Here is a 72089-nt window from a genome sequence, read left to right as displayed (position 1 = left end):
AACTCTAATATCATAGAGTATACTCAAAGTCTGGAATTTCTCTGTAACTGTTCCAACTTCTATTGGCTTGATATGGTTTGTTCAGAATGAAAATTTCGAGTTGTCACAACAATCAACTCAAAGACGTGTTTCAAGAGCAAGCTCAGACTGAGAGATTCTAGGTCATGCAAGCAATTCTAGGTTGCAGGCAATAGAATAATAGTTACATGAGTACCCATGTGCTAAAATTAAATGGGTATTGTAGCACCTGGGTTCAGGTACGTACTCCTTGTGATTAACGTTTTAATATAGTGCATTTTTGCTTTGGACTCGGCGAGTTGAAGGACCAACTCGCCGAGTAGGAGCGAGATAAGGCGCGGGGTCTGAACTTTGGACTCGGCGAGTTGGTCCCCGGAATCGGCGAGTAGACCCTGTTTAGGCTAAAACCCTAATCCGGGTGTTTGCACCCTATTTAAATGCTCTAAATTGGCCTCCTTTGTCCCTAACACTTCTAGAGAGCTGTAGAAAGAAACCCTAGCCCCCATATTGTTCTTGAGATTGATTTTGGCTTTGTGAAGAAGGTTTAGATCTTAGAAGGAGAAGGAAGAGGTTGAAGTGTGCAAGGAGGGGAGGTAGATCCGGAATCTACACTGTGAGAAGCTTCCATTCAGGTAGAAAAGTTCTTACCTTGACCACTAGTTCATTAGATCCCCTTTTTGTCCCAAATTAGTGGTTTTCAAGCCCTAAAACCTCAAACTCCATGTATTTATGCTCTATGTTCTGAAAGGACTTCAGATTGGGACCTTATGGACATCTTAGAAGTGTAAAGTCTTTGTGGTTGGAGTTATTGAGGTCCCTATTGAGTGTATGACCTCTTAAAGAGCTTGGATTTGCCTTCTTGAGCTTATAAGGCCATGCATGCACGTAAAGTTTGCAACTTTACGTGATAAGCGTGCCCTAGGAGCATAGATCTATGGTTTAGAAGCGTTGCATATCTTAGATTTCTGTATGGGAAGTGGCTCGAAGGGACTCGGCGAGTCCCAAAGTGGAACTCGGCGAGTTCTATGAAGATCGTCTTAGACTCAGCGAGTTGGATAAACAACTCGGCGAGTCCTATGAAGATTGCCTGGAACTCGACGAGTTGTTCTTCAAGCTCGGCGAGTCATATGAACTTTCACTGAGTAAGAGGGGTTTAAGTGTTGAAGGTCCAACCCTTCGTATCTGCACTCGGAATTAGCAATTAAACGTGTAGCAATAGTCCCAAAACCCCAAATCCTTTTAAGGGATGCTCTGGTGAGGATTTGGAAGTGAGCAGGAGATCTACTCGTGGGGACTCGGAGAGTTATTCTTGGACTCGGCGAGTCGGATCACGAGTCGGTTCTATAGTCCCGAGTAGTGAGTTAAGGGTGACTCAGTGAGTGGGAAGAGGGACTTGGCGAGTAGGACCGGGTTAGTAGGAGAAGGACTCGGCGAGTCTGTGCCACGACTCGGTGAGTCCAGTCAACTGGAAGTTGACTTTGACCAAGGAGTTGACCTTGGACCAGGGGTGGGTCATTCAATTGACCTAAGGTTATTTATGAGTGGCTAATCTATGTTTATGGATTTGTAGCTGGAGGATTACCGGTGCAGCAGCCAGACGTCTAGCATTCAGACTTTTGGTAGCTACTTTTCGAGGTGAGTTTCCTTCTAGTAGTAACGGGTCTAACGCACCATGGCCGGCCCGTATAGACAATATGTTAGTGTCGGTGTGTGGGTAGAGTCTGTATCTCATGGTTGAGTTTGATTATGATATATGCCAGTATGATAGAATTGTTTATACTCGTTGTCTGTGTGTTACTTGTATGTTATGGTTTAGCAGCTGAGTGTGGGCGAGGCCTGTATCTATCTGATAGTGGAGTGTGGGCGAGGCCCGTATCTCTCAGATAGCAGAGTGTGGGCGAGGCCCGTATCTCTCAGTTAAGGGAGTGTGGGCGAGGCCCGTATCTCCCAGATAGCAGAGTGTGGGCGAGGCCCGTATCTCCCAGCTAGCGGAGTGTGGGCGAGGCCCGTATCTTCATGAGTGTGAGCGAGGCCCGTATCGCCTAGCTGTCCATTGTATGTTTGTATGGTATGTAGTATTATGGGGGAATTTACTAAGCTTCGTGCTTACGGTTTACAGTTTTGTTTCAGGTACCTCTTCTGCAAGGGGGAAGGAGCTGGCGCGGTAGTGGCACATCATACACGCACCTTATTTCCGCACCATGAGTCATTCTGGGATTTTGTACTCTGATAGTTGATTGTTTTCATGTTTCGATTTTCAGACACAATGTATGTTATGAAAGGGTTTGACCAGACAGTGTTTTAATTACAATCGTTTTCTAAAGTATTGATTTAAAAAGAAAATTTTTGGACGCGAAATTTGGGTCGTTACAGGTATTGTGACAGACTAAAAATTATTGGCTTCCAATTCACTCAAAAGTTGGTTATTGATGTCATTATTAACTCTTTCACTAGTACATGCAAGCATCTTACTATGAACTACTATATGGATGGTTTAGAGAGTAGTATTATGGAGTTACATGGAATGCTCAAGACTACTGAAGAAAGTGTTGTTCCACCAAAGGAACTCAACCACTCCTATTCTAGATATTAGGGAAGGTGGTGTAAAGAGAAATAGGTCCTTTCATTCCAATGTTAAGGAAAATGGAAAAAGGAAAGTTGGTGCTTCTAATTCCATCCCTAAGAAGGACTTTTCTGACATACCGCCTATGAATGACCCTCAAGAAGCCATATGCTACTACTGCCATGAAAATGACCATTAGAAATGTAGTTGCCTTAAATATCTGTAGGATCTCAAGAAGAACAAAGCCAAGGGTGTTGGATCTTCAGGTATGTTTCGATTTAATATAACACGTAATAAAGTTTTCTTATCTAAAATATATTTTTTACATCATATTTCATCACATGTTATATTTATATACAAATAAAACATGTATTAGTTGTTGCTATATGTTATATTCATATATGAATAAAACATTTATCGTATTTTTGTAAAAGTACATTTGTTATTCATATATGAATAAGCAGTATGTTAATATGTAACATCCCAAAATACGACCCAAAAGTTTTTGTTTAATCATTACTAAAATCATGATATTAATACCATAAAATAAAACCCATACGTCAATATCTCAAAACCATAACAAGTATCACAAGAAAAATGTATCAAGACTGAATCAAATCATATCAATGAAGAGCTAAATCAACTCCCAGGACACTAAAGCTGTGGTGTGTGCGATGCCATCATCCCGAGCTCTTCCCTTTACTTGCAGAAGTACCTGAAACCAAAACTGAAACTGTAAGCACGAAGCTTAGTGAGCTCCCCCAAACTACCACATACCATACAATAACATATAAACACATACTGGGCCTTGCCCACTGCATCGGACCGAAATCCGGAAACTGCATCGGACTGAAGTCCGGAACTAACCAGGGCCTTGCCCTCTGCATCGGACAGAAGTCCAGAAACTGCATCGGACCGAAGTCCAGAACTGACTGGGACCTTGTCCCCTGCATCTGACCAAAGTCTGTAACTAACTACATCGGACCGATGTCCGGAAACTGACTGGGACCTTGTCCTCTGCATCGGACCGAAGTCCAAAACTAACTGTATCGGACCGAAGTCCAGAAACTGACTGAGCATAACATAGCATAGAATAAACATATCAACTAGCATGAACACATAAACTGCATACTGCATCGGGCCGTAGCCCGGAATACATAACACATAAACCCTGTTTGAGCCACGAAGGCATCAAACATTCTAACTACTGCATCGGACCGAAGTTCAGAAACTACTGCTAGTTAAACAGGTCGGCATTGTGGCCTTAGACCCGTTCCTACTGGAAGGAAACTCACCTTGTGATGCTGACGGCTGAACTCCTGAACGAGAAATACTTAACTGCTGCTCCGACTGCTTCCCGGCTATCAAGGAAATAAAATACTAAATAAGAATAGGGATTCTCCTATAGGTAAAATGACCATTTTACCCCTGCTATGGCATGGGTCACAACATGTCCCAAACCCTCAATTCCTTCCAAGTCCATCCATGGCCCCACTATAGGCCCACTAATGGCCCAATTTTCCTAAATTGGGCCTATGTCCTCATATGGGCCCTATCAGCCCACAATAATCCTTGCCCATAATCTAACTTCTGGAGATCCAACAACAAGATAGACTTTCCAAGCTTACTATTGGCCCATTAATGGCCCAACTTGCTATATTGGGCCCAAAGCCCTTTATTGGGACTTACTCAAGTCCAATACTAAATCCTTGGTCCTTAGTAACTGAATTCTGATGGACCATTAAGGCCCAAGGACCCTAAGTCTGAAACTCAGCCCACACCGAGGCCCAAAACACTCAAAGCCCAAAATTGCAGCGTACGTGGGGCGTACACCAAGGTACGCTGAGCGTACTGGCTGCTGGCTTGTACGCAGCGCGTACCTCCTTGTACGCCCAACGTATAGCCCTATAAATCCAAAATCTCATTAAGTGCTTAATAATCTGATTCAGAAGCTACAAATCCAGATCCTAAGCTTGTTCCATGTCTTAAGCCATAAAGTTGCCTACTTGATGGCTTACAAGTCTCATAAAGGCTCAAGCTTCCATAAATAACATTCTACTTCCATGGAGCTAACTAGATTTCATGCATGGTTCCATACAAGCCACAAAGATTGCAACTTTATTGCTAGGAAGATGTTTCTGAGCCTTAAGGATGGCAAACCAAGCTCCAAAACCGACTTACAAAATCAAGACTCAACCTTTGGACTTAAAAAGGTCCAAACTTCCATAACCTAGATCTAGAAGGAAAGAGGAAGAAAGTGTTAGATTAGTGTCTAAGTCCATAACTATTTTCGTATGTACTTGACCCGATGGTGCATGGTCCTTTTGGGTTGCCTTCATCAAAGCAACTTGATATGATGAATTATGGAGCGAAAGGATTAATTATGATTAATTAATATATTATGAGAATAATATATTAAAGGAGAAATCATATTGCTTAATTAATATTAGTCAAAAATTAATTGATAATTAATTTTGTGGCTAAAAGAGATTAATTAAACTTAAGGGACTGGAACTGTAATTATAAGATAATTGCATTTAGGCTATGGATCACCTTGGAATAATAGGTTGGGAGAATTCTATGGGGAAACCCATTAGAAATCGTCCAAGGGATATTCTAAAAGAGTCAATGGGCTGCTTAGCGCTTAAGCAGTTAAATTAGGGTTTCCTAGTTGAAAACCCTAATAGCCTACATGTATATATAGTACCCTTAAGCCCCAAAAACGTGAAAAAGAGTTCCACCAGGGTTTCTGGACGTTTTGGGCAGCCTCCTCTCTCCTTATTCTTCATCCTCTTGCTCTTGGTGTTTATGAGCCATTAGAGGAGTGACAATTGTGACTCTAAACTTTCTAAAGTCATTACAAGGAGGATTTGTAATTGTTATTGCTATATAACAATCAAAGGTAATTCTCTAAACCCTAATTTCAATTTATAATATGTTAGATCTAAGATTGTAAGTCTTGGATACATTGCATGTACAATAGAGAAACCTAGATCCAAGCATTAAGGTTTGCATGAGCACATAGGATGTTCTTTTGGCTAAAACCCATCAGTGGTATTAGAGCCTTGATTGGTTTCTGTTGTATGTGATGCTATGTTGAATTATTAACTGAAAATCAAATTATGGCCTTCTGTTCAAAATGACTCGACGAGTCACTACATGGACTCGGCGAGTCTGCCCTACTCGGTGAGTTCCAATGTGTGACTCAGCGAGTCAGAGCGTCCGACAGAGGGAATTTCGGATTTTATTGATGTTTTTCTTAAGGATAATTACCATATTCATTTTAAACTTATAAAATACGATTTTTAATGTTTCTAAAAGATTATCCTTGCCAAAACATAAGATAATTACCAATTGATTAGATAATAACTTCCTTATATGATTGAAGATTGATTATTTGTATTAATTGGGTAACTTATCTTGCAAGAAATTGAAATTAGGTCAAATATAGATAATGACAAAATTAATTGTTTAATTTCTATTATTTGTTATTTGATCCTTTTGTTGTGAAAAAGTTTCATTTGTGCCCATGTAAGTTTTATGGTTTAAATTTGAACTTAAAGGTTTTGTTTTGAAATTTAAATAGTTGAAACCCTAATGTTTTGAAATGTTTCAAAACTTGCCCTCAAGTTTTGGAATTTAAAAGTTGATTAAAAGTTTAATTTAGAAATGTTAAATTCTAACACCCTAGTATTGTTTTGAAAAGTTCAAATCACACCCTTTTGGTTTTATTAATTAATTAAAGTGTATAATTATTAAATTTGACCACCTAGTATTTTAAAAGTGTAAAATACACCCTATACGATATATAACATTAAAAGTCTAATATATATATATATATATATATATATATATATATATATATATATATATATGAGTAAAAGTCAGTCTTACAGTTAGTAGGCCTATTCACGAAGCTGGTCTATAAGGGGTGTTTAAGGAAATTGCCTATAAAATGGCGATTGAATGGGTACCCACTCTTACCCACCGCACTCTTGACTAGTTGAAGGTCGTTAGCCAAACGGGTAGGATAGGACAGAAACCTTCCATTATAAGCATAATGAAGTACAAAAGTAACTAAATGCTTTTACAAATTCCCAATCTTATTTACTTTAGGCAAAAGTGAATTGATGCAATTCCATGAAATTACACTTTGTGCCCTTGCGAAGACGTTAGTGGAGCGTGTGTGGTTAACCGGCATACTAAATGGTTCTAAGCAAAGGTAGCAATGGGTGACTCAATGTTTGTCATAGTTCAGTAGAGCGTGTGTGGTTAACCGGCACATCGAATAGGTGAGTGTAACATGTGGGGGCACCATGTAAGTCTGCATGGTTATTCACACCCGCTTTGTGATCCTCGGTATCCCAGTCACAAACTAAAGGGGCATATCGAGATTTAAACATGCCATTGAAGAGTTCAATGAATCTCAAAAGATCTAGGAATTTTCAATAGATTTAAAACTTAAATTTCTTTTTTCGTTTTTTATGGTGGAAATTAGTGAATCGTCATTCACTTACCTTCAAATATTTTGCAACTAGATTACGGCATCCCTTTTCTAGGTTATAGAGTATTGTGTTGGGTCCTAGCCTTAATATCTCATTTGGGTGATTTATTAAGGACTCAATCAATCAACTAACTTGAATTTAATTTTTCTCCCGTTTTGTAGATGTCAAAGTATGACAACTATGGTCTTCCCAAATCCCGTGGAATAAGCTTTTCACATGAAGATGATATTCCACGATTCGATCGAGGAAAACGAGATCATGCTTCACTTCCTCCACCTCCTCCTACTGTTCTCCCTAACCCACGAGTTCATAAGATTGAAAAATTCAAACTCACTCAAGCCCTTTTGGCTAGAAAACATGTAGAAGGAAAGTCAGTGTGTGCACACGTCCTAGAGATGAAGTCACACATTAATAGGTTAAGAATGTTGGATCTGTTGTCTGTGAGGAGCTGGCTGTTGATTGGATTCTTTAGTCACTTCCTGACTCATATAGTGAGTTCGTAAGAGAGTACTATATGATGAACCACGATGTAACCCTCATCGATCTCACCTATATGCTTATTGCTGCTGAATCAGCAATGATTTGGCGCACTGGAAAAGCAAAGTTGATTGGTGGATCTGCCTTCCAGACCTCTATGGATATAGGCAATGGCAACGAAAGGCATGCCATGATCGAAAAGTTTGATCATAAGAGAAAGGCAAAGTCAGAAGTAGTTCCATGTGCTGTTCCAAAATAGTCAATTTGCTTTTATTGCCAAGAGAAGGGGCATTGGAGACGAAGCTGCCCTATTTACCTAAGAGATCTAAGAGATGGGAGAGTCAAAACGTATGGCTCTACTTTAGGTAAATTCCATTAACTAACTCTTTTAAGTTCCTATTCTAGATTCTTAATACATGATGTGATAAGATTGCATTTCGATGTTTTGTAGGATCAAAGAAAAGAAAGGAAGCTTAAGGGAAGAAGTGAGCGGAATCTAATCGTGAAGAAATGGATTTCGATCGCATTACTTGAAGATTAGAATCTTGAGCTACTACTTGGAGTTAGAATAAGATTGCTAAGAAATATGTATTAACATAGTTTTTCAATTAAATTGCATTGTAAGGACAAATTTTTTCCGCAATAAGATAAAATTTGATTTTATATTATTTATTTATCCTTGCAATGGCGTGTACGAAAAATTGATGTTTTTAAGTTTCTATTATTAGCAATAATGGATTTGATTCTTAATTATGTTATTTGTGGAAAGGTCAAGAATTTACCAAATAGGGAAAGTTTCTCATCGCCCAAGTTTTAAATGGATAGAAACTTGGAATCATACAACTTGGTTGCATGATGAATCAGAAATTTCATATTTGGAAATTAGACTAATTCATTGACAAAGTGTCAAGTGAAGGACTAGGAGATCGAGTACACAAGGTTGTGTGTTGATCAAGTCCACCACAAGAGTAACAAAGATATTCGTCATGATTTACTAAGGTTAAGTAAATATGATTATACTTATGAGATTAAGTGTAATTCTCATTTGATTGAAAGAGTTTCAATCAATAGCAGAACGAATAAAAAGAATCAAATAGACAGAAAGACAAAAGTTTCTCTATTCTAAGAAGAAGGGAGAGTACTTTTATTATGTTTTATGATAAGTCTTAATGATTAAGAACCATATCTCAATTGATCCTCTAAGTGAGTCTCGATGCAATTGTATGTCTGAGAAGAGGAATCAAGAATTGAAGAAATGGTTAAATCAAGAAGTCAATCATACTTCGTTCCAAAACAAGTCTTAGAGTTAAGATTGTGACATTGAGTGACAAGTCTTAAGAAGGTTGTGATGTCTTGGATAAGACAAAGACCAACTAGAACCAATTTTGTGAAGTGTTTTGTCTTGACAAAAGCTACACTAACTCTTGAATATTTGTTTGTCAAGAAATGTTTGTTGACAAGAGAATCTTATATGTCAAGGAGTCAGTGGGAGTCTTAATGGTCTTGAAAGGTTTCAAGAACTAATCAAGAATAAACCTTATCAATCATTACTAGCACACGACTTGATGTTTACAACCTATCGTGCTGACATTATCTTATTTCTGTGCCATTCCAATTGAGTTAATTATGCATGTGAGTTCTATGAGTTCTCATTTGAATGCATAAAAGTCAAGGACCTTGATCAATGAAAAAGTACATTGATAAGAAAGCATGAGCTGCTTAGCTACTTTGAAGACATGATGGGCACTCGTGTTACCATAAGGCAAGAAATCAAGATTAAGAAAGTTCGGTCCATATGAGTTTGGATTTGTCGCAAACTTTGGTTTTGGGAAAATTCGCATGGATAGGAACACACACACCATTAAAATCTAAGTGTCATAAGATTCCCTCCTTCATGAAAATGACTGTGAGGAAATGCTTTCACTAAGAGAGATTTTAAGAAGATAGGGATTGTGAAACTGTAATCTCGAATTCGATTATGGTTACGGTATCCCTTTCCATAATTTGAATTGTGAGATTTGGCAATTAGTCTGAATTGTTTAGACACACATACGAGCTATCTAAGGCAAAGGTGTATAAGTTTAAGAAGCTTAGATAAAGGATTATCATGTCAAAGCTAGTGGGAGCATAAGTGTTATGCTTATTTGTTAATAATCATCATGATAGTGGGAGCATAAATGTTGTGCTTGTATGATTATTAAAACAAGTATTGCAAGTTAGCAATATTAATTATAGAAAAACAAGAGTTATACTTTGCAAAGTCGTAAGGGTTGAATAGTTGTTTTGCTATAATTAAGGGAGAGAATATTATGCTTCATTTCAAATTTAAAGGCTTAGGTTGTGGAATGTTAATAAATTTAGTCAAGGATACATAGTGTTATGGCATTGCTCGAATTGTGAGAACGTGGCACATTAAATATTGTGGCAGAAGATTGATAAAGTATCATATCTTTATGTAAGACATTATGCATCATATCCCATACGCTTCGGGTATAGGATTGATTGCTAGTGCTATTATATTTGACCATTCTAAAATTTTCCAAATATCTAGCGCATTTAGAGGGAAAAATGACTAGAATTGGTTTTGACTAAAATAATTAAACAACTATCAAAGTGCGATCCAAAGCTCGCTGAGGATTGGTCGCTTGTGAGTAGTTGGAAGTATGGTATTGGATGGACCATATCAAAATTATTATGAATAGATAAGATTCTATTAAGAATAAGTTGTCATATGACAAAATATGGAAATGTTTCCATATTGGGAGTTGGATATTAAGAATCTATGTCTAGATTAGAAACTTTTATGCAAGAAGGATGTTCAAAGGAATATACTTTGAATGAGAGACATCATATCTATAGAATTGCTTTTGATAGAGAATGGCCAAGTCTTGATGATTTTGAGCTATGAATTTATGAAAGGATCATTGCATAAAATGTTAGAATCTATCATATTCTATAAGTGGCAAGAATTTGATATTCTTATACTTATGATAAGGATTGGGAGTTGTGAAAGGAGTATGATTGGAAATGTGTTCATTTGATCTATTTAACAAAGTAAGGACCATAGGTAAACATTGTGTGCATGCTAAGAACATGGGACAATTGTTGTTATAATTCAAGTAAGAAGTTGATTACCCGAAACAACAGATAATGAGTAATCAATATGGTGATTAAATAAAATGTTTTATTTATACGCAGAGTTTGGGGCCATATGGGATTAGTATTATTCTTGTGTTTCACTTTGCATGTTTTGACTTCCTGAATAATTAAATTGAATCAGAACAATCAAATTATTCGAACGGACCACTGTCGTTCATATGTTGGAAGTAGGTATGAATGAAGACTGTCGTGAATTGGTGTGTGGATTGTCTAAAGTGTATTAGACATAAGCAAATGTTTGCTGCAACGTTCATGAGTGCTTATGAATATGATTTGAGCATTGGATTAAACCCACGCTCACTTGGATCACTTCATGGATTTTATCACGAGTGATTGGTGAGATGATAACATCTTATATTCTTGAAACCGAGATGTGTGAGTTGTATCTTGCGAGTCGGTTACACATTGATAATATGTAAACGCACCAGTAACTTGGTGTCATAAAACATATTGTTGTGTGTGATTCGGTGTCACACCCCCAAACCTGAACGGCGGAAACGTTCGGGGGCGGATGACTTCATGTGGTAACGTAACAAATGAATACATAGTAAAGAAAGCAATACAACCATCATATATATAATTGAAAGTTTACATTTTTCAAAAGTTACATGTTCAAAACCAATTACAATATGATGTCAAAATATGAGATTTAAACTGGCGCCGCAGCATCCCTTCTTCAAAAGCATATTAGTACCTGAAATTACTGAATCCCTGGGACATACAAGTAATTTTGAAAGAGTAGATCAGCATTTAAGCTGGTGAGATTCATAAGTATTAAATGAAAATGTTTGTATGAAATGAAATGTTTTGTCCTTGTTTGTTTGTTTCTAGAAAATCCTATATTTTCTACTAGTATAAAAGTAGCCTTCTCTCAAGACCAATGTTTGTTTCTAAAAATGTATGTAAGTGTAAAATAACCAATATGTTTGAAAACCTCGTAAATCAATGTGTTTTTAATACCCCTTGTGAGTTTTATAACCATACTATTGACTCGGAATGCCTATACACAACGTTCTTCAGGCATTGGAATGTTATGACGTTTGTCACCCCAAACGGTGGACTGCAGCTAACAGTCAGGGCGCGGGTTGTCAAGCCCGTATAGATCTATACACAAACACCATGCTCCCCCTCCAAGGGATTCTGGTATATAATACAGGACTTGAAATGTGTACTCGAACGTACATGAAGTTAGTGTCTCACAAAACCGTGGTATAAAAACAGATCTACTTGTTAAAATGTTACGTTTGTTCTTGTATACGAAAGTAAACTTCTTGAAATTCATGTTTCTAGTACATAAGAGTTAGAAATTTGTTCGTAAAACTATACCTATTATAGTTTTCTAAAAGTGTGTCTTGTTTGCATAGTAATCCCTAGTAAAATGTTCACTTGTTATGAAAAGTGTAATTTTTGATGTAGAAGACAAGTTTGTAAACAAAACATATATATATATATGTATATGGTTATATATATGTATAAATTTTAAAAGATGATTTGGTATGTTTCGTAATTGTTGTTCATATTCTTACGTTTTTATTAGAAACTTTGCATGAAATAATCCTTAAGTTTGATACTAAAGACCTTTTTGTACTTATTACTTTTGTAAAAATGGTAATTAAACATATTTAAATGATTGTGTTTTAACTTCCTTAATGTATAAACATTTCTCAAAAATGTTAGAAGGTGTTAATAAACCTATAAACCACTTTTGACAGTTTTACCCTTTACTGTCCTTGTTTTTAGAAAACTCATAGAAAAATCCTCGTAAGTCAAAAACTGAATCCGTCACCTCTGAGAGTTTATAAAATGAGTCTACTTTGTTCCTAATTTTTATTATGATTTTTAGTGGTCTCAAACTAGTGTGAAAATGAACATCTTCACAGACTGGTCCGAAATCACTTCTGAAATGACAGGCAGTTTTATAAAAATCGCCATAAATTGTAGAAAAATCGTATGAACGCGTGCGAGTAGTCATTAGAAAGGTATAAACTTGAACTATTTTCATATTGTACAGTTTTGAAAGATATTAAGTTTAATATGGTCAAAACAGTCCGTGAACAGGACTCAACTTTTCTGTAAAAAGCTGTCATTTAACTTTAAGTTATGTTTAGTGTTCTAACTTGTATTCCCCCCCTTAAAACTTGAAGAAAACATGAAAATGTAGGGGTATGAACTCACCTTATGTGAATACTTGAATAATGGAAGGTTGAAGATGAACTTTTGGTTGTTGGTTTGATGCTCCAAAACAGCCACTCTTTTGGCTATGTTGCTGTCACGAAATTTCACAGCAAAAGAGCAAGAAAAAGGGTAGTTTACTCACTGTTTTGAATCAATACTTTTGAGTATCATAACAAGTAACTTCCAGGGGTATTTGGTGATAAAAATATCAAGCAAAAGGAAGGTGTAGATGGGTGAAATGGTGGCTGAAACACAAAAGGGACAGCAGCCCTTTAGTTCATGGTTTTGATGGCTTTGGAAGGAAGTTCTTGTGCTTGAAAATGAGATGAAGGTTGAGAGTAATTCCCTGGAGTATTTGCTGGTCAAATGAGGGTAAAATGAAGATGAAATTTCGTGATTATGAAGGAGAAAAGAGTGGAAGAGGATAAGGGGACAAAACCTAGACTAGCTTGTGATGGGATGTGAGTTTAAGTGATGTGATCTTGTCTAGCCACTTGCTTGGGTGGTTGTTTAGAGATAGAGTTAGTTAACTAACTAACTACTAGTTATTTAGTTAGTTAGGAGTTCTAGTTAAGGAGAGGGAATGTCTTAATCTCGAAAATTAGAAGAGGGATTAATAAGCATTCTTAGTAAAATGTCTTAAGTGATAAAGCACTTATTAGTTAAGTTGGCACTTATCTCCACCAATTCTCTTATCTTAATTGATTTAGACATCATAAAACTTACATGAAATCACTTTAATTCATGACTCATAACTAGTCATTCACTAGATAATAATACATATATACAAATACATACATGTATACTTAGTATAAAATAACAATGTAGTTTTTGTGTATTTGAACTTTAATGTTTATGTTTTATTCTTTTTATTCAAAAACACCTAAATACATTTTAATTATACCTTATAATAATTCATTTTATATTTTAATTTATTTAAATATAAAATTTATTGAGCAATGTATAATTTCGTGACATTTAACCGGTTAACCATATCGTTAAACACGTTTTGTCACTTTGGTTCGTATATTTGTCAAATTTAGATCCTTCACATCTATTAAGCAAACGTTTTACATAGAACCTAACTTACTTATCAACTAGAGACATGTTGATACAAAAATTAAGTTTGTTGCGTTTAAATGATGTTATATGCTAATTTCACAAACCGGTGATGGTTCGTAGTCATACATCATAACGAAATTATCATTAGTTACTTGTTTTATATTTCACAAGAACTTATTTAAATAAAAGAGGTTAAATTCTTTCAACCATTCTTGATAAAATACTCATATTGTTTAATAATCAAAACATAGCATCGTACGATCGTTCCTATTTTTACCGATTGTTACATTCGGTGAGTGAGTACAAGCAAGCATTGAATCAAAGTTTATCCGTTCCTTTTATCCAAAGTAGGATGAAAGCAATATCTTTGGGCCCCACGATGATTTAGTGATGACACCCTAAGCGCTTGGCCAAGTCGGGACTAATTTGATGTATTCAATTGTAGTCTGTTGTCATTCATCATAAATCGGAAATCGGGAAACAACATATAGACTGAGAGACTGATTTCAATCCATGTCTCACATCTATATGATATCTAGAATGGAGGAATATATGATCCCTTATCTAAAGGACACGCGTTTCTGATAAGATCAGAGTTAATAGCGGTTTTTGAAAGCTACGATTTCAGATCAAGATCTGAAGTCATATGCAAAATAGTTATTAGACTTATCCAAGTGGGAGACTGTTGGATTAGTGTCTAAGTCCATAACTATTTTGGTATGTACTTGACCCGATGGTGCATGGTCATTTTGGGTTGCCTTCACCAAAGCAACTTGATAGGATGAATTATGGAGAGAAAGAATTAATTATGATTAATTAATATATTATGAGAATAATATATTAAAGGAGAAATCATATTGTTTAATTAATATTAGTCAAGAATTAATTGATAATTAATTTTGTGGCTAAAAGAGATTAATTAAACTTAAGGAACTGGAACTGTAATTATAAGATAATTGCATTTGGGCGATGGATCACCTTGGAATAATAGGTTGGACGAATTATATGGGGAAAACTTATTAGAAATTGTCCAAGGGATATTCTAAAAGGGTTCATGGGCTGCTTAGGGCTTAAGCAGTCAAATTAGGGTTTCCTAGTTGAAAACCCTAATATCATACATGTATATATAGTACCCTTAAGCCCCAAAAACATGAAAAAGAGTTCCACTAGGGTTTCTGGACATTTTGGGCAGCCTCCTCTCTCCTTATTCTTCATCCTCTTGCTCTTGGTGTTTGTGAGCCATTAGAGGAGTGACAATTGTGACTCTAAGCTTTCTAAAGTCATTACAAGGAGGATTTGTGATTGTTATTGCTATATAACAATCAAAGGTAATTCTCTAAACCCTAATTTCAGTTTATAATATGTTAGATCTAAGATTGTAAGTCTTGGATACATTGCATGTACAATAGAGAAACCTAGATCCAAGCATTAGGGTTTACATGAGCACATAGGATGTTCTTTTGGCTAAAACCCATCAGAAAGTTCAGAACTTTATACCTTCCTTTGCTGACCAAGAGGGTGCTAAGTCCAGATCCTTGAGCTCAAGCTTCTTCTCCAACTTCTTCCCTTCCTTCTTCACTACTTTCTTTCCTTGAAACACTCACAAAAACTTCTTCACACACAAAGAGAGGATAAGAACGATTTAGGGTTTTCTTGAGAGTGGGGAGGCTGATGGGATAACAGGGAAGGAGGCTATAATGGGGTTTATATAGCCTTAAACCCCTAAAATTAGGGTTTTTCCTCTGGCCGCGTACGCTGAGCGTACCATATGGAACGTTGCGCGTACGCCTCTCCTCCCCGCGTTTCATTAAATCGCTACGCCCAGCGTACAACGGGTTTACGCCCTGCGTACGGCTTATGGGCAGACTATGGCTCGGCCCAAAACAAAGAGGCCCAATCCCATATACAATTCTACTATAGCCCAAAATAAAACTTGAGAATCCAAATAAATTTATACCTCGGAAGACAATCGTTACATAATATAAGACGAAGTGTTTTGAAAATTTGAACTACTTATTCATATATGAAATACAAATGAATTGTAACAAAATTATATTAACATACTATTTATTCATATATGAATAACAAATGAACCGTAAAAAAATTATGATAAATGTGTTCATCATATATGAATATAACTTGTGAGGAAAACTAATACACGTTTTATTCATATGTGACTATAACATGTGACAAGAGCTAATGTAAACTGTAATGAGTTTATTATATGTTATATTCGTATATGAATGATACTTGAACTATAAAAAAATTAATCATACTTTTTATTCATAAGTGAATAGCGATTCAAATTATTAGCTCCAACCGGAGGAATTGTAGCTTCTGCAATTATTTGCATAATTTCATCAACACTTTGCATCGGTTGATCAGGCTCACCAAATTGATCCATTGCATTTTCTTTTGCTAATTCTGCAGGCAAGTTCTTCAAAAATCATTCATGGTTTCTTATCTCATCAAGTGTTATCCGCTTAGCAGGATCAGCAACAAAGATTTTGGAGATTAAATGGCGACACTCGGTGGAAATATGAACATAAGATGGAATCGAGTATTGGACATTCAGAATTCATTGTATAGTCTTGCGGAAATTCTTAGGTTCATCAGGGTCTTCAAAAGGGTAAGCTCCAACAAGCATGCCATATAATGTTACACCACATGACCACACCTCTGCAATCTTGCCATCATATTCTTTTTTAAGCAAGACTTCACTGATTCGATTTGTTGCAGGTTCGGACTAGGTGAAGAAGATGAACAGTAACTTCGTTCTTGGCTCGGAAGAAGTAGTTGATAGGTAGTGATGGTTGTTCGAAGGAGGTGGCGACAGGTTGTTTAATGTTTTTAGGTAGTCTCGGCTAGAGGCATGGGTTCGAGTATCGATGGAAAGGGAGAAGGTGGAGAGGTGGACTCGGTGATGATGCAAAACCGAAGACTATTTCCAGTTTCTCGATGAGCAAGGATAGATAGGTCTCGAGTCTCGGCAAGAGGGCAAAGAGCACGACAACAATTTTTTTATGTTCCTTTTATTTGTTGCAGGTGTTCTTTGATGGAGAAGATGAAGAGCATCAGTAGGTGTTTTCTTCTGCTTGTGATGGAGGTTGTGTAAGGGAGGTCTAAAGTGGTGGCCATGGATATGGTTTGTTCCGGTACTCGATCAACGAAGGAGTGGCTCTAATGGTGGGTTTCTCGGTAAAAGCTCTTCTCTCTTTTCTTCGTTTTCCTGGTTCGTTTCAATCGACAGAAAAGGAATCAAATACACATGACAGCTTCGATGAATCGGAAGGGCGTATCAACACGTAATCGTCTGGGTTTACCTTTATCAGTATATCCCGATCACCCAGTCGATTGGGGGAATTGATTTGGGGAGAAATTCAATTTTGTTGATGAATGGAGGATACAATCGACTGGTGTAATGGTTTAAATGAAAGTAGGATTGTTGGGTACCTACTTAGCCGGTACGATAGACTCTTTTACGGTAAAAATAAATGAGTTGCTGAGAATGATTATATATATATATATATATATATATATATATATATATATATATATATATATATATATATATATATATATATATATATATATAGGGTAGGTTCATGTGAGACGGCCTAATTTTGTGAGACCGTGAGACGTATTTTTTTATTTTATTTTTATTTTTTTTAGTTAATTCAAGTTCCGAAAATAATATTTAAAAATTTTTTTTTTGGATTTTTCCATTCATTTTGCATTTTAAAATTATGTTTTAGAATATGTACAGTGTAATATTCTATTAGAATATTTCACGTAATTTTCAAAAAAAAATGAGATTTTTTTTTTTATTTTTTTTATCTTTTTTAGTTAATTCAAATTCCGAAAATAATATTTAAAAAAAAATTAATTTTTCCATTTATTTTGCATTTTAAAATTATTTTTTAGAATATGTTATTGTAATATTCTATTAGAATATTTCACGTATTTTAAAAAAAATACGGGATTTTTATTTTATTTTATTTTTTTAGTTAATTCAAATTCCAAAAATAATATTTAAAAAAGATTTTTTGGATTTTTCTATTTATTTTGCATTTTAAAATTATTTTTTAGAATATGTACAGTGTAATTTTCTATTAGAATATTTCACATATTTTTCAAAACAAAAAATGAGATTTTTTTTATTTTTTTAGTTAATTCAAATTCTGAAAATAATATTTAAAAAAAGAATTTTTAGATTTTTCCATTTATTTTGCATTTTAAAATTATTTTTTAGAATATGTCAGTGTAATATTCTATTAGAATATTTCTCGTATTTTAAAAAAAAAAAAACGGGATTTTTATTTTTTTTTAGTTAATTCGAGTTCCGAAAATAATATTTTAAAATTTTTTTTTTGGATTTTTCCATTTATTTTGCATTTTAAAATTATTTTTAGATTTGGTCTCACGATCTCACAAAATTACAATGATCTCAAATGAACCTGAACCTCTCTCTCTCTCTCTCTCTCTCTCTCTCTCTCTCTCTCTCTCTCTCTCTCTCTCTCTCTCTCTCTCTCTCTCTCTCTCTCTCTCTCTCTCTCTATATATATATATATATATATATATATATATATATATATATATATATATATATATATATATATATATATATATATATATATGGACTAGGAATGAGAATAGGAACATGACCGGACCGGACTCAAACCGTATCGAACACTCCCAAAGTCCAATTCGGTCCAAAACCTAGCTTGGTACCCAAAACCGGATCGGACCGAAACGGAACCCGATACACCCGAAACCAGTTTGGTTTCCGGTTAAGATAATTAACGGTTTTCGGTCTTCGGGTCGGTACAATCCGGGTCCGGCCCGTTGCTCATCCCTATGCTAAACCTGTTAAAAATATATTCTAATTTTGGATTTTTTTTTCCTTAAAAATAACATTATTTGGTGATTTTATAGAATTCTGCAAATTTAAAAGATCATTTAATCCACCTAATTTGTCCAATTTGTTTACTAACAGACCGCTTAATCCACCTAATTGCATTAGAAAATGCGAATGCCTGTATTTGTAACAGAACTCAGTTGTCCTTGATATTCAGACAACGTCACATTTGATTGAATGATTTAACAAACCCAAAACTTGCTTCATAAACACCAAATCCAATTCCATTGTTAACACTTGACAAGAAATGAGCTCAACCACGAGTTTTAAACCAAATAATGTACAAGAAAAAAACTTCAAAAAGACATGATTTAAAAAAAAAAAAAAAAAAAAAAAAAAAAAAAAAACCAAATATCACCAACTAATTTTACACATGATCCCATCCCGCAACTCACAAAACCACACCAATAAAACCACCGTGTCAACCCAAACATCACCACCAAATCCTATCTACCACCAAGCACTACTAATCAACCAACCTACCACTCACAACTTCACCGCCGCCGGACCGCTAGTACTGCCGCCGCCACCGCCTCCGACTCTTGCCGCCAACGCAAGAACTTCCGGCGACATTTCCCAGCTCCCACTCTTCCTCCCCCAACTCGACCGCCTTGCGTGTATAATATTCGCACGATCGCCCTCATCAACTTGTGTTCTTATCTCCGGCGACATTTCTCCGATTCCACCATCTTTAATATTCAAGCCTTCATTGTCACTAAGTTGGCTATCCACTCCGGCACCACCATCACCCCACACCGCCTTCCGCCCCATTTCAATGTCCTCCACCGCCTTCCCCATGTTGGGGGACACAAAACCGCCGCCAACCGATCGGCCACCGAGACCGGGTTCTTTTGGGACGTATGCACGGAATTTGTTCTTGGAATCAGGGATGCTTGTGCAAAAGATTTCTCCAAAATTTTCCAAGACTCCTTTGTTGTAGGGGTTTGCTCTCCTGTCATACCGATATCTGAAGTTCTCGTATGTTGTCTATAAAGATAGATTGAAAACATCAGCATAAAAAAAAGGATACAATTGGATAGATGAAAGTAAATTTCTATTTGTTGCATTTAGTGGAAAAAAATAAATAATGAAAATTGTTGATGACCTGATTTGTGCTGATGAGATATAAATGGAAGGCAGTAAGGCCACCAACGAACCAGACTGATATGAAAGTGTAGACGATTAAGACAATGGATGCAGGGGTTTTGATCATTGCTTTCCATAATGTTATGTCTTCTGAATCCATGATTCTCTTAATGTAGATCCAACAGAAGCTGAACACATATATGCAAAGTAGTGTTGTGGAGAACACAAACATGAAGAAGAATCGATAGTTTCTCTGCAATTAGATTTCACCAAATGAAAAGGTTAAAGAAAAGTGGACAAAAAACATGAAAATGCACAAAATATAAACAAAGCAACACTAGACATTGATCCTTACTGTGTTTACCCACGTTTTAAAAATGCATACCAAAAAATAGACTAAATTTTTAGTCCCTGTGTTTAGCTGTTCTTTTCATTTACGTCCAAAAAGGAATCCTTTTGCATTTTTGGTCCTTATCAGAGGGTTTCATAACATTTTTGAACCCTGTCCCATGTAGAATGACCGGTTTGCCCCTTATGTGAACAGATAAGTAATTTAGTGTAAAAAATAAGAACAAAAGCAAAATAAGGGCAAAATAGTAATTTTACATGGGTTTATCGCGTCAAACTAAGGGTCATCACATCCAAAATAAAATGAAACTACGGGGATAAGAAAAGCAACAAAATTCGTTTCTGGAAAATATCCAAAACAAACAATAACAAAAGAACCAAATTTTGTAACTGAGCTATTCTTAAACATGAGAAGGGCATTTACGTCTTTTGCATAGACAAAAGATCAATAGCAAGTCTTTGTCCCATCTTTCTATGTGGGACAAAAAATTGTGACTTTTCTCCCATTCACATCAATCCCACATGCAAAACGTAGTATAGTTTGTTCTGTTTTGTCATATCTAACAAATATAAGTAAAAATGTAAAATATAAAGATAATTTGGAGAGAGAATACATTTCATACCAGGCCTATACACTGTCCAACCCAAGGGCAATGGTGATCAAATCTTTCAACACAATTATTACAGATAGAACAGTGTGAGCATCGAGGAGGTCTATAAAGCATGCAAGTATCACAATATTTGATCTTCACAGTGACACCATTAACTTCAACTTCTTTAATACGTGGAAGCCTTAATTGTGGGGTTTGATTACTACCTTCAGCATTTCCATCAAACCCTTCTGGTTCTGGAGGATGTGCATTTCTTGGAATAATACCAGGGTCTCTCCCAGAGGTTAGAAGGAGAAGTACTAAAACCTGAGACATTTAATTATATAAATGACTTTAGAATTAGAAGTTTAGAATGATAATGTAATTTGAAAACTATATGAAGTGACAGAGAGGAACTTACATGGATTGTGAATAAAATGGCTACAACCATAACTGATATCCCCCAGTGTTCTTCAAATTCATTCATCAGTTTTCTTGCAACAAAGACACAGAAAACTGAAACAGGAGCTACCACAAGGAATATGGTCAGCACCAGTGATCTTACATCAGGTCCAAATACAAATCTTCCTTGAAGGAAAAATATCTGCAATGCAAAATATTTGACATAAGAATGGATACTGTAATCTCATTATACCATTGAAGCTCTTGGTTGATGTACAGAAGTCTGTTTTTTCTTAAATCAAATTGTGTGTGTCTCTGTGTGTGTGTGTGTTTTTTTTTCATTTCTTCTGGAAATGATGACTGTGAAGGAATTATTGTTACTATTATGTATGCGTGTTCTGTAGGTCAAATTGTGAAAAAGACAGCAAATGAACACGAATTCAATCTAATAATATCTTCGCAACATGAAAAGAAATAGCTAATAAATGATAAAAATTTCTAGGGTACGCGTATCACGAGTAAACACCACAACGCGCCGTGCAGAAAAACACGTAAATTGTAGTGAAATTAGCGTTGCAATGCTCTAGGGTAAATTGTACGAAGCGACCGCAACTTAATCGTCGATCTTACATAAATTTACCAAGAAATTAAGAAGCAAGTCGCCATAACCGAGATTCATGAAACATTTTTCACCAAAACCTCAACAAAACGGGTTGATCCGAAGAGATCGAGCAAAAGAACACTTACATTGCTGCCTTTCCATGTCTGGTAAATTCTCAAGTTATCCTGCCCGTTTGTGGATCCAGACAGAGGATCGGAGCGCTTCGGAGGAGGGACCACATACATCTTTTCTCTCTGTCTTTTCCTTTTCTCAAATCTGAACTCGAGATCTTCACTAATACGTTCCAACACACACTGAAAATGTAAATGCGCTCGAGAAACAAGAAATCATATAAAGTAAAGAAGACGATACTCCACCAATTCCAAAAAGCCACTAAATAAATTAACAACAACAACAACAACAACAAAAATTCGAGTCGTCGGAAAATGTAAAAGTAGGATTTCGGCGACTCTTTCACTCCGACGAACGGAAGAACACTTTAAAGGGTGTTCACTTCAGGGTTTGATTGGCCGACAAGCCATGAGAGGGAAGAAAAGGAAAAGGGAAAGGGTTTTTGCGAGAGTGTTGTTGAGTGTAGGGTCTGGGGAGTGTGGGTGTGTGGGGTGTACTTTATTTTCCTCTATATCTCATTCTAGCTTTACAGGATAGTCAATAAGTGACGTGGCGTTATCTTAGTGGCCACGTCATTTTGTGTTTTGGACTGGTCTGCTTCTCTCCTATAGGGGAAAATGCTACATTTGTTTCGCTACATTAAGAGAAATAAATTAGTAATCATGGTAATTAATAATTTTGTTGACTAGATTCAATGTGTCTTGAATGAAATAAAAACAAGCCAAGTAAAAGCATTTGTTGTTGTTGTTAAATGTGCTCTCTGGTCAGAGGTTTGACTATAGTTACATAAGCAATCAAAGGAAAAGCAATTATACAAACACAAAGTATTAATATGGTTCAATCGATGTTATTTAGTATACAGACAAGGATCAAAAAACTACTCTATTATTAAACAATTTTCAATGTAATTACATTGGAATCCCTAACTATGAATACTTATAACTATAAACTCTATCAACTATTGTGTCGAACTCATATGCAAGTGAATCCGGAAAAAAATAACCGGACAGTTAGTCTACTTCGAACATTTATCTTTTCGAAATCGTTATTCATGTTTCTTTACTTTGTTCTGATTGGGTTACTTAATTCGGGTCGCTAAAATCCAAGTCACATTCTGACAACACCAAAATATGTAAAAACATATAGGACAATGTGTAACATAGATGGCTAGACATATATTGAGTCAATGATATGAAAGTTCGATGGAATTGATCATTAAACATGATTTGTTTGTTTTTTTTAATGACATTAGACGTGTATTAAGTCTCTTAAATGGGAGAATGGGGCTCTTGCCATGTTATACGTGTGGAGTCATATATTTTCTCTATAAAATAACTTGTATTGAGATTTATAAGACTTGTCTAGCTGATAACATATCCATTGAGTCATTGGTGACTTCACCTCTAGTATCACGTTAGGTATGTGAGATTTTTTTAATATAAAAAATCATTTGATTGGAGATGTGAAATTCTAACATATATTGAGGCAAATATGATTGTGTCTAACTGAACAATCACACTAATAAATGGGACAAAACATTAAAATTTTAACGAATAAAAGTAACAGAATTTTAATCCAAAACAACCCACATGACTAATATGTATGTTGAGTAATATAAAGCCTAAACAGTTATAATTCAATTTTTAGGACAAATCAATACTTCCCAAATTAAATTGATTCCCGACTAATTTAACAAAAAAGTCTTTTTCTCATTGTAATGTAGGTTACAGAATTATCATGTGAAAGTTCATGAAAGAAATCATCAGATTTGAAGTGAAAAACCCAGTGGATCTTGACCTGAAAAGTTACTCTGCATGCATGCGAGTCAGTGTCACTGTATATCAGTTATGTCCATGATTCATCATTAAACATCATGACAGAAGGAAAGAAGAAAGAAAGAGAGAAAAGCAGTAAGTATGCCATACCTCCTTCTTTGTGTTGTTGTTCTTATTGACATTTTGATGAACAGTTCATTAACATGATCCCTCAATCTTCTAAAATCCATCATCAATCATCAGCTTCAGTTCATGTTCCATATTTTTGATTTACATTTTCACACAACGCTTATCACAAATCACAGTATGGTTTTGTGCTCCAGTTGAATTGGGTTAAAGATTACTCTGTGTGTGTTCTTCGCGTAGGACTCGCATGCACGCCACTACTGGATCTTCTCTTCAACCAAATTTCTAATGTCTTTTTCATTAATCATTACCCTTCAATGGTTTTCATGCATGCCTACGCTTTTTAACTTTTGCCCCTACAACTTTTAGCTATCTATCGGTTAGTTATTTTCATATTTCACATAGCTACCCTAATGTTTCAACTTTGTAACTTCTTTTAACTCTATTTTTTTTTTGCTTTTATATATATATATATATATATATATATATATATATATATATATATATATATATATATATATGGGAAAAGTGAATATACCCTTAAGGGTATATAAGCTTAGGTACCCAAACTCACCATACTACGTCGTTTTGTATTATATAATACATTCTAATTGTTCAATGTTCTTATAATTTAACTTCAAACTTGATTTACTCTCAAGATTATTATAAATTACACATAAATCTTCCTCATACGTAATTTTCATTTTCAACTACAATATATATAGCCTAATAAGTGTTCGGCAAAAAGAGAAAGATATTAGTGAAATTTCGAAAATCTTGAAAGTTAATCAAGTTAAGAGTTGAAGTTTACACACATTATAATAAATATATTAAACAAAACGACGTATTATAGTGTGTTTGGGTACCTAAGCTTATATACCCTTAAGGGTATATTCACTTTTCCCTATATATATATATATATATATATATATATATATATATATATATATATATATATATATATATATATTGTATCGACTTGGGTCTCCCTCTCTAGTATATCAATTTTCAACATTTTATTACTTTTTTTAATAAGGTTCTAAAAAGCTTGTTATGGTGTGCTATGACTCCAAAGTTTGTACATGCCGCCAAACTTTACTAGAATACCGTCTTAACTCATAAATTTGTATGAAAATAAATAATAGTTGAAAATACATATAAAAATATCAATTATATACAAAATTGTCACATTAAGTTACGTCTTACAAACGACGTGGTTCATCAAGACTTGGAAAAGTTTGAAGCTTGACATTGTCATCAAATCATGTCTTATGTTATTTAGCATCTTGTTTTATATGATTTATATGATGTTGCTTGTTTTATATGATTTATATGATGTTGCTTTCAAATTGTGAGAGGTAGCTTTTTATTTTTATTTTCAATATTGTAAAAATTATTAATATAGAAAAAGGAGAGTAGGCCTTACCTAGTGGTATTATCACCTCCCCTCGTTTCATTATAGATATAGATATGAATTAGATTACGACCATTTGATAAGAAGATATGAATTTGATTACGACCATTTGATAAGAATGTCTCACGATATATAGGTGTCAACTCTTTGCTTGTCTATAAAAGTAGTTTAAAGTAGACATCTCCAATATGTTTGATTCTTTATTTTATTTTTTATTTTATTTTTTTTAAGTCGAAAATCCTTATGTTTTAGTTTTGTTGTGTATTTTAAAAGCGTAGCTACATATATCTAAGGAGAGACTTAGGAACTATCTAAATTTTAATATTTTCTAGAAATTATAGAGAAATATTTTTTAGAACCTAACTTTTAGTATTGTAAAAAATTAAGGATGTACCTGGTTTCAATGAGAGAACCACATGATTTTTATTTATAGATTTGTCATTGTATTTGGACTATTTAGATATGAAAAATACTAATTTTCCCTTATTAATTTGTTTTTCAAAAATTTTATTATTTACATCGACCATGTATATTAGAGATATCGTTATTTAGTCTTCACATACTCTCTCTCTCTCTCACACACACAATTAAGTCTGCTTTGATTTTTGGGAGGGTCGCAATGCGGCTACTTAATTGTCGTGATGCGCATCATGTCATTAAGTAGCGACGCGAAGCCGCAATCACAACCCAAAATCCTAAGTCTCGAGCCTTGAGCCATATTTAAGGAATAAGAAGTTTAGGGTTGGATTTATTCTCAACCTCTATTCTCTCTGAATTAGAACCCTAGCCTATATGTGTGTTGGTGAGCCTTATGAGAGTTTTTGGAGTTTCTTGTTGAAGAAGAAGACCATTGGTGCTTGGAGAAGCCTTGTCTAGTTGAAGTTCCCCCTTCGAGACTCTCTATAAGCATTGTAACTCATAAAGTTCATTGCTTTATTCGTTTTCATGCATATAAATAGGCTTGGGAAGTGATTTTGGTCTATTTAAGTTTCTTTCTTTGAAGTTCTTGGAGTTTGGAGAACTCCAACACCATATGGTAGTTCTTGGGTGACTTCTAGACTTGTTAGGAATTTAATAAGTGCATATTTAAGCTCTTTTGTTTTCATGCAAAGGATTCAAGCCTTTTTATAAGCATTTACGAGTTAGGGTTTGAGTTTGAGTTTGCATGGGTTAGGGTATGGATTGTAACATCCCAAAAATCACGGTAAAATTTTTATTTTTCAAAAACAACCCAATGACTATAATTGTTTACAAAACACTGTTTCCAAAAGTTATAATTACAAATCAGAGTATCCCAAGATCGAATATCATAAAATCCGAAGGATGTGTATGATCAAGCCTTCGCCTTACCTCAATCATCTGAAGTACCTGAAACAATAAACTGAAAATATAAGCATAAAGCTTAGTGAGTTTCCCCCCACAGTACCACGATACAACATATAACATATACAATCATGCATGTTGGGTCTAATCAGTCATCGACTGGAATACCCTCGGTTCCACAACCCCCTAGTTGGATTACCATGGCCCACAACCTCCCCGTTGGATTGCCATAAATACTACATTCTGGGTTCACAACCTCTCGGTTGGATTACCCTTGGCCCACAACCTCCCGATTAGATTTCCAAGATCACTACCGCATAACAACATCCTATATACCGGGATACAAATCTAACAGTGTAACATCCTGTTTCCCGTCATTTCTTATTTTAGGGTCGTGGGCTAGAAGTCGATTGTGTAAACGCTTTGGGCCTTAAGGAAATAATGTTTAGACCTTTTGGAAGGAAACAATGATGGTTATGAGATCTAAACCTTTGAATTATATCTTCGGCTGAGGGGTAGAACGAGAAAAGTCATAGGTCGGGTTCTTGCATGAAATATGGAATTTTTTTTGAGAAGTTTTTAGTCTAGGATATTTAGATATGGTTGTAGATCTCCTCAATACATTTTCGTGGATATAAAGAACATAAAAAACGGAGTTGGAACGAAGAAGTTACGACCGTTTGAAGTTAGGGCACTTTTTGGGTTAGCCACGTACGTTGGGTGTACTAGGGCATCCCTAGTACGCTAGGTGTATGCAACCAGTGCCCAAAACCTATTTTTTTGTTTAATCCCTATTTAAGCTCCTTGACTTCCCCAAACTCATTCCATTCTTAGCCTCCACCTCTCCAACACCCTCCCTTGAAACCTTAACCCTAGTTTGAGCCTTGTGAGCAAAAAGGTATTTTTAAGTGCTTTGGAGTGTTTTTGGTGCACCTTAGAGAATAAGGAACTCATTGAAGAAGCGTTGGTTGCATTGGAGCTTTTTAATGGATTAATAAGATGGGGTTTTAGCTTTTGGACAATCCCTAGCCATGGAAAATCATAAAGGTGGGAACTTTCTGAATTAAGACAATGTTTTGAGGCTAGATCTAAGTTTGGGTGAAAATTACTTAAGGGATTAAATGCTTAATGAAGGAGTAGGGTCAGGCTGCGTATGTTGAGTACGTCGGGCGTAGTAAACTGCCTTGGGCTTTGACTTTTGTTGACTTCCGTTAACCATTGACTTTTTGACCAAGTTTGTGTTGGATTAGTGTCTAAGCCCGTAACCATATTTGGTAACTACTTGACCCGGTTGTGCATGGTCATTTTGGGTTGCCTTCACCAAAGCAACTTGACTGGAGAAATAATAGAGAAAGAGGTTATTATGATTTATTAATATATTGTAACACCCCAATTCTAGTATGATATTTATATAATTATTTTCTTCAAGTTTTAACGGGAACTCGACGAGTTAGTAGCCGGACTCGTTGAGTAGAGTCGTGACTTCGAGCACGTTTAAGTTGGCGACTCGACGAGTCCATATTCCGGACTCGACGACTCCGCCAGTCTGGATGAAACCCTAATTTCAAGGGTTTGCACCCTATTTAAACAACTTTTAGGGCCTCTAGTCAGCCCCCATCACCCCTCAGAGCATCATCTTCGAAACCCTAGAGCCCTCTTTGCATTTTTGTGAGATTTGGTGTATTTCTTTGAAGATCTTGAGGGAAAAAGGAAGGAAGATCAAGAGGAGAAGAAGGAGATCCAGATCCTTGAGGAATTTCAGAAGATAGTAAGGTATATCTTGGCCCTTTTCTGTTTCTATGCTTAAAATCCCCTTTTCAAAGCCATTAAAGCTATTCTTGAACCATTTCTTGGCACAGTAGTAGCCTAGAGGACTCATTGAGATGATTAGCCTTCGGATCTAGCTAGGTTTGAGTTCCAGAAGCTTAGATCTAGCACCTTTATGGAGCTATTTTGCATGAAAGCTCTAGATCTACTCTTATAGTGTACTTTGAACCCTAAAACCTACATTTGATGTTATTTACACGTAAAGTTGGAAACTTTACGTGTTAATAAAGCCCCAAGAACCCAAATCTATGAATGGAATGGACTGGGTTCGAGCAGAATCGAGTATTTAGTGTTTGCATGCATATGACTCGGCGAGTTGTTCTTCAAACTCGGCGAGTCGAGTTGCAAGTCCCCTGTTTTCCCTTTTTCGAGTTATGCCGAGTGGAACCAGTGAGTGAGAGAAGGACTCAGTGAGCTGGAGGGTAGACTCATTCATGGAAGAACTCGGAGAGTCAATGCCCTGACTCGACGAGTCCTAGGCAATCTTCATGCCTCAAGAACATACTCGACGAGTTGTTCATACAACTCGGCAAGTCACAGTCAGAGTGTTCATATGTTGAAGGAGAACTCGACGAGTTGTTCATACAACTCGGCGAATTGGATGCAGATTGATTGAGTGTTAGTTTCGAAGAGGAACTCATCGAGTCTATGCCAAACTCGACGAGTAGTAACGGGCTAAAGCAAGAAAGTGAGAGTAAGGACTCGACGAGTCTTGTCAACTGAATGTTGACTTTGATCGATTTGTTGACTTTGGCCAAGGGTAAGATAGTCCTTTTACCCTCAGTATTATTATCAGTATTTGATTGAGGATACTTATGAAAATTGTAGCCGGGGTGAAGTCGGAGCCACAGCAGACAGATTTTGGAGCAGTTCCTTCAACAGCTAGGCTACGAGGTGAGTTTCCTTCCAATAGGAACGGGTCTAAGGCCACAATGCCGACCCGTTTAGCTAGAAATAGTTTCCAGACTTCGGTCCGATGCAATAGTTAGCATGTTTGATGCCTTCGTGGCTCAGACAGGATTTATGTGCTATGTGTTCCGGGCCACGGCCTGATGCAGTATGTACTATATGTGTGTTCATGTTAGTTGATATGTTTATGTTATGCTTTGTTCAGTCAGTTTCCGAACTTCGGTCCGATGCAGGGGACAAGGCCCCAGTTAGTCCGGACTTCGGTCTGATGCATGGGACAAGGTCCCAGTTAGTTTCCAGACTTTGGTCCGATGAATGGGGCAAGGCCCTAGTTATTTCGAACTTCGGTCCGATGCAGGGGACAAGGTCCCAGTCAGTTTCCGGACTTCGGTCCGATGCAGGGGGAAAGGCCCCAGTTAGTCTGGACCTCGGTTCGATGCAGTGGGCAAGGCCCAGTATGTGATTTATGTGTTTGTATGGTATGAGGTAGTTTGGGGGAGCTCACTAAGCTTTGTGCTTACAGTTTCAATTTTGGTTTCAGGTACTTCCGCAAGTAAAGGGAAGAGCTCGGGATGATGGCATCGCACACACCACAGCTTCAGTCTTATTCCTGGGAGTTTGTTTTGATTCATAGTTTGATTTGGCACTAATGTTCATGACAATTTATTATGGGTTGAGATATTTGACACTTGGTTTTTATGTTGTAACGATCAGTATATGATTTTTATTATTATTAAAACAAAAATTTTTGGGTTGTATTTTTGGATGTTACAAGTTGGTATCAGAGCCTTGGTTTGAGGGATTCGGGCACACTTTCGGGTGTGTCTGGACTCAAACTAAGGAAGTGGTAAAATGTTTTCAAAAGAAAAGAGTTTTAGAAAAGTAAAAAGAATTTTAGAAAGAAAGAACCTTGAAAAGAGAAAAGGGGTGTGGTGCATGCGATCAGCCGAGCTCAAGTAAGTACTCCCAAATTACCAATACAAGTTTTGTTATGATTATCAGTTTCAGTTTCAGTTTTAGTTTCAGCTTTTGTCTCAGTAGAACAGCATGCTAGTATAGGACTAAGGATCTAGGGGGATGCCTTATGTGCCTGCTTTATATGTTTCAGCTTGATAAGAATTTTATGCTAGTACTAAGTAGACAGCAGTAGGATAGGCTGTTTAGGTTATGCCTGATAGTATGAGCTTAGCATTGTATGCTAGTATAGGTCCTTGTTATGAGGATAGAGTTGCTTGAGTAGTTTTTCTACGTCTGAATCCTGCTTGCTTTGTGCTTTGTGGGACTCTAAGTAATGGGAGTTAGCCATTAGGTGAATACGTCACGTCACATGTGAACAGGGTTGAATACTCTCAGAGTGCTAGATTCACCCCTATTGCGCAGCTCTGGTATGAGTCTGACTGTAGTAGGGACGACCTTTACTCGAAGGATTATCTGAGCCTCACCACATGTGATGGTATTCAGGTAATAGCTAATTAGCATTACGAGGAGGCCTTCAGCAGCTGAGGACTGGTTTGGGTGGAGTCAGAAGTTCCCTAGGGCGAGCCTAGGAAGGTAGTAGCAGAGATCAATAGCTGTAAAGTGACTTGGTGGAGTCATGGCAGTTCTTGAGGAAAGTACGCATAGATGTGGAAGGTAGTATGAGCCCGTACTACTGAAAGCAGAGGATCCATACTCAAATCAAGAAAGCTGAGATGAGACCAGGAAACTTGTGATAGTAGTGATCCCTCGAGATATATTTATGATCCTGAAGTTTATTATGATGTGTTTTCAGAACGGTGGTATTGCGCCCTTGACCAGCAGTCGGCAGTTCAGGTGCCGAAGGGGGATCAGGATCAGACCCGAAGGCCGGGCAGATGGATGAGCAGACTAGGGAGTTTCTCTCTTCAGAGATTACTTGCACCATACTTGAGCAGACTCCTGTGATCTTTGGTTCGATCAAGGAGGGTATCTTAGAGTTGATGGACGAGAGATTGAGCACTTTCCGTGCTGAGGTAGCGGCCATGATGGGGTCGCGCATGCTTACCTTCAGGGAGTTCCGTGCATGTGGAGCTCCAAATTACCACGGGGCACGGGGCCCCATTGCGAGTACCAGATGGTTCGCGGATGTGGCTAACGCTTTCCGCACGAGCAGATGTCCCGAGGGGGACAAAGTCAGATTGGCGTCTTGTCTTCTGAAGGACAGGGCACAGGATTGGTGGGAGGAGGTTGGTCATGCCATCGGGGATGACGCAGCTTTGGATGTCATGACTTGGGCAGACTTTTCTACTAGGTTCAGAGCTGAGTTCGCACCGGTTATTGAGGTGCAACAGTTAGCACGCAAGTTCCAGGATTTGACTCATACTACAGAGACAGTGGCGGAAATTACCGCCAAGTTCAGGGAGAGGGCACTTCTCGTTCCTCAGTACGCAGCTGATGAGGAAATGAAGAAAGCCCGTTATCATGAGATGCTGCGGAGTGATATCCGCCAGTTCGTGAGCCGGTCCAGCTATAAGACGCTGGATGACATGATTGCTAGAGCCCGAGAGAGAGAGAGAGAGAGAGAGAGAGAGAGAGAGAGAGATTGATCTCAAGATGGAGAGAAAGAGGAAGTCGGAGGCGGCTCCAGGTTCAGGGAGTTCGGACAAAAAGCCCAAGGGTTCAGATCACAGAGCTAGGAATCAGCAGAGCCACGGTCGTTGTGGCAAGTGTGGGAGATTGCACGATGGGGTGTGCAAGGCAGGGAGTGCCGGCTGCTACAAGTGCGGACGGACTGGGCATATGAGTAGAGATTGTATAGCCACTACTACCACCGTTGTGGCATCAGATCTGATTTGCTTTCAGTGCAATCAGAGGGGACATAAAAAGTCCCAGTGTCTGAGTTTAGCTGCTGCGGGGAAAGTGTCAGCACCTACTCCTGCTACTTTGAGGATTTCAGATGGCCATCAGGGCCGAGTCGGGACGCCGGTGGCGAAGAGTAGGGCTTTCCAGCTGACAACAGAGGAGGCACGAGCGACTCCTGATGTGGTGGCGGGTATGTATTTTCCCTTATCTCAGTATTTATTTTTGATTGTCTCTTATGGTTATATGTTTTGTATAGGGTCGTTCTCGGTGAACGGCATTTCAGCTACAGTATTGTTTGATTCGGGGGCTACCCAATCATTCGTCTCTCTTGCACTTAGCAAGAGGTTTAGCAGAGCTCCAGGGGAGCTAGATTGTCCACTTGAGGTTGAGATAGCAGCTGATAGGACCGTTAGGGTTGCAAGGGGTACACAGAGGGTGTTCCCTGCAGTTATTCGATGAGCAGTTTCCGGTGGACTTGGTCCTTATTCCCCTGCGAGGGAATAAGGTCATAGTAGGCATGGATTGGCTGAGCCCCAATGGGGCGGTGATAGATTGTGAGCTACCATTGGTTAGGGTTCGCACTCCCAGTGGGGGAGAGTTAGTGATTCAGGGCGAGAAGCCACAACGCGGACCAGTTCTGTGTTCAACAGCGAGAGCGAGGCGCTACTTTCAGCAGGGTTGCGCCAGCTATATTGCCTATGTTTTAGATGCCCGGGAGAAGGGCAAGATGACAGTTGATGATGTTCCGGTGGTGCGAGACTACCCGGATGTATTTCCGGAGGATTTGCCAAGGATACCTCCTGAGAGACTGGTTGAGTTCGGGATTGATCTAATCCCTGGTGCGGCTCCAATAGCCAAGGCACCGTATTGGTTGGCTCCCCCAGAGATGCAAGAGTTGTCTACGCAGCTGCAGGAGCTGCTAGACAAGGGATTTATCAGGCCGAGCAGTTCGCCCTGGGGTGCACCAATTTTATTCGTGAAGAAAAAGGATGGGTCGCACCGTATGTGTATAGATTACCGGGAGCTGAATAAGGTAACGGTGAAGAACCGTTACCCACTTCCGAGGATAGATGACTTGTTTGATCAGCTTCAGGGAGCATCTTGGTTCTCCAAGATCGACTTACGCTCCGGATATCACCAGATGCGGGTCAGATGTGAGGATGTGCAGAAGACTGCCTTCAGGACCAGGTATGGTCATTATGAGTTTGTGGTGATGCCGTTTGGGCTCACCAACGCTCCAGCCGCGTTCATGGACCTCATGAACCGCGTATGAAAGCTGATGCTGGATCGGTCTGTGATAGTATTCATAGACGATATCTTGGTGTATTCCAAGACTCAGGAGCAGCATGAGGAGCACCTGAGAGAGGTGTTAGAGGTTTTGAGGAGGGAGAGACTTTTCGCGAAGTTCTCCAAGTGCGAGTTCTGGTTGCGCGAGTTACAGTTCCTTGGTCACCTCGTCAACCAGAAGGGTATTTTGGTAGATCAAGCCAAGATTGAGGTTATGATGCAGTGGGAGGTTCCCAAGTCTCCATCCGAGATTCGGAGTTTCCTAGGTTTGGCAGGGTATTACAGGAGATTCATCCAGGATTTCTCCAAGATAGCAGTACCGCTCACCCGACTGACCAAGAAGTCGGTAGTGTTTCGTTGGGGGCCTAAGCAGCAGGTAGCGTTTGAGACCCCCAGGCAGAGATTGTGCAAGTCACCGATTCTTACCCTGCCAGAGGGAGTAGAGGATTTCGTAGTCTACTGTGATGCCTCGATCACAGGTATGGGAGCACTGTTGATGCAACGAGGCCGTGTGATAGCTTACGCCTCGAGACAGTTGAAGCCTCACGAGGCTAATTATCCTACGCATGATTTAGAGTTGGGGGCAGTGGTGTTTGCTCTCAAGATTTGGAGGCACTACCTTTATGGGGTCCGTTGTACCATTTACATGGGTCACAAGAGCTTGAGGTACCTCATGGACCAGCCGAATCTGAACATGAGGCAGAGGCGATGGTTAGATGTGTTGAAGGATTATGACTGTGAGATCCTTTATCACCCAGGGAAGGCCAACGTCGTGGATGACGCCCTGAGCCGCAAGGCAGTAGCGGCCCCGATCAGAGACATTTTTTTTAGGATGACGGTGATTACTCCACTGTTGGATCAAATCAAGGAGGCACAGGTAGAGGGCCTTAAGGAGGAGAGACAGAAGAGTGAGAGAATCGTGGGCCGAGTAGCTTCTTTTGACTATCATAGTAGAGGATTGATGACCCTTCATGGGAGAGTTTGGGTGTCGTACTGGGGCGGAGTACGGCAGGTGTTGATGGATGAGGCTCATAACTCTCGATTTTCCAATCATCCAGGGGCGACAAAGATGTATAGAGATCTTCGACCCTATTATTGGTGGCCCTGCATGAAGCGGGATGTCACCTGGTATGTGGAGAGGTGCCTGACCTGCAGAAAGGTTAAGGCAGAGCACCAAAGACCTCACGACAAAATGCAGCCGTTAGACATTCCAGTGTGGAAATGGGAAGACATCACCATAAATTTCATCACGAAGCTTCCCAGGACTGCGTGTGGAGTGGATTCTATATGGGTTATAGTGGATCAGTTGACAAAGAGTGCTCATTTTATACCGATCTAGGAGAGTATATCAGCGGAGAAGTTAGTTGATATTTATGTGAGAGAGGTGGTGGCACGTCATGGAGTGACTGTTTCAGTTGTGTCAGACCAAGATGTCCGTTTTACTTCCAGATTCTGGAAGCAGTTTCACGACGAGATGGGTACTCGTCTCCATTTTAGCACCGCTTTCCATCCTCAGACGGACGGGCAGAGCGAGAGAACGATTCAGAATCTCGAGGACATGCTTCGGGCATGTGTTTTAGAATTCGGTGGCAGTTAGGATACGTACCTTCCATTAGCGGAATTTTCGTATAACAACAGTTACCACGCGAGTATTGATCGACCTCCTTTCGAGATGCTCTAGGGAGAAAGTGCAGGACACCGATTTGCTGGGGCGAGGTCGGTCAGCGAGTCATTGGAAGCACCGAAGTGGTGCTCAAGACGACAGAGTTGATCCAGCAGGTTCGTGGCAGACTGCCGACTGCGCAGAGTCGGCAGAAGAGTTACGCCGATAGGAGGCGTTCAGATTTGGAGTTCCAGGTGGGCGATATGGTCCTCCTGAAGGTATCACCCAGGAAGGGTGTTATCAGGTTTCAGAAGAGGGGCAAGCTGGGTCCCAGGTTCATTGGTCCTTTTAGGGTTTTGGCCAGGGTGGGTCGGGTTGCTTATCGATTGGATCTTCCTTCAGAGCTTAGCCATATCCACAACATTTTCCATGTTTCTCAGTTCAGGAAGTGTTTGGTGGACGAGTCGGCAATAGTGCCCATTGAGAATATTCAGGTTGATAGCAGCCTGCATTATGTCGAGAGGCCAGTTGCGATATTGGATTGGAAGGTGAAGATCTTGAAGAAGAAGGTGATTCAATTAGTGAAGGTGCAGTGGCAGCACCGGAAGGGTTCAGAGTGGACGTGGGAGTCTGAGGAGGAGATGCGGGGGCATTACCCACAGTTGTTCCCAGATACAGCGGTAGCAGACTTCGAGGACGAAGTCTGAGACAAGTGGGGGAGAGTTGTAACACCCCAATTCTGGTATGATATTTATATAATTATTTTCTTCAAGTTTTAAGGGGAACTCGACGAGTCAGTAGTCGGACTCGTCGAGTAGAGTCGGGACTTCGAGCACGTTTAAGTTGGCGACTCGACGAGTCCATATTCCGTACTCGACGACTCCGCCAGTCTGGATGAAACCCTAATTTCAAGGGTTTGCACCCTATTTAAACAACTTTTAGGGCCTCTAGTCAGCCCCCATCACCCCTCAGAGCATCATCTTCGAAACCCTAGAGCCCTCTTTGCATTTTTGTGAGATTTGGTGTATTTCTTTGAAGATCTTGAGGGAAAAAGGAAGGAAGATCAAGAGGAGAAGAAAGAGATCCAGATCCTTGAGGAATTTCAGAAGATAGTAAGGTATATCTTGGCCCTTTTCTGTTTCTATGCTTAAAATCCCCTTTTCAAAGCCATTAAAGCTATTCTTGAACCATTTTTTGGCTCAGTAGTAGCCTAGAGGACTCATTGAGATGATTAGCCTTCGGATCTAGCTAGGTTTGAGTTCCAGAAGCTTAGATCTAGCACCTTTATGGAGCTATTTTGCATGAAAGCTCTAGATCTACTTTTATAGTGTACTTTGAACCCTAAAACCTACATTTGATGTTATTTACACGTAAAGTTGGAAACTTTACATGTTAATAAAGCCCCAAGAACCCAAATCTATGAATGGAATGGACTGGGTTCGAGCAGAATCGAGTATTTAGTGTTTGCATGCATATGACTCGGCGAGTCGTTCTTCAAACTCGGCGAGTCGAGTCGCGAGTCCCCTGTTTTCCCTTTTTCGAGTTATGCCGAGTGGAACCAGTGAGTGAGAGAAGGACTCAGTGAGCTGGAGGGTAGACTCATTCATGGAAGAACTCGGAGAGTCAATGCCCTGACTCGACGAGTCCTAGGCAATCTTCATGCCTCAAGAACATACTCGACGAGTTGTTCATACAACTCGGCGAATCGGATGCAGATTGATTGAGTGTTAGTTTCGAAGAGGAACTCATCGAGTCTATGCCAAACTCAATGAGTAGTAACTGGCTAAAGCAAGAAAGTGAGAGTAAGGACTCGACGAGTCTTGTCAACTGAATGTTGACTTTGATCGATTTGTTGACTTTGGCCAAGGGTAAGATAGTCCTTTTACCCTCAGTATTATTATCAGTATTTGATTGAGGATACTTATGAAAATTGTAGCCGGGGTGAAGTCGGAGCCACAGCAGACAGATTTTGGAGCAGTTCCTTCAACAGCTAGGCTACGAGGTGAGTTTCCTTCCAATAGGAACGGGTCTAAGGCCACAATGCCGACCCGTTTAGCTAGCAATAGTTTCCAGACTTCGGTCCGATGCAATAGTTAGCATGATTGATGCCTTCGTGGCTCAGACAGGATTTATGTGCTATGTGTTCCGGGCCACGGCCCGATGCAGTATGTACTATATGTGTGTTCATGTTAGTTGATATGTTTATGTTATGCTTTGTTCAGTCAGTTTCCGAACATCGGTCCGATGCAGGGGACAAGGCCCCAGTTAGTCCGGACTTCGGTCTGATGCATGGGACAAGGTCCCAGTTTGTTTCCAGACTTTGGTCCGATGAATGGGGCAAGGCCCTAGTTATTTCGAACTTCGGTCCGATGCAGGGGACAAGGTCCCAGTCAGTTTCCGGACTTCGGTCCGATGCAGGGGGAAAGGCCCCAGTTAGTCTGGACCTCGGTTCGATGCAGTGAGCAAGGCCCATTATGTGATTTATATGTTTGTATGGTATGAGGTAGTTTGGGGGAGCTCACTAAGCTTTGTGCTTATAGTTTCAATTTTGGTTTCAGGTACTTCCGCAAGTAAAGGGAAGAGCTCGGGATGATGGCATCGCACACACCACAACTTCAGTCTTATTCCTGGGAGTTTGTTTTGATTCATAGTTTGATTTGGCACTAATGTTCATGACAATTTATTATGGGATGAGATATTTGACACTTGGTTTTTATGTTGTAACGATCAGTATATGATTTTTATTATTATTAAAACAAAAATTTTTGGGTCGTATTTTTGGATGTTACAAGTTGGTATCAGAGCTTTGGTTTGAGGGATTCGGGCACACTTTCGGGTGTGTCTGGACTCAAACTAAGGAAGTGGTAAAATGTTTTCAAAAGAAAAGAGTTTTAGAAAAGTAAAAAGAATTTTAGAAAGAAAGAACCTTGAAAAGAGAAAAGGGGTGTGGTGCATGCGATCAGCCGAGCTCAAGTAAGTACTCCCAAATTACCAATACAAGTTTTGTTATGATTATCAGTTTCAGTTTCAGTTTTAGTTTCAGCTTTTGTCTCAGTAGAACAGCATGCTAGTATAGGACTAAGGATCTAGGGGGATGCCTTATGTGCCTGCTTTATATGTTTCAGCTTGATAAGAATTTTATGCTAGTACTAAGTAGACAGCAGTAGGATAGGCTGTTTAGGTTATGCCTGATAGTATGAGCTTAGCATTGTATGCTAGTATAGGTCCTTGTTACGAGGATAGAGTTGCTTGAGTAGTTTTTCTACGTCTGAATCCTGCTTGCTTTGTGCTTTGTGGGACTCTAAGTAATGGGAGTTAGCCATTAGGTGAATACGTCACGTCACATGTGAACAGGGTTGAATACTCTCAGAGTGCTAGATTCACCCCTATTGCGCAGCTCTGGTATGAGTCTGACTGTAGTAGGGACGGCCTTTACTCGAAGGATTATCTGAGCCTCACCACATGTGATGGTATTCAGGTAATAGCTAATTAGCATTACGAGGAGGCCTTCAGCAGCTGAGGACTGGTTTGGGTGGAGTCAGAAGTTCCCTAGGGCGAGCCTAGGAAGGTAGTAGCAGAGATCAATAGCTGTAAAGTGACTTGGTGGAGTCATGGCAGTTCTTGAGGAAAGTACGCATAGATGTGGAAGGTAGTATGAGCCCGTACTACTGAAAGCAGAGGATCCGTACTCAAATCAAGAAAGCTGAGATGAGACCAGGAAACTTGTGATAGTAGTGATCCCTCGAGATATATTTATGATCCTGAAGTTTATTATGATGTGTTTTCAGAACGGTGGTATTGCGCCCTTGACCAGCAGTCGGCAGTTCAGGTGCCGAAGGGGGATTAGGATTAGACCCGAAGGCCGGGCAGATGGATGAGCAGACTAGGGAGTTTCTCTCTTCAGAGATTACTTGCACCATACTTGAGCAGACTCCTGTGATCTTTGGTTCGATCAAGGAGGGTATCTTAGAGTTGATGGACGAGAGATTAAGCACTTTCCGTGCTGAGGTAGCGGCCATGATGGGGTCGCGCACGCTTACCTTCAGGGAGTTCCATGCATGTGGAGCTCCAAATTACCACGGGGCACGGGGCCCCATTGCGAGTACCAGATGGTTCGCGGATGTGGCCAACGCTTTTCGCACGAGCAGATGTCCCGAGGGGGACAAAGTCAGATTGGCGTCTTGTCTTCTGAAGGACAGGGCACAGGATTGGTGGGAGGAGGTTGGTCATGCCATCGGGGATGACGCAGCTTTGGATGTCATGACTTGGGCAGACTTTTCTACTAGGTTCAGAGCTGAGTTCGCACCGGTTATTGAGGTGCAACAGTTAGCACGCGAGTTCCAGGATTTGACTCAGACTACAGAGACAGTGGCGGAAATTACCGCCAAGTTCAGGGAGAGGGCACTTCTCGTTCCTCAGTACGCAGCTGATGATGAAATGAAGAAAGCCCGTTATCATGAGATGCTGCGGAGTGATATCCGCCAGTTCGTGAGCCGGTCCAGCTATAAGACGCTGGATGACATGATTGCTAGAGCCCGAGAGAGAGAGAGAGAGAGAGAGAGAGAGATTGATCTCAAGATGGAGAGAAAGAGGAAGTCGGAGGCGGCTCCAGGTTCAGGGAGTTCGGACAAAAAGCCCAAGGGTTCAGATCACAGAGCTAGGAATCAGCAGAGCCACGGTCGTTGTGGCAAGTGTGGGAGATTGCACGATGGGGTGTGCAAGGCAGGGAGTGCCGGCTGCTACAAGTGCGGACGGACTGGGCATATGAGTAGAGATTGTATAGCCACTACTACCACCGTTGTGGCATCAGATCTGATTTGCTTTCAGTGCAATCAGAGGGGACATAAAAAGTCCCAGTGTCTGAGTTTAGCTGCTGCGGGGAAAGTGTCAGCACCTACTCCTGCTACTTTGAGGATTTCAGATGGCCATCAGGGCCGAGTCGGGACGCCGGTGGCGAAGAGTAGGGCTTTCCAGCTGACAACAGAGGAGGCACGAGCGACTCCTGATGTGGTGGCGGGTATGTATTTTCCCTTATCTCAGTATTTATTTTTGATTGTCTTTTATGGTTATATGTTTTGTATAGGGTCGTTCTCGGTGAACGGCATTTCAGCTACAGTATTGTTTGATTCGGGGGCTACCCAATCATTCGTCTCTCTTGCACTTAGCAAGAGGTTTAGCAGAGCTCCAGGGGAGCTAGATTGTCCACTTGAGGTTGAGATAGCAGCTGATAGGACCGTTAGGGTTGCAAGGGGTACACAGAGGGTGTTCCCTGCAGTTATTCGATGAGCAGTTTCCGGTGGACTTGGTCCTTATTCCCCTGCGAGGGAATAAGGTCATAGTAGGCATGGATTGGCTGAGCCCCAATGGGGCGGTGATAGATTGTGAGCTACCATTGGTTAGGGTTCGCACTCCCAGTGGGGGAGAGTTAGTGATTCAGGGCGAGAAGCCACAACGCGGACCAGTTCTGTGTTCAACAGCGAGAGCGAGGCGCTACTTTCAGCAGGGTTGCGCCAGCTATATTGCCTATGTTTTAGATGCCCGGGAGAAGGGCAAGATGACAGTTGATGATGTTCCGGTGGTGCGAGACTACCCGGATGTATTTCCGGAGGATTTGCCAAGGATACCTCCTGAGAGACTGGTTGAGTTCGGGATTGATCTAATCCCTGGTGCGGCTCCAATAGCCAAGGCACCGTATTGGTTGGCTCCCCTAGAGATGCAAGAGTTGTCTACGCAGCTGCAGGAGCTGCTAGACAAGGGATTTATCAGGCCGAGCAGTTCGCCCTGGGGTGCACCAATTTTATTCGTGAAGAAAAAGGATGGGTCGCACCGTATGTGTATAGATTACCGGGAGCTGAATAAGGTAACGGTGAAGAACCGTTACCCACTTCCGAGGATAGATGACTTGTTTGATCACCTTCAGGGAGCATCTTGGTTCTCCAAGATCGACTTACGCTCCGGATATCACCAGATGCGGGTCAGATGTGAGGATGTGCAGAAGACTGCCTTCAGGACCAGGTATGGTCATTATGAGTTTGTGGTGATGCCGTTTGGGCTCACCAACGCTCCAGCCGCGTTCATGGACCTCATGAACCGCGTATGAAAGCTGATGCTGGATCGGTCTGTGATAGTATTCATAGACGATATCTTGGTGTATTCCAAGACTCAGGAGCAGCATGAGGAGCACCTGAGAGAGGTGTTAGAGGTTTTGAGGAGGGAGAGACTTTTCGCGAAGTTCTCCAAGTGCGAGTTCTGGTTGCGCGAGTTACAGTTCCTTGGTCACCTCGTCAACCAGAAGGGTATTTTGGTAGATCAAGCCAAGATTGAGGTTATGATGCAGTGGGAGGTTCCCAAGTCTCCATCCGAGATTCGGAGTTTCCTAGGTTTGGCAGGGTATTACAGGAGATTCATCCAGGATTTCTCCAAGATAGCAGTACCGCTCACCCGACTGACCAAGAAGTCGGTAGTGTTTCGTTGGGGGCCTAAGCAGCAGGTAGCGTTTGAGACCCCCAGGCAGAGATTGTGCAAGTCACCGATTCTTACCCTGCCAGAGGGAGTAGAGGATTTCGTAGTCTACTGTGATGCCTCGATCACAGGTATGGGAGCACTGTTGATGCAACGAGGCCGTGTGATAGCTTACGCCTCGAGACAGTTGAAGCCTCACGAGGCTAATTATCCTACGCATGATTTAGAGTTGGGGGCAGTGGTGTTTGCTCTCAAGATTTGGAGGCACTACCTTTATGGGGTCCGTTTTACCATTTACATGGGTCACAAGAGCTTGAGGTACCTCATGGACCAGCCGAATCTGAACATGAGGCAGAGGCGATGGTTAGATGTGTTGAAGGATTATGACTGTGAGATCCTTTATCACCCAGGGAAGGCCAACGTCGTGGATGACGCCCTGAGCCGCAAGGCAGTAGCGGCCCCGATCAGAGACATTTTTTTTAGGATGACGGTGATTACTCCACTGTTGGATCAAATCAAGGAGGCACAGGTAGAGGGCCTTAAGGAGGAGAGACAGAAGAGTGAGAGAATCGTGGGCCGAGTAGCTTCTTTTGACTATCATAGTAGAGGATTGATGACCCTTCATGGGAGAGTTTGGGTGTCGTACTGGGGCGGAGTACGGCAGGTGTTGATGGATGAGGCTCATAACTCTCGATTTTCCAATCATCCAGGGGCGACAAAGATGTATAGAGATCTTCGACCCTATTATTGGTGGCCCTGCATGAAGCGGGATGTCACCTGGTATGTGGAGAGGTGCCTGACCTGCAGAAAGGTTAAGGCAGAGCACCAAAGACCTCACGACAAAATGCAGCCGTTAGACATTCCAGTGTGGAAATGGGAAGACATCACCATAAATTTCATCACGAAGCTTCCCAGGACTGCGTGTGGAGTGGATTCTATATGGGTTATAGTGGATCAGTTGACAAAGAGTGCTCATTTTATACCGATCTAGGAGAGTATATCAGCGGAGAAGTTAGTTGATATTTATGTGAGAGAGGTGGTGGCACGTCATGGAGTGACTGTTTCAGTTGTGTCAGACCAAGATGTCCGTTTTACTTCCAGATTCTGGAAGCAGTTTCACGACGAGATGGGTACTCGTCTCCATTTTAGCACCGCTTTCCATCCTCAGACGGACGGGCAGAGCGAGAGAACGATTCAGAATCTCGAGGACATGCTTCGGGCATGTGTTTTAGAATTCGGTGGCAGTTAGGATACGTACCTTCCATTAGCGGAATTTTCGTATAACAACAGTTACCACGCGAGTATTGATCGACCTCCTTTCGAGATGCTCTAGGGAGAAAGTGCAGGACACCGATTTGCTGGGGCGAGGTCGGTCAGCGAGTCATTGGAAGCACCGACGTGGTGCTCAAGACGACAGAGTTGATCCAGCAGGTTCGTGGCAGACTGCCGACTGCGCAGAGTCGGCAGAAGAGTTACGCCGATAGGAGGCGTTCAGATTTGGAGTTCCAGGTGGGCGATATGGTCCTCCTGAAGGTATCACCCAGGAAGGGTGTTATCAGGTTTCAGAAGAGGGGCAAGCTGGGTCCCAGGTTCATTGGTCCTTTTAGGGTTTTGGCCAGGGTGGGTCGGGTTGCTTATCGATTGGATCTTCCTTCAGAGCTTAGCCATATCCACAACATTTTCCATGTTTCTCAGTTCAGGAAGTGTTTGGTGGACGAGTCGGCAATAGTGCCCATTGAGAATATTCAGGTTGATAGCAGCCTGCATTATGTCGAGAGGCCAGTTGCGATATTGGATTGGAAGGTGAAGATCTTGAGGAAGAAGGTGATTCAATTAGTGAAGGTGCAGTGGCAGCACCGGAAGGGTTCAGAGTGGACGTGGGAGTCTGAGGAGGAGATGCGGGGGCATTACCCACAGTTGTTCCCAGATACAGCGGTAGCAGACTTCGAGGACGAAGTCTGAGACAAGTGGGGGAGAGTTGTAACACCCCAATTCTGGTATGATATTTATATAATTATTTTCTTCAAGTTTTAAGGGGAACTCGACGAGTCAGTAGTCGGACTCGTCGAGTAGAGTCGGGACTTCGAGCACGTTTAAGTTGGCGACTCGACGAGTCCATATTCCGTACTCGACGACTCCGCCAGTCTGGATGAAACCCTAATTTCAAGGGTTTGCACCCTATTTAAACAACTTTTAGGGCCTCTAGTCAGCCCCCATCACCCCTCAGAGCATCATCTTCGAAACCCTAGAGCCCTCTTTGCATTTTTGTGAGATTTGGTGTATTTCTTTGAAGATCTTGAGGGAAAAAGGAAGGAAGATCAAGAGGAGAAGAAAGAGATCCAGATCCTTGAGGAATTTCAGAAGATAGTAAGGTATATCTTGGCCCTTTTCTGTTTCTATGCTTAAAATCCCCTTTTCAAAGCCATTAAAGCTATTCTTGAACCATTTTTTGGCTCAGTAGTAGCCTAGAGGACTCATTGAGATGATTAGCCTTCGGATCTAGCTAGGTTTGAGTTCCAGAAGCTTAGATCTAGCACCTTTATGGAGCTATTTTGCATGAAAGCTCTAGATCTACTTTTATAGTGTACTTTGAACCCTAAAACCTACATTTGATGTTATTTACACGTAAAGTTGGAAACTTTACATGTTAATAAAGCCCCAAGAACCCAAATCTATGAATGGAATGGACTGGGTTCGAGCAGAATCGAGTATTTAGTGTTTGCATGCATATGACTCGGCGAGTCGTTCTTCAAACTCGGCGAGTCGAGTCGCGAGTCCCCTGTTTTCCCTTTTTCGGGTTATGCCAAGTGGAACCAGTGAGTGAGAGAAGGACTCAGTGAGCTGGAGGGTAGACTCATTCATGGAAGAACTCGGAGAGTCAATGCCCTGACTCGACGAGTCCTAGGCAATCTTCATGCCTCAAGAACATACTCGACGAGTTGTTCATACAACTCGGCGAATCGGATGCAGATTGATTGAGTGTTAGTTTCGAAGAGGAACTCATCGAGTCTATGCCAAACTCGATGAGTAGTAACTGGCTAAAGCAAGAAAGTGAGAGTAAGGACTCGACGAGTCTTGTCAACTGAATGTTGACTTTGATCGATTTGTTGACTTTGGCCAAGGGTAAGATAGTCCTTTTACCCTCAGTATTATTATCAGTATTTGATTGAGGATACTTATGAAAATTGTAGCCGGGGTGAAGTCGGAGCCACAGCAGACAGATTTTGGAGCAGTTCCTTCAACAGCTAGGCTACGAGGTGAGTTTCCTTCCAATAGGAACGGGTCTAAGGCCACAATGCCGACCCGTTTAGCTAGCAATAGTTTCCAGACTTCGGTCCGATGCAATAGTTAGCATGTTTGATGCCTTCGTGGCTCAGACAGGATTTATGTGCTATGTGTTCCGGGCCACGGCCCGATGCAGTATGTACTATATGTGTGTTCATGTTAGTTGATATGTTTATGTTATGCTTTGTTCAGTCAGTTTCCGAACATCGGTCCGATGCAGGGGACAAGGCCCCAGTTAGTCCGGACTTCGGTCTGATGCATGGGACAAGGTCCCAGTTTGTTTCCAGACTTTGGTCCGATGAATGGGGCAAGGCCCTAGTTATTTCGAACTTCGGTCCAATGCAGGGGACAAGGTCCCAGTCAGTTTCCGGACTTCGGTCCGATGCAGGGGGAAAGGCCCCAGTTAGTCTGGACCTCGGTTCGATGCAGTGAGCAAGGCCCATTATGTGATTTATATGTTTGTATGGTATGAGGTAGTTTGGGGGAGCTCACTAAGCTTTGTGCTTATAGTTTCAATTTTGGTTTCAGGTACTTCCGCAAGTAAAGGGAAGAGCTCGGGATGATGGCATCGCACACACCACAACTTCAGTCTTATTCCTGAGAGTTTGTTTTGATTCATAGTTTGATTTGGCACTAATGTTCATGACAATTTATTATGGGATGAGATATTTGACACTTGGTTTTTATGTTGTAACGATCAGTATATGATTTTTATTATTATTAAAACAAAAATTTTTGGGTCGTATTTTTGGATGTTACAAGTTGGTATCAGAGCTTTGGTTTGAGGGATTCGGGCACACTTTCGGGTGTGTCTGGACTCAAACTAAGGAAGTGGTAAAATGTTTTCAAAAGAAAAGAGTTTTAGAAAAGTAAAAAGAATTTTAGAAAGAAAGAACCTTGAAAAGAGAAAAGGGGTGTGGTGCATGCGATCAGCCGAGCTCAAGTAAGTACTCCCAAATTACCAATACAAGTTTTGTTATGATTATCAGTTTCAGTTTCAGTTTTAGTTTCAGCTTTTGTCTCAGTAGAACAGCATGCTAGTATAGGACTAAGGATCTAGGGGGATGCCTTATGTGCCTACTTTATATGTTTCAGCTTGATAAGAATTTTATGCTAGTACTAAGTAGACAGCAGTAGGATAGGCTGTTTAGGTTATGCCTGATAGTATGAGCTTAGCATTGTATGCTAGTATAGGTCCTTGTTATGAGGATAGAGTTGCTTGAGTAGTTTTTCTACGTCTGAATCCTGCTTGCTTTGTGCTTTGTGGGACTCTAAGTAATGGGAGTTAGCCATTAGGTGAATACGTCACGTCACATGTGAACAGGGTTGAATACTCTCAGAGTGCTAGATTCACCCCTATTGCGCAGCTCTGGTATGAGTCTGACTGTAGTAGGGACGGCCTTTACTCGAAGGATTATCTGAGCCTCACCACATGTGATGGTATTCAGGTAATAGCTAATTAGCATTACGAGGAGGCCTTCAGCAGCTGAGGACTGGTTTGGGTGGAGTCAGAAGTTCCCTAGGGCGAGCCTAGGAAGGTAGTAGCAGAGATCAATAGCTGTAAAGTGACTTGGTGGAGTCATGGCAGTTCTTGAGGAAAGTACGCATAGATGTGGAAGGTAGTATGAGCCCGTACTACTGAAAGCAGAGGATCCGTACTCAAATCAAGAAAGCTGAGATGAGACCAGGAAACTTGTGATAGTAGTGATCCCTCGAGATATATTTATGATCCTGAAGTTTATTATGATGTGTTTTCAGAACGGTGGTATTGCGCCCTTGACCAGCAGTCGGCAGTTCAGGTGCCGAAGGGGGATCAGGATCAGACCCGAAGGCCGGGCAGATGGATGAGCAGACTAGGGAGTTTCTCTCTTCAGAGATTACTTGCACCATACTTGAGCAGACTCCTGTGATCTTTGGTTCGATCAAGGAGGGTATCTTAGAGTTGATGGACGAGAGATTGAGCACTTTCCGTGCTGAGGTAGCGGCCATGATGGGGTCGCGCACGCTTACCTTCAGGGAGTTCCGTGCATGTGGAGCTCCAAATTACCACGGGGCACGGGGCCCCATTGCGAGTACCAGATGGTTCGCGGATGTGGCCAACGCTTTCCGCACGAGCAGATGTCCCGAGGGGGACAAAGTCAGATTGGCGTCTTGTCTTCTGAAGGACAGGGCACAGGATTGGTGGGAGGAGGTTGGTCATGCCATCGGGGATGACGCAGCTTTGGATGTCATGACTTGGGCAGACTTTTCTACTAGGTTCAGAGCTGAGTTCGCACCGGTTATTGAGGTGCAACAGTTAGCACGCGAGTTCCAGGATTTGACTCAAACTACAGAGACAGTGGCGGAAATTACCGCCAAGTTCAGGGAGAGGGCACTTCTCGTTCCTCAGTACGCAGCTGATGAGGAAATGAAGAAAGCCCGTTATCATGAGATGCTGCGGAGTGATATCCGCCAGTTCGTGAGCCGGTCCAGCTATAAGACGCTGGATGACATGATTGCTAGAGCCCGAGAGAGAGAGAGAGAGAGAGAGAGATTGATCTCAAGATGGAGAGAAAGAGGAAGTCGGAGGCGGCTCCAGGTTCAGGGAGTTCGGACAAAAAGCCCAAGGGTTCAGATCACAGAGCTAGGAATCAGCAGAGCCACGGTCGTTGTGGCAAGTGTGGGAGATTGCACGATGGGGTGTGCAAGGCAGGGAGTGCCGGTTGCTACAAGTGCGGACGGACAGGGCATATGAGTAGAGATTGTATAGCCACTACTACCACCGTTGTGGCATTAGATCTGATTTGCTTTCAGTGCAATCAGAGGGGACATAAAAAGTCCCAGTGTCTGAGTTTAGCTGCTGCGGGGAAAGTGTCAGCAACTACTCCTGCTACTTTGAGGATTTCAGATGGCCATCAGGGCCGAGTCGGGACGCCGGTGGCGAAGAGTAGGGCTTTCCAGCTGACAACAGAGGAGGCACGAGCGACTCCTGATGTGGTGGCGGGTATGTATTTTCCCTTATCTCAGTATTTATTTTTGATTGTCTCTTATGGTTATATGTTTTGTATAGGGTCGTTCTCGGTGAACGGCATTTCAGCTACAGTATTGTTTGATTCGGGGGCTACCCAATCATTCGTCTCTCTTGCACTTAGCAAGAGGTTTAGCAGAGCTCCAGGGGAGCTAGATTGTCCACTTGAGGTTGAGATAGCAGCTGATAGGACCGTTAGGGTTGCAAGGGGTACACAGAGGGTGTTCCCTGCAGTTATTCGATGAGCAGTTTCCGGTGGACTTGGTCCTTATTCCCCTGCGAGGGAATAAGGTCATAGTAGGCATGGATTGGCTGAGCCCCAATGGGGCGGTGATAGATTGTGAGCTACCATTGGTTAGGGTTCGCACTCCCAGTGGGGGAGAGTTAGTGATTCAGGGCGAGAAGCCACAACGCGGACCAGTTCTGTGTTCAACAGCGAGAGCGAGGCGCTACTTTCAGCAGGGTTGCGCCAGCTATATTGCCTATGTTTTAGATGCCCGGGAGAAGGGCAAGATGACAGTTGATGATGTTCCGGTGGTGCGAGACTACCCGGATGTATTTCCGGAGGATTTGCCAAGGATACCTCCTGAGAGACTGGTTGAGTTCGGGATTGATCTAATCCCTGGTGCGGCTCCAATAGCCAAGGCACCGTATTGGTTGGCTCCCCCAGAGATGCAAGAGTTGTCTACGCAGCTGCAGGAGCTGCTAGACAAGGGATTTATCAGGCCGAGCAGTTCGCCCTGGGGTGCACCAATTTTATTCGTGAAGAAAAAGGATGGGTCGCACCGTATGTGTATAGATTACCGGGAGCTGAATAAGGTAACGGTGAAGAACCGTTACCCACTTCCGAGGATAGATGACTTGTTTGATCAGCTTCAGGGAGCATCTTGGTTCTCCAAGATCGACTTACGCTCCGGATATCACCAGATGCGGGTTAGATGTGAGGATGTGCAGAAGACTGCCTTCAGGACCAGGTATGGTCATTATGACTTTGTGGTGATGCCGTTTGGGCTCACCAACGCTCCAGCCGCGTTCATGGACCTCATGAACCGCGTATGAAAGCTGATGCTGGATCGGTCTGTGATAGTATTCATAGACGATATCTTGGTGTATTCCAAGACTCAGGAGCAGCATGAGGAGCACCTGAGAGAGGTGTTAGAGGTTTTGAGGAGGGAGAGACTTTTCGTGAAGTTCTCCAAGTGCGAGTTCTGGTTGCGCGAGTTACAGTTCCTTGGTCACCTCGTCAACCAGAAGGGTATTTTGGTAGATCAAGCCAAGATTGAGGTTATGATGCAGTGGGAGGTTCCCAAGTCTCCATCCGAGATTCGGAGTTTCCTAGGTTTGGCAGGGTATTACAGGAGATTCATCCAGGATTTCTCCAAGATAGCAGTACCGCTCACCCGACTGACCAAGAAGTCGGTAGTGTTTCGTTGGGGGCCTAAGCAGCAGGTAGCGTTTGAGACCCCCAGGCAGAGATTGTGCAAGTCACCGATTCTTACCCTGCCAGAGGGAGTAGAGGATTTCGTAGTCTACTGTGATGCCTCGATCACAGGTATGGGAGCACCGTTGATGCAACGAGGCTGTGTGATAGCTTACGCCTCGAGACAGTTGAAGCCTCACGAGGCTAATTATCCTACGCATGATTTAGAGTTGGGGGCAGTGGTGTTTGCTCTCAAGATTTGGAGGCACTACCTTTATGGGGTCCGTTGTACCATTTAAATGGGTCACAAGAGCTTGAGGTACCTCATGGACCAGCCGAATCTGAACATGAGGCAGAGGCGATGGTTAGATGTGTTGAAGGATTATGACTGTGAGATCCTTTATCACCCAGGGAAGGCCAACGTCGTGGATGATGCCCTGAGCCGCAAGGCAGTAGCGGCCCCGATCAGAGACATTTTTTTTAGGATGACGGTGATTACTCCACTGTTGGATCAAATCAAGGAGGCACAGGTAGAGGGCCTTAAGGAGGAGAGACAGAAGAGTGAGAGAATCGTGGGCCGAGTAGCTTCTTTTGACTATCATAGTAGAGGATTGATGACCCTTCATGGGAGAGTTTGGGTGTCGTACTGGGGCGGAGTACGGCAGGTGTTGATGGATGAGGCTCATAACTCTCGATTTTCCAATCATCCAGGGGCGACAAAGATGTATAGAGATCTTCGACCCTATTATTGGTGGCCCTGCATGAAGCGGGATGTCACCTGGTATGTGGAGAGGTGCCTGACCTGCAGAAAGGTTAAGGCAGAGCACCAAAGACCTCACGACAAAATGCAGCCGTTAGACATTCCAGTGTGGAAATGGGAAGACATCACCATAAATTTCATCACGAAGCTTCCCAGGACTGCGTGTGGAGTGGATTCTATATGGGTTATAGTGGATCAGTTGACAAAGAGTGCTCATTTTATACCGATCTAGGAGAGTATATCAGCGGAGAAGTTAGTTGATATTTATGTGAGAGAGGTGGTGGCACGTCATGGAGTGACTGTTTCAGTTGTGTCAGACCAAGATGTCCGTTTTACTTCCAGATTCTGGAAGCAGTTTCACGATGAGATGGGTACTCGTCTCCATTTTAGCACCGCTTTCCATCCTCAGACGGACGGGCAGAGCGAGAGAACGATTCAGAATCTCGAGGACATGCTTCGGGCATGTGTTTTAGAATTCGGTGGCAGTTAGGATACGTACCTTCCATTAGCGGAATTTTCGTATAACAACAGTTACCACGCGAGTATTGATCGACCTCCTTTCGAGATGCTCTAGGGAGAAAGTGCAGGACACCGATTTGCTGGGGCGAGGTCGGTCAGCGAGTCATTGGAAGCACCGAAGTGGTGCTCAAGACGACAGAGTTGATCCAGCAGGTTCGTGGCAGACTGCCGACTGCGCAGAGTCGGCAGAAGAGTTACGCCGATAGGAGGCGTTCAGATTTGGAGTTCCAGGTGGGCGATATGGTCCTCCTGAAGGTATCACCCAGGAAGGGTGTTATCAGGTTTCAGAAGAGGGGCAAGCTGGGTCCCAGGTTCATTGGTCCTTTTAAGGTTTTGGCCAGGGTGGGTCGGGTTGCTTATCGATTGGATCTTCCTTCAGAGCTTAGCCATATCCACAACATTTTCCATGTTTCTCAGTTCAGGAAGTGTTTGGTGGACGAGTCGGCAATAGTGCCCATTGAGAATATTCAGGTTGATAGCAGCCTGCATTATGTCGAGAGGCCAGTTGCGATATTGGATTGGAAGGTGAAGATCTTGAGGAAGAAGGTGATTCAATTAGTGAAGGTGCAGTGGCAGCACCGGAAGGGTTCAGAGTGGACGTGGGAGTCTGAGGAGGAGATGCGGGGGCATTACCCACAGTTGTTCCCAGATACAGCGGTAGCAGACTTCGAGGACGAAGTCTGAGACAAGTGGGGGAGAGTTGTAACACCCCAATTCTGGTATGATATTTATATAATTATTTTCTTCAAGTTTTAAGGGGAACTCGACGAGTCAGTAGTCGGACTCGTCGAGTAGAGTCGGGACTTCGAGCACGTTTAAGTTGGCGACTCGACGAGTCCATATTCCGTACTCGACGACTCCGCCAGTCTGGATGAAACCCTAATTTCAAGGGTTTGCACCCTATTTAAACAACTTTTAGGGCCTCTAGTCAGCCCCCATCACCCCTCAGAGCATCATCTTCGAAACCCTAGAGCCCTCTTTGCATTTTTGTGAGATTTGGTGTATTTCTTTGAAGATCTTGAGGGAAAAAGGAAGGAAGATCAAGAGGAGAAGAAAGAGATCCAGATCCTTGAGGAATTTCAGAAGATAGTAAGGTATATCTTGGCCCTTTTCTGTTTCTATGCTTAAAATCCCCTTTTCAAAGCAATTAAAGCTATTCTTGAACCATTTTTTGGCTCAGTAGTAGCCTAGAGGACTCATTGAGATGATTAGCCTTTGGATCTAGCTAGGTTTGAGTTCCAGAAGCTTAGATCTAGCACCTTTATGGAGCTATTTTGCATGAAAGCTCTAGATCTACTTTTATAGTGTACTTTGAACCCTAAAACCTACATTTGATGTTATTTACACGTAAAGTTGGAAACTTTACATGTTAATAAAGCCCCAAGAACCCAAATCTATGAATGGAATGGACTGGGTTCGAGCAGAATCGAGTATTTAGTGTTTGCATGCATATGACTCGGCGAGTCGTTCTTCAAACTCGGCGAGTCGAGTCGCGAGTCCCCTGTTTTCCCTTTTTCGAGTTATGCCGAGTGGAACCAGTGAGTGAGAGAAGGACTCAGTGAGCTGGAGGGTAGACTCATTCATGGAAGAACTCGGAGAGTCAATGCCCTGACTCGACGAGTCCTAGGCAATCTTCATGCCTCAAGAACATACTCGACGAGTTGTTCATACAACTCGGCGAATCGGATGCAGATTGATTGAGTGTTAGTTTCGAAGAGGAACTCATCGAGTCTATGCCAAACTCGATGAGTAGTAACTGGCTAAAGCAAGAAAGTGAGAGTAAGGACTCGACGAGTCTTGTCAACTGAATGTTGACTTTGATCGATTTGTTGACTTTGGCCAAGGGTAAGATAGTCCTTTTACCCTCAGTATTATTATCAGTATTTGATTGAGGATACTTATGAAAATTGTAGCCGGGGTGAAGTCGGAGCCACAGCAGACAGATTTTGGAGCAGTTCCTTCAACAGCTAGGCTACGAGGTGAGTTTCCTTCCAATAGGAACGGGTCTAAGGCCACAATGCCGACCCGTTTAGCTAGCAATAGTTTCCAGACTTCGGTCCGATGCAATAGTTAGCATGTTTGATGCCTTCGTGGCTCAGACAGGATTTATGTGCTATGTGTTCCGGGCCACGGCCCGATGCAGTATGTACTATATGTGTGTTCATGTTAGTTGATATGTTTATGTTATGCTTTGTTCAGTCAGTTTCCGAACATCGGTCCGATGCAGGGGACAAGGCCCCAGTTAGTCCGGACTTCGGTCTGATGCATGGGACAAGGTCCCAGTTTGTTTCCAGACTTTGGTCCGATGAATGGGGCAAGGCCCTAGTTATTTCGAACTTCGGTCCGATGCAGGGGACAAGGTCCCAGTCAGTTTCCGGACTTCGGTCCGATGCAGGGGGAAAGGCCCCAGTTAGTCTGGACCTCGGTTCGATGCAGTGAGCAAGGCCCATTATGTGATTTATATGTTTGTATGGTATGAGGTAGTTTGGGGGAGCTCACTAAGCTTTGTGCTTATAGTTTCAATTTTGGTTTCAGGTACTTCCGCAAGTAAAGGGAAGAGCTCGGGATGATGGCATCGCACACACCACAACTTCAGTCTTATTCCTGGGAGTTTGTTTTGATTCATAGTTTGATTTGGCACTAATGTTCATGACAATTTATTATGGGATGAGATATTTGACACTTGGTTTTTATGTTGTAACGATCAGTATATGATTTTTATTATTATTAAAACAAAAATTTTTGGGTCGTATTTTTGGATGTTACAAGTTGGTATCAGAGCTTTGGTTTGAGGGATTCGGGCACACTTTCGGGTGTGTCTGGACTCAAACTAAGGAAGTGGTAAAATGTTTTCAAAAGAAAAGAGTTTTAGAAAAGTAAAAAGAATTTTAGAAAGAAAGAACCTTGAAAAGAGAAAAGGGGTGTGGTGCATGCGATCAGCCGAGCTCAAGTAAGTACTCCCAAATTACCAATACAAGTTTTGTTATGATTATCAGTTTCAGTTTTAGTTTTAGTTTCAGCTTTTGTCTCAGTAGAACAGCATGCTAGTATAGGACTAAGGATCTAGGGGGATGCCTTATGTGCCTGCTTTATATGTTTCAGCTTGATAAGAATTTTATGCTAGTACTAAGTAGACAGCAGTAGGATAGGCTGTTTAGGTTATGCCTGATAGTATGAGCTTAGCATTGTATGCTAGTATAGGTCCTTGTTATGAGGATAGAGTTGCTTGAGTAGTTTTTCTACGTCTGAATCCTGCTTGCTTTGTGCTTTGTGGGACTCTAAGTAATGGGAGTTAGCCATTAGGTGAATACGTCACGTCACATGTGAACAGGGTTGAATACTCTCAGAGTGCTAGATTCACCCCTATTGCGCAGCTCTGGTATGAGTCTGACTGTAGTAGGGACGGCCTTTACTCGAAGGATTATCTGAGCCTCACCACATGTGATGGTATTCAGGTAATAGCTAATTAGCATTACGAGGAGGCCTTCAGCAGCTGAGGACTGGTTTGGGTGGAGTCAGAAGTTCCCTAGGGCGAGCCTAGGAAGGTAGTAGCAGAGATCAATAGCTGTAAAGTGACTTGGTGGAGTCATGGCAGTTCTTGAGGAAAGTACGCATAGATGTGGAAGGTAGTATGAGCCCGTACTACTGAAAGCAGAGGATCCGTACTCAAATCAAGAAAGCTGAGATGAGACCAGGAAACTTGTGATAGTAGTGATCCCTCGAGATATATTTATGATCCTGAAGTTTATTATGATGTGTTTTCAGAACGGTGGTATTGCGCCCTTGACCAGCAGTCGGCAGTTCAGGTGCCGAAGGGGGATCAGGATCAGACCCGAAGGCCGGGCAGATGGATGAGCAGACTAGGGAGTTTCTCTCTTCAGAGATTACTTGCACCATACTTGAGCAGACTCCTGTGATCTTTGGTTCGATCAAGGAGGGTATCTTAGAGTTGATGGACGAGAGATTGAGCACTTTCCGTGCTGAGGTAGCGGCCATGATGGGGTCGCGCACGCTTACCTTCAGGGAGTTCCGTGCATGTGGAGCTCCAAATTACCACGGGGCACGGGGCCCCATTGCGAGTACCAGATGGTTCGCGGATGTGGCCAACGCTTTCCGCACGAGCAGATGTCCCGAGGGGGACAAAGTCAGATTGGCGTCTTGTCTTCTGAAGGACAGGGCACAGGATTGGTGGGAGGAGGTTGGTCATGCCATCGGGGATGACGCAGCTTTGGATGTCATGACTTGGGCAGACTTTTCTACTAGGTTCAGAGCTGAGTTCGCACCGGTTATTGAGGTGCAACAGTTAGCACGCGAGTTCCAGGATTTGACTCAGACTACAGAGACAGTGGCGGAAATTACCGCCAAGTTCAGGGAGAGGGCACTTCTCGTTCCTCAGTACGCAGCTGATGAGGAAATGAAGAAAGCCCGTTATCATGAGATGCTGCGGAGTGATATCCGCCAGTTCGTGAGCCGGTCCAGCTATAAGACGCTGGATGACATGATTGCTAGAGCCCGAGAGAGAGAGAGATTGATCTCAAGATGGAGAGAAAGAGGAAGTCGGAGGCGGCTCCAGGTTCAGGGAGTTCGGACAAAAAGCCCAAGGGTTCAGATCACAGAGCTAGGAATCAGCAGAGCCACGGTCGTTGTGGCAAGTGTGGGAGATTGCACGATGGGGTGTGCAAGGCAGGGAGTGCCGGCTGCTACAAGTGCGGACGGACTGGGCATATGAGTAGAGATTGTATAGCCACTACTACCACCGTTGTGGCATCAGATCTGATTTGCTTTCAGTGCAATCAGAGGGGACATAAAAAGTCCCAGTGTCTGAGTTTAGCTGCTGCGGGGAAAGTGTCAGCACCTACTCCTGCTACTTTGAGGATTTCAGATGGCCATCAGGGCCGAGTCGGGACGCCGGTGGCGAAGAGTAGGGCTTTCCAGCTGACAACAGAGGAGGCACGAGCGACTCCTGATGTGGTGGCGGGTATGTATTTTCCCTTATCTCAGTATTTATTTTTGATTGTCTCTTATGGTTATATGTTTTGTATAGGGTCGTTCTCGGTGAACGACATTTCAGCTACAGTATTGTTTGATTCGGGGGCTACCCAATCATTCGTCTCTCTTGCACTTAGCAAGAGGTTTAGCAGAGCTCCAGGGGAGCTAGATTGTCCACTTGAGGTTGAGATAGCAGCTGATAGGACCGTTAGGGTTGCAAGGGGTACACAGAGGGTGTTCCCTGCAGTTATTCGATGAGCAGTTTCCGGTGGACTTGGTCCTTATTCCCCTGCGAGGGAATAAGGTCATAGTAGGCATGGATTGGCTGAGCCCCAATGGGGCGGTGATAGATTGTGAGCTACCATTGGTTAGGGTTCGCACTCCCAGTGGGGGAGAGTTAGTGATTCAGGGCGAGAAGCCACAACGCGGACCAGTTCTGTGTTCAACAGCGAGAGCGAGGCGCTACTTTCAGCAGGGTTGCGCCAGCTATATTGCCTATGTTTTAGATGCCCGGGAGAAGGGCAAGATGACAGTTGATGATGTTCCGGTGGTGCGAGACTACCCGGATGTATTTCCGGAGGATTTGCCAAGGATACCTCCTGAGAGACTGGTTGAGTTCGGGATTGATCTAATCCCTGGTGCAGCTCCAATAGCCAAGGCATCGTATTGGTTGGCTCCCCCAGAGATGCAAGAGTTGTCTACGCAGCTGCAGGAGCTGCTAGACAAGGGATTTATCAGGCCGAGCAGTTCGCCCTGGGGTGCACCAATTTTATTCGTGAAGAAAAAGGATGGGTCGCACCGTATGTGTATAGATTACCGGGAGCTGAATAAGGTAACGGTGAAGAACCGTTACCCACTTCCGAGGATAGATGACTTGTTTGATCAGCTTCAGGGAGCATCTTGGTTCTCCAAGATCGACTTACGCTCCGGATATCACCAGATGCGGGTCAGATGTGAGGATGTGCAGAAGACTGCCTTCAGGACCAGGTATGGTCATTATGACTTTGTGGTGATGCCGTTTGGGCTCACCAACGCTCCAGCCGCGTTCATGGACCTCATGAACCGCGTATGAAAGCTGATGCTGGATCGGTTTGTGATAGTATTCATAGACGATATCTTGGTGTATTCCAAGACTCAGGAGCAGCATGAGGAGCACCTGAGAGAGGTGTTAGAGGTTTTGAGGAGGGAGAGACTTTTCGCGAAGTTCTCCAAGTGCGAGTTCTGGTTGCGCGAGTTACAGTTCCTTGGTCACCTCGTCAACCAGAAGGGTATTTTGGTAGATCAAGCCAAGATTGAGGTTATGATGCAGTGGGAGGTTCCCAAGTCTCCATCCGAGATTCGGAGTTTCCTAGGTTTGGCAGGGTATTACAGGAGATTCATCCAGGATTTCTCCAAGATAGCAGTACCGCTCACCCGACTGACCAAGAAGTCGGTAGTGTTTCGTTGGGGGCCTAAGCAGCAGGTAGCGTTTGAGACCCCCAGGCAGAGATTGTGCAAGTCACCGATTCTTACCCTGCCAGAGGGAGTAGAGGATTTCGTAGTCTACTGTGATGCCTCGATCACATGTATGGGAGCACTGTTGATGCAACGAGGCCGTGTGATAGCTTACGCCTCGAGACAGTTGAAGCCTCACGAGGCTAATTATCCTACGCATGATTTAGAGTTGGGGGCAGTGGTGTTTGCTCTCAAGATTTGGAGGCACTACCTTTATGGGGTCCGTTGTACCATTTACATGGGTCACAAGAGCTTGAGGTACCTCATGGACCAGCCGAATCTGAACATGAGGCAGAGGTGATGGTTAGATGTGTTGAAGGATTATGACTGTGAGATCCTTTATCACCCAGGGAAGGCCAACGTCGTGGATGACGCCCTGAGCCGCAAGGCAGTAGCGGCCCCGATCAGAGACATTTTTTTTAGGATGACGGTGATTACTCCACTGTTGGATCAAATCAAGGAGGCACAGGTAGAGGGCCTTAAGGAGGAGAGACAGAAGAGTGAGAGAATCGTGGGCCGAGTAGCTTCTTTTGACTATCATAGTAGAGGATTGATGACCCTTCATGGGAGAGTTTGGGTGTCGTACTGGGGCGGAGTACGGCAGGTGTTGATGGATGAGGCTCATAACTCTCGATTTTCCAATCATCCAGGGGCGACAAAGATGTATAGAGATCTTCGACCCTATTATTGGTGGCCCTGCATGAAGCGGGATGTCACCTGGTATGTGGAGAGGTGCCTGACCTGCAGAAAGGTTAAGGCAGAGCACCAAAGACCTCACGACAAAATGCAGCCGTTAGACATTCCAGTGTGGAAATGGGAAGACATCACCATAAATTTCATCACGAAGCTTCCCAGGACTGCGTGTGGAGTGGATTCTATATGGGTTATAGTGGATCAGTTGACAAAGAGTGCTCATTTTATACCGATCTAGGAGAGTATATCAGCGGAGAAGTTAGTTGATATTTATGTGAGAGAGGTGGTGGCACGTCATGGAGTGACTGTTTCAGTTGTGTCAGACCAAGATGTCCGTTTTACTTCCAGATTCTGGAAGCAGTTTCACGACGAGATGGGTACTCGTCTCCATTTTAGCACCGCTTTCCATCCTCAGACGGACGGGCAGAGCGAGAGAACGATTCAGAATCTCGAGGACATGCTTCGGGCATGTGTTTTAGAATTCGGTGGCAGTTAGGATACGTACCTTCCATTAGCGGAATTTTCGTATAACAACAGTTACCACGCGAGTATTGATCGACCTCCTTTCGAGATGCTCTAGGGAGAAAGTGCAGGACACCGATTTGCTGGGGCGAGGTCGGTCAGCGAGTCATTGGAAGCACCGAAGTGGTGCTCAAGACGACAGAGTTGATCCAGCAGGTTCGTGGCAGACTGCCGACTGCGCAGAGTCGGCAGAAGAGTTACGCCGATAGGAGGCGTTCAGATTTGGAGTTCCAGGTGGGCGATATGGTCCTCCTGAAGGTATCACCCAGGAAGGGTGTTATCAGGTTTCAGAAGAGGGGCAAGCTGGGTCCCAGGTTCATTGGTCCTTTTAGGGTTTTGGCCAGGGTGGGTCGGGTTGCTTATCGATTGGATCTTCCTTCAGAGCTTAGCCATATCCACAACATTTTCCATGTTTCTCAGTTCAGGAAGTGTTTGGTGGACGAGTCGGCAATAGTGCCCATTGAGAATATTCAGGTTGATAGCAGCCTGCATTATGTCGAGAGGCCAGTTGCGATATTGGATTGGAAGGTGAAGATCTTGAAGAAGAAGGTGATTCAATTAGTGAAGGTGCAGTGGCAGCACCGGAAGGGTTCAGAGTGGACGTGGGAGTCTGAGGAGGAGATGCGGGGGCATTACCCACAGTTGTTCCCAGATACAGCGGTAGCAGACTTCGAGGACGAAGTCTGAGACAAGTGGGGGAGAGTTGTAACACCCCAATTCTGGTATGATATTTATATAATTATTTTCTTCAAGTTTTAAGGGGAACTCGACGAGTCAGTAGTCGGACTCGTCGAGTAGAGTCGGGACTTCGAGCACGTTTAAGTTGGCGACTCGACGAGTCCATATTCCGTACTCGACGACTCCGCCAGTCTGGATGAAACCCTAATTTCAAGGGTTTGCACCCTATTTAAACAACTTTTAGGGCCTCTAGTCAGCCCCCATCACCCCTCAGAGCATCATCTTCGAAACCCTAGAGCCCTCTTTGCATTTTTGTGAGATTTGGTGTATTTCTTTGAAGATCTTGAGGGAAAAAGGAAGGAAGATCAAGAGGAGAAGAAAGAGATCCAGATCCTTGAGGAATTTCAGAAGATAGTAAGGTATATCTTGGCCCTTTTCTGTTTCTATGCTTAAAATCCCCTTTTCAAAGCCATTAAAGCTATTCTTGAACCATTTTTTGGCTCAGTAGTAGCCTAGAGGACTCATTGAGATGATTAGCCTTCGGATCTAGCTAGGTTTGAGTTCCAGAAGCTTAGATCTAGCACCTTTATGGAGCTATTTTGCATGAAAGCTCTAGATCTACTTTTATAGTGTACTTTGAACCCTAAAACCTACATTTGATGTTATTTACACGTAAAGTTGGAAACTTTACATGTTAATAAAGCCGCAAGAACCCAAATCTATGAATGGAATGGACTGGGTTCGAGCAGAATCGAGTATTTAGTGTTTGCATGCATATGACTCGGCGAGTCGTTCTTCAAACTCGGCGAGTCGAGTCGCGAGTCCCCTGTTTTCCCTTTTTCGAGTTATGCCGAGTGGAACCAGTGAGTGAGAGAAGGACTCAGTGAGCTGGAGGGTAGACTCATTCATGGAAGAACTCGGAGAGTCAATGCCCTGACTCGACGAGTCCTAGGCAATCTTCATGCCTCAAGAACATACTCGACGAGTTGTTCATACAACTCGGAGAATCGGATGCAGATTGATTGAGTGTTAGTTTCGAAGAGGAACTCATCGAGTCTATGCCAAACTCGATGAGTAGTAACTGGCTAAAGCAAGAAAGTGAGAGTAAGGACTCGACGAGTCTTGTCAACTGAATGTTGACTTTGATCGATTTGTTGACTTTGGCCAAGGGTAAGATAGTCCTTTTACCCTCAGTATTATTATCAGTATTTGATTGAGGATACTTATGAAAATTGTAGCCGGGGTGAAGTCGGAGCCACAGCAGACAGATTTTGGAGCAGTTCCTTCAACAGCTAGGCTACGAGGTGAGTTTCCTTCCAATAGGAACGGGTCTAAGGCCACAATGCCGACCCGTTTAGCTAGCAATAGTTTCCAGACTTCGGTCCGATGCAATAGTTAGCATGTTTGATGCCTTCGTGGCTCAGACAGGATTTATGTGCTATGTGTTCCGGGCCACGGCCCGATGCAGTATGTACTATATGTGTGTTCATGTTAGTTGATATGTTTATGTTATGCTTTGTTCAGTCAGTTTCCGAACATCGGTCCGATGCAGGGGACAAGGCCCCAGTTAGTCCGGACTTCGGTCTGATGCATGGGACAAGGTCCCAGTTTGTTTCCAGACTTTGGTCCGATGAATGGGGCAAGGCCCTAGTTATTTCGAACTTCGGTCCGATGCAGGGGACAAGGTCCCAGTCAGTTTCCGGACTTCGGTCCGATGCAGGGGGAAAGGCCCCAGTTAGTCTGGACCTCGGTTCGATGCAGTGAGCAAGGCCCATTATGTGATTTATATGTTTGTATGGTATGAGGTAGTTTGGGGGAGCTCACTAAGCTTTGTGCTTATAGTTTCAATTTTGGTTTCAGGTACTTCCGCAAGTAAAGGGAAGAGCTCGGGATGATGGCATCGCACACACCACAACTTCAGTCTTATTCCTGGGAGTTTGTTTTGATTCATAGTTTGATTTGGCACTAATGTTCATGACAATTTATTATGGGATGAGATATTTGACACTTGGTTTTTATGTTGTAACGATCAGTATATGATTTTTATTATTATTAAAACAAAAATTTTTGGGTCGTATTTTTGGATGTTACAAGTTGGTATCAGAGCTTTGGTTTGAGGGATTCGGGCACACTTTCGGGTGTGTCTGGACTCAAACTAAGGAAGTGGTAAAATGTTTTCAAAAGAAAAGAGTTTTAGAAAAGTAAAAAGAATTTTAGAAAGAAAGAACCTTGAAAAGAGAAAAGGGGTGTGGTGCATGCGATCAGCCGAGCTCAAGTAAGTACTCCCAAATTACCAATACAAGTTTTGTTATGATTATCAGTTTCAGTTTTAGTTTTAGTTTCAGCTTTTGTCTCAGTAGAACAGCATGCTAGTATAGGACTAAGGATCTAGGGGGATGCCTTATGTGCCTGCTTTATATGTTTCAGCTTGATAAGAATTTTATGCTAGTACTAAGTAGACAGCAGTAGGATAGGCTGTTTAGGTTATGCCTGATAGTATGAGCTTAGCATTGTATGCTAGTATAGGTCCTTGTTATGAGGATAGAGTTGCTTGAGTAGTTTTTCTACGTCTGAATCCTGCTTGCTTTGTGCTTTGTGGGACTCTAAGTAATGGGAGTTAGCCATTAGGTGAATACGTCACGTCACATGTGAACAGGGTTGAATTCTCTCAGAGTGCTAGATTCACCCCTATTGCGCAGCTCTGGTATGAGTCTGACTGTAGTAGGGACGGCCTTTACTCGAAGGATTATCTGAGCCTCACCACATGTGATGGTATTCAGGTAATAGCTAATTAGCATTACGAGGAGGCCTTCAGCAGCTGAGGACTGGTTTGGGTGGAGTCAGAAGTTCCCTAGGGCGAGCCTAGGAAGGTAGTAGCAGAGATCAATAGCTGTAAAGTGACTTGGTGGAGTCATGGCAGTTCTTGAGGAAAGTACGCATAGATGTGGAAGGTAGTATGAGCCCGTACTACTGAAAGCAGAGGATCCGTACTCAAATCAAGAAAGCTGAGATGAGACCAGGAAACTTGTGATAGTAGTGATCCCTCGAGATATATTTATGATCCTGAAGTTTATTATGATGTGTTTTCAGAACGGTGGTATTGCGCCCTTGACCAGCAGTCGGCAGTTCAGGTGCCGAAGGGGGATCAGGATCAGACCCGAAGGCCGGGCAGATGGATGAGCAGACTAGGGAGTTTCTCTCTTCAGAGATTACTTGCACCATACTTGAGCAGACTCCTGTGATCTTTGGTTCGATCAAGGAGGGTATCTTAGAGTTGATGGACGAGAGATTGAGCACTTTCCGTGCTGAGGTAGCGGCCATGATGGGGTCGCGCACGCTTACCTTCAGGGAGTTCCGTGCATGTGGAGCTCCAAATTACCACGGGGCACGGGGCCCCATTGCGAGTACCAGATGGTTCGCGGATGTGGCCAACGCTTTCCGCACGAGCAGATGTCCCGAGGGGGACAAAGTCAGATTGGCGTCTTGTCTTCTGAAGGACAGGGCACAGGATTGGTGGGAGGAGGTTGGTCATGCCATCGGGGATGACGCAGCTTTGGATGTCATGACTTGGGCAGACTTTTCTACTAGGTTCAGAGCTGAGTTCGCACCGGTTATTGAGGTGCAACAGTTAGCACGCGAGTTCCAGGATTTGACTCAGACTACAGAGACAGTGGCGGAAATTACCGCCAAGTTCAGGGAGAGGGCACTTCTCGTTCCTCAGTACGCAGCTGATGAGGAAATGAAGAAAGCCCGTTATCATGAGATGCTGCGGAGTGATATCCGCCAGTTCGTGAGCCGGTCCAGCTATAAGACGCTGGATGACATGATTGCTAGAGCCCGAGAGAGAGAGAGAGAGAGAGAGAGAGAGATTGATCTCAAGATGGAGAGAAAGAGGAAGTCGGAGGCGGCTCCAGGTTCAGGGAGTTCGGACAAAAAGCCCAAGGGTTCAGATCACAGAGCTAGGAATCAGCAGAGCCACGGTCGTTGTGGCAAGTGTGGGAGATTGCACGATGGGGTGTGCAAGGCAGGGAGTGCCGGCTGCTACAAGTGCGGATGGACTGGGCATATGAGTAGAGATTGTATAGCCACTACTACCACCGTTGTGGCATAAGATCTGATTTGCTTTCAATGCAATCAGAGGGGACATAAAAAGTCCCAGTGTCTGAGTTTAGCTGCTGCGGGGAAAGTGTCAGCACCTACTCCTGCTACTTTGAGGATTTCAGATGGCCATCAGGGCCGAGTCGGGACGCCGGTGGCGAAGAGTAGGGCTTTCCAGCTGACAACAGAGGAGGCACGAGCGACTCCTGATGTGGTGGCGGGTATGTATTTTCCCTTATCTCAGTATTTATTTTTGATTGTCTCTTATGGTTATATGTTTTGTATAGGGTCGTTCTCGGTGAACGGCATTTCAGCTACAGTATGGTTTGATTCGGGGGCTACCCAATCATTCGTCTCTCTTGCACTTAGCAAGAGGTTTAGCAGAGCTCCAGGGGAGCTAGATTGTCCACTTGAGGTTGAGATAGCAGCTGATAGGACCGTTAGGGTTGCAAGGGGTACACAGAGGGTGTTCCCTGCAGTTATTCGATGAGCAGTTTCCGGTGGACTTGGTCCTTATTCCCCTGCGAGGGAATAAGGTCATAGTAGGCATGGATTGGCTGAGCCCCAATGGGGCGGTGATAGATTGTGAGCTACCATTGGTTAGGGTTCGCACTCCCAGTGGGGGAGAGTTAGTGATTCAGGGCGAGAAGCCACAACGCAGACCAGTTCTGTGTTCAACAGCGAGAGCGAGGCGCTACTTTCAGCAGGGTTGCGCCAGCTATATTGCCTATGTTTTAGATGCCCGGGAGAAGGGCAAGATGACAGTTGATGATGTTCCGGTGGTGCGAGACTACCCGGATGTATTTCCGGAGGATTTGCCAAGGATACCTCCTGAGAGACTGGTTGAGTTCCGGATTGATCTAATCCCTGGTGCAGCTCCAATAGCCAAGGCATCGTATTGGTTGGCTCCCCCAGAGATGCAAGAGTTGTCTACGCAGCTGCAGGAGCTGCTAGACAAGGGATTTATCAGGCCGAGCAGTTCGCCCTGGGGTGCACCAATTTTATTCGTGAAGAAAAAGGATGGGTCGCACCGTATGTGTATAGATTACCGGGAGCTGAATAAGGTAACGGTGAAGAACCGTTACCCACTTCCGAGGATAGATGACTTGTTTGATCAGCTTCAGGGAGCATCTTGGTTCTCCAAGATCGACTTACGCTCTGGATATCACCAGATGCGGGTCAGATGTGAGGATGTGCAGAAGACTGCCTTCAGGACCAGGTATGGTCATTATGAGTTTGTGGTGATGCCGTTTGGGCTCACCAACGCTCCAGCCGCGTTCATGGACCTCATGAACCGCGTATGAAAGCTGATGCTGGATCGGTCTGTGATAGTATTCATAGACGATATCTTGGTGTATTCCAAGACTCAGGAGCAGCATGAGGAGCACCTGAGAGAGGTGTTAGAGGTTTTGAGGAGGGAGAGACTTTTCGCGAAGTTCTCCAAGTGCGAGTTCTGGTTGCGCGAGTTACACTTCCTTGGTCACCTCGTCAACCAGAAGGGTATTTTGGTAGATCAAGCCAAGATTGAGGTTATGATGCAGTGGGAGGTTCCCAAGTCTCCATCCGAGATTCGGAGTTTCCTAGGTTTGGCAGGGTATTACAGGAGATTCATCCAGGATTTCTCCAAGATAGCAGTACCGCTCACCCGACTGACCAAGAAGTCGGTAGTGTTTCGTTGGGGGCCTAAGCAGCAGGTAGCGTTTGAGACCCCCAGGCAGAGATTGTGCAAGTCACCGATTCTTACCCTGCCAGAGGGAGTAGAGGATTTCGTAGTCTACTGTGATGCCTCGATCACATGTATGGGAGCACTGTTGATGCAACGAGGCCGTGTGATAGCTTACGCCTCGAGACAGTTGAAGCCTCACGAGGCTAATTATCCTACGCATGATTTAGAGTTGGGGGCAGTGGTGTTTGCTCTCAAGATTTGGAGGCACTACCTTTATGGGGTCCGTTGTACCATTTACATGGGTCACAAGAGCTTGAGGTACCTCATGGACCAGCCGAATCTGAACATGAGGCAGAGGTGATGGTTAGATGTGTTGAAGGATTATGACTGTGAGATCCTTTATCACCCAGGGAAGGCCAACGTCGTGGATGACGCCCTGAGCCGCAAGGCAGTAGCGGCCCCGATCAGAGACATTTTTTTTAGGATGACGGTGATTACTCCACTGTTGGATCAAATCAAGGAGGCACAGGTAGAGGGCCTTAAGGAGGAGAGACAGAAGAGTGAGAGAATCGTGGGCCGAGTAGCTTCTTTTGACTATCATAGTAGAGGATTGATGACCCTTCATGGGAGAGTTTGGGTGTCGTACTGGGGCGGAGTACGGCAGGTGTTGATGGATGAGGCTCATAACTCTCGATTTTCCAATCATCCAGGGGCGACAAAGATGTATAGAGATCTTCGACCCTATTATTGGTGGCCCTGCATGAAGCGGGATGTCACCTGGTATGTGGAGAGGTGCCTGACCTGCAGAAAGGTTAAGGCAGAGCACCAAAGACCTCACGACAAAATGCAGCCGTTAGACATTCCAGTGTGGAAATGGGAAGACATCACCATAAATTTCATCACGAAGCTTCCCAGGACTGCGTGTGGAGTGGATTCTATATGGGTTATAGTGGATCAGTTGACAAAGAGTGCTCATTTTATACCGATCTAGGAGAGTATATCAGCGGAGAAGTTAGTTGATATTTATGTGAGAGAGGTGGTGGCACGTCATGGAGTGACTGTTTCAGTTGTGTCAGACCAAGATGTCCGTTTTACTTCCAGATTCTGGAAGCAGTTTCACGACGAGATGGGTACTCGTCTCCATTTTAGCACCGCTTTCCATCCTCAGACGGACGGGCAGAGCGAGAGAACGATTCAGAATCTCGAGGACATGCTTCGGGCATGTGTTTTAGAATTCGGTGGCAGTTAGGATACGTACCTTCCATTAGCGGAATTTTCGTATAACAACAGTTACCACGCGAGTATTGATCGACCTCCTTTCGAGATGCTCTAGGGAGAAAGTGCAGGACACCGATTTGCTGGGGCGAGGTCGGTCAGCGAGTCATTGGAAGCACCGAAGTGGTGCTCAAGACGACAGAGTTGATCCAGCAGGTTCGTGGCAGACTGCCGACTGCGCAGAGTCGGCAGAAGAGTTACGCCGATAGGAGGCGTTCAGATTTGGAGTTCCAGGTGGGCGATATGGTCCTCCTGAAGGTATCACCCAGGAAGGGTGTTATCAGGTTTTAGAAGAGGGGCAAGCTGGGTCCCAGGTTCATTGGTCCTTTTAGGGTTTTGGCCAGGGTGGGTCGGGTTGCTTATCGATTGGATCTTCCTTCAGAGCTTAGCCATATCCACAACATTTTCCATGTTTCTCAGTTCAGGAAGTGTTTGGTGGACGAGTCGGCAATAGTGCCCATTGAGAATATTCAGGTTGATAGCAGCCTGCATTATGTCGAGAGGCCAGTTGCGATATTGGATTGGAAGGTGAAGATCTTGAAGAAGAAGGTGATTCAATTAGTGAAGGTGCAGTGGCAGCACCGGAAGGGTTCAGAGTGGACGTGGGAGTCTGAGGAGGAGATGCGGGGGCATTACCCACAGTTGTTCCCAGATACAGCGGTAGCAGACTTCGAGGACGAAGTCTGAGACAAGTGGGGGAGAGTTGTAACACCCCAATTCTGGTATGATATTTATATAATTATTTTCTTCAAGTTTTAAGGGGAACTCGACGAGTCAGTAGTCGGACTCGTCGAGTAGAGTCGGGACTTCGAGCACGTTTAAGTTGGCGACTCGACGAGTCCATATTCCGTACTCGACGACTCCGCCAGTCTGGATGAAACCCTAATTTCAAGGGTTTGCACCCTATTTAAACAACTTTTAGGGCCTCTAGTCAGCCCCCATCACCCCTCAGAGCATCATCTTCGAAACCCTAGAGCCCTCTTTGCATTTTTGTGAGATTTGGTGTATTTCTTTGAAGATCTTGAGGGAAAAAGGAAGGAAGATCAAGAGGAGAAGAAAGAGATCCAGATCCTTGAGGAATTTCAGAAGATAGTAAGGTATATCTTGGCCCTTTTCTGTTTCTATGCTTAAAATCCCCTTTTCAAAGCCATTAAAGCTATTCTTGAACCATTTTTTGGCTCAGTAGTAGCCTAGAGGACTCATTGAGATGATTAGCCTTCGGATCTAGCTAGGTTTGAGTTCCAGAAGCTTAGATCTAGCACCTTTATGGAGCTATTTTGCATGAAAGCTCTAGATCTACTTTTATAGTGTACTTTGAACCCTAAAACCTACATTTGATGTTATTTACACGTAAAGTTGGAAACTTTACATGTTAATAAAGCCCCAAGAACCCAAATCTATGAATGGAATGGACTGGGTTCGAGCAGAATCGAGTATTTAGTGTTTGCATGCATATGACTCGGCGAGTCGTTCTTCAAACTCGGCGAGTCGAGTCGCGAGTCCCCTGTTTTCCCTTTTTCGAGTTATGCCGAGTGGAACCAGTGAGTGAGAGAAGGACTCAGTGAGCTGGAGGGTAGACTCATTCATGGAAGAACTCGGAGAGTCAATGCCCTGACTCGACGAGTCCTAGGCAATCTTCATGCCTCAAGAACATACTCGACGAGTTGTTCATACAACTCGGCGAATCGGATGCAGATTGATTGAGTGTTAGTTTCGAAGAGGAACTCATCGAGTCTATGCCAAACTCGATGAGTAGTAACTGGCTAAAGCAAGAAAGTGAGAGTAAGGACTCGACGAGTCTTGTCAACTGAATGTTGACTTTGATCGATTTGTTGACTTTGGCCAAGGGTAAGATAGTCCTTTTACCCTCAGTATTATTATCAGTATTTGATTGAGGATACTTATGAAAATTGTAGCCGGGGTGAAGTCGGAGCCACAGCAGACAGATTTTGGAGCAGTTCCTTCAACAGCTAGGCTACGAGGTGAGTTTCCTTCCAATAGGAACGGGTCTAAGGCCACAATGCCGACCCGTTTAGCTAGCAATAGTTTCCAGACTTCGGTCTGATGCAATAGTTAGCATGTTTGATGCCTTCGTGGCTCAGACAGGATTTATGTGCTATGTGTTCCGGGCCACGGCCCGATGCAGTATGTACTATATGTGTGTTCATGTTAGTTGATATGTTTATGTTATGCTTTGTTCAGTCAGTTTCCGAACATCGGTCCGATGCAGGGGACAAGGCCCCAGTTAGTCCGGACTTCGGTCTGATGCATGGGACAAGGTCCCAGTTTGTTTCCAGACTTTGGTCCGATGAATGGGGCAAGGCCCTAGTTATTTCGAACTTCGGTCCGATGCAGGGGACAAGGTCCCAGTCAGTTTCCGGACTTCGGTCCGATGCAGGGGGAAAGGCCCCAGTTAGTCTGGACCTCGGTTCGATGCAGTGAGCAAGGCCCATTATGTGATTTATATGTTTGTATGGTATGAGGTAGTTTGGGGGAGCTCACTAAGCTTTGTGCTTATAGTTTCAATTTTGGTTTCAGGTACTTCCGCAAGTAAAGGGAAGAGCTCGGGATGATGGCATCGCACACACCACAACTTCAGTCTTATTCCTGGGAGTTTGTTTTGATTCATAGTTTGATTTGGCACTAATGTTCATGACAATTTATTATGGGATGAGATATTTGACACTTGGTTTTTATGTTGTAACGATCAGTATATGATTTTTATTATTATTAAAACAAAAATTTTTGGGTCGTATTTTTGGATGTTACAAGTTGGTATCAGAGCTTTGGTTTGAGGGATTCGGGCACACTTTCGGGTGTGTCTGGACTCAAACTAAGGAAGTGGTAAAATGTTTTCAAAAGAAAAGAGTTTTAGAAAAGTAAAAAGAATTTTAGAAAGAAAGAACCTTGAAAAGAGAAAAGGGGTGTGGTGCATGCGATCAGCCGAGCTCAAGTAAGTACTCCCAAATTACCAATACAAGTTTTGTTATGATTATCAGTTTCAGTTTTAGTTTTAGTTTCAGCTTTTGTCTCAGTAGAACAGCATGCTAGTATAGGACTAAGGATCTAGGGGGATGCCTTATGTGCCTGCTTTATATGTTTCAGCTTGATAAGAATTTTATGCTAGTACTAAGTAGACAGCAGTAGGATAGGCTGTTTAGGTTATGCCTGATAGTATGAGCTTAGCATTGTATGCTAGTATAGGTCCTTGTTATGAGGATAGAGTTGCTTGAGTAGTTTTTCTACGTCTGAATCCTGCTTGCTTTGTGCTTTGTGGGACTCTAAGTAATGGGAGTTAGCCATTAGGTGAATACGTCACGTCACATGTGAACAGGGTTGAATACTCTCAGAGTGCTAGATTCACCCCTATTGCGCAGCTCTGGTATGAGTCTGACTGTAGTAGGGACGGCCTTTACTCGAAGGATTATCTGAGCCTCACCACATGTGATGGTATTCAGGTAATAGCTAATTAGCATTACGAGGAGGCCTTCAGCAGCTGAGGACTGGTTTGGGTGGAGTCAGAAGTTCCCTAGGGCGAGCCTAGGAAGGTAGTAGCAGAGATCAATAGCTGTAAAGTGACTTGGTGGAGTCATGGCAGTTCTTGAGGAAAGTACGCATAGATGTGGAAGGTAGTATGAGCCCGTACTACTGAAAGCAGAGGATCCGTACTCAAATCAAGAAAGCTGAGATGAGACCAGGAAACTTGTGATAGTAGTGATCCCTCGAGATATATTTATGATCCTGAAGTTTATTATGATGTGTTTTCAGAACGGTGGTATTGCGCCCTTGACCAGCAGTCGGCAGTTCAGGTGCCGAAGGGGGATCAGGATTAGACCCGAAGGCCGGGCAGATGGATGAGCAGACTAGGGAGTTTCTCTCTTCAGAGATTACTTGCACCATACTTGAGCAGACTCCTGTGATCTTTGGTTCGATCAAGGAGGGTATCTTAGAGTTGATGGACGAGAGATTGAGCACTTTCCGTGCTGAGGTAGCGGCCATGATGGGGTCGCGCACGCTTACCTTCAGGGAGTTCCGTGCATGTGGAGCTCCAAATTACCACGGGGCACGGGGCCCCATTGCGAGTACCAGATGGTTCGCGGATGTGGCCAACGCTTTCCGCACGAGCAGATGTCCCGAGGGGGACAAAGTCAGATTGGCGTCTTGTCTTCTGAAGGACAGGGCACAGGATTGGTGGGAGGAGGTTGGTCATGCCATCGGGGATGACGCAGCTTTGGATGTCATGACTTGGGCAGACTTTTCTACTAGGTTCAGAGCTGAGTTCGCACCGGTTATTGAGGTGCAACAGTTAGCACGCGAGTTCCAGGATTTGACTCAGACTACAGAGACAGTGGCGGAAATTACCGCCAAGTTCAGGGAGAGGGCACTTCTCGTTCCTCAGTACGCAGCTGATGAGGAAATGAAGAAAGCCCGTTATCATGAGATGCTGCGGAGTGATATCCGCCAGTTCGTGAGCCGGTCCAGCTATAAGACGCTGGATGACATGATTGCTAGAGCCCGAGAGAGAGAGAGAGAGAGAGAGATTGATCTCAAGATGGAGAGAAAGAGGAAGTCGGAGGCGGCTCCAGGTTCAGGGAGTTCGGACAAAAAGCCCAAGGGTTCAGATCACAGAGCTAGGAATCAGCAGAGCCACGGTCGTTGTGGCAAGTGTGGGAGATTGCACGATGGGGTGTGCAAGGCAGGGAGTGCCGGCTGCTACAAGTGCGGACGGACTGGGCATATGAGTAGAGATTGTATAGCCACTACTACCACCGTTGTGGCATCAGATCTGATTTGCTTTCAGTGCAATCAGAGGGGACATAAAAAGTCCCAGTGTCTGAGTTTAGCTGCTGCGGGGAAAGTGTCAGCACCTACTCCTGCTACTTTGAGGATTTCAGATGGCCATCAGGGCCGAGTCGGGACGCCGGTGGCGAAGAGTAGGGCTTTCCAGCTGACAACAGAGGAGGCACGAGCGACTCCTGATGTGGTGGCGGGTATGTATTTTCCCTTATCTCAGTATTTATTTTTGATTGTCTCTTATGGTTATATGTTTTGTATAGGGTCGTTCTCGGTGAACGGCATTTCAGCTACAGTATTGTTTGATTCGGGGGCTACCCAATCATTCGTCTCTCTTGCACTTAGCAAGAGGTTTAGCAGAGCTCCAGGGGAGCTAGATTGTCCACTTGAGGTTGAGATAGCAGCTGATAGGACCGTTAGGGTTGCAAGGGGTACACAGAGGGTGTTCCCTGCAGTTATTCGATGAGCAGTTTCCGGTGGACTTGGTCCTTATTCCCCTGCGAGGGAATAAGGTCATAGTAGGCATGGATTGGCTGAGCCCCAATGGGGCGGTGATAGATTGTGAGCTACCATTGGTTAGGGTTCGCACTCCCAGTGGGGGAGAGTTAGTGATTCAGGGCGAGAAGCCACAACGCGGACCAGTTCTGTGTTCAACAGCGAGAGCGAGGCGCTACTTTCAGCAGGGTTGCGCCAGCTATATTGCCTATGTTTTAGATGCCCGGGAGAAGGGCAAGATGACAGTTGATGATGTTCCGGTGGTGCGAGACTACCCGGATGTATTTCCGGAGGATTTGCCAAGGATACCTCCTGAGAGACTGGTTGAGTTCGGGATTGATCTAATCCCTGGTGCGGCTCCAATAGCCAAGGCACCGTATTGGTTGGCTCCCCTAGAGATGCAAGAGTTGTCTACGCAGCTGCAGGAGCTGCTAGACAAGGGATTTATCAGGCCGAGCAGTTCGCCCTGGGGTGCACCAATTTTATTCGTGAAGAAAAAGGATGGGTCGCACCGTATGTGTATAGATTACCGGGAGCTGAATAAGGTAACGGTGAAGAACCGTTACCCACTTCCGAGGATAGATGACTTGTTTGATCAGCTTCAGGGAGCATCTTGGTTCTCCAAGATCGACTTACGCTCCGGATATCACCAGATGCGGGTCAGATGTGAGGATGTGCAGAAGACTGCCTTCAGGACCAGGTATGGTCATTATGAGTTTGTGGTGATGCCGTTTGGGCTCACCAACGCTCCAGCCGCGTTCATGGACCTCATGAACCGCGTATGAAAGCTGATGCTGGATCGGTCTGTGATA

At 43.0% G+C, this 72089-nt stretch overlaps 1 protein-coding gene across 2 annotated transcripts; it reads right to left on the bottom strand.

The window, feature by feature from the left end:
• Positions 1–19075: 19075 nt before the first annotated feature.
• On the bottom strand, positions 19076–22528 carry LOC145093524 (DHHC-type zinc finger family protein). 2 transcript variants are annotated; one of them, XM_079031671.1, is made up of 5 exons: positions 22051–22528; positions 21323–21505; positions 20935–21228; positions 19983–20216; positions 19076–19864 (listed from the first exon to the last, which is right to left on the bottom strand). In XM_079031671.1, exons 1-5 carry the CDS (start codon positions 22147–22149, stop codon positions 19364–19366), a joined length of 1311 nt encoding a protein of 436 aa, XP_078887797.1. In that variant the 5' UTR covers positions 22150–22528; the 3' UTR covers positions 19076–19363. The 2 variants fall into 2 exon arrangements, with proteins under 2 accessions (XP_078887797.1, XP_078887798.1); XM_079031672.1 differs by lacking the exon at positions 22051–22528 and adding an exon at positions 21944–21997.
• Positions 22529–72089: the final 49561 nt, after the last annotated feature.

The sequence above is a fragment of the Lactuca serriola genome, chromosome 3 (genome assembly GCF_051521515.1).
Source record: "Lactuca serriola cultivar US96UC23 chromosome 3, Lser_US96UC23_V15, whole genome shotgun sequence".
In the NCBI taxonomy this organism is placed as follows: domain Eukaryota; kingdom Viridiplantae; phylum Streptophyta; class Magnoliopsida; order Asterales; family Asteraceae; genus Lactuca; species Lactuca serriola.
This window is presented reverse-complemented; position numbering and strand designations above follow the sequence as displayed.

Coding starts and splice junctions, on each gene's coding strand:
- LOC145093524 (XM_079031671.1), bottom strand. CDS start 22,149: ATGTATGTGGTCCCTCCTCCGAAGCGCTCCGATCCTCTGTCTGGATCC. Junction 21,229..21,322: donor CCATTTTATTCACAATCCAT/GTAAGTTCCTCT, acceptor TAAATGTCTCAG/GTTTTAGTACTTCTCCTTCT. Junction 19,865..19,982: donor ATCTCATCAGCACAAATCAG/GTCATCAACAAT, acceptor CTATCTTTATAG/ACAACATACGAGAACTTCAG.